The sequence below is a fragment of the Crinia signifera genome, chromosome 12 (assembly GCF_055691185.1).
Source record: "Crinia signifera chromosome 12, ASM5569118v1, whole genome shotgun sequence".
In the NCBI taxonomy this organism is placed as follows: Eukaryota; Metazoa; Chordata; class Amphibia; order Anura; family Myobatrachidae; genus Crinia; species Crinia signifera.
In genome coordinates this window covers 64,488,517-64,549,464 of record NC_139228.1, presented here as the reverse complement: position 1 = coordinate 64,549,464, position 60,948 = coordinate 64,488,517, and the positions used below count along the sequence as shown (strand labels likewise).

The following is a 60,948-nucleotide window of genomic DNA, read 5'->3' as shown; positions in this document are numbered from 1 at the left end:
GTATGAGGGGGGCACTGGGGTGTAGTGTGGGATAGGAGAAGGGGTATATTAGGGGGTATTAGGGCTGGCGCTGGGGTGTTGTGTGGGTAGGAAGAGGGGTATATTAGAAGGGGAGGGGTATGAAGGGGGCACTGTATGTAGTGTGGGGTAGGAGGTGGGGTACATTAGGGGGTATTAGGGCTGGCACTGGGGTGTAGTGTGGGGTAGGAGGAAGGGTATGTTACAAGTGGAGGGGTATGAGGGGGGCACTGGGGTGTAGTGTGGGGTAGGAGGAGGGGTATATTAGGGGGTATTAGGGCTGGCAATGGGGTGTAGTGTGGGGTAGGAGGAGGGGTATATTAGGGGTATTAGGGCTGGCAATGGGGTGTAGTGTGGGGTAGGAGGAGTGGTACATTAGGGGGTATTAGGGCTGGCAATGGGGTGTAGTGTGGGGTAGGAGGAGGGGTATATTAGGGGGTATTAGGGCTGGCAATGGGGTGTAGTGTGGGGTAGGAGGAGGGGTAAATTAGAAGGGGCGGGGTATGAGGGGGCCGGCCCTGTGCATTACATAACCGGGACAATGTACAACAGCAGCAGCTGCTGGAGGGGGCAGATCACTGGGGAGGGACGAGCTGAATGATCCGGCTCAGCTCCGGGCGCTGCTGCGGGCAGAGCGGACTCTCAGGATGGGAACCTGGGCTGCTGGGCTCCTGCTCACGCCGCTGCTGCTCTGTTCCCTGCCCGGCTCCGTGCTCCCGCACCCGCAGTGTCTGGACTTCAAGCCCCCGTTCCGACCCCCGCAGGAGCTGACCTTCTGCGTGCAGTACAAGGAGTTCGGCTGCTGCGACTCCGCCCGGGACCGGGAGATCATGGACACCTTCTACCGGGTGCTGGGGCACATGGACGAGTCCGGGTACGAGCTGTGCGCTGCCCATGTGCAGGACATTCTGTGCCAGGTGAGTGGGGGCATGGCTGCATTACATGGTGCAGGAGCTGGGCATCCGGGGGGCATGGCAGCATCACAGGGTGCAGGACCTGGGCATCCTGGGGACATGGCTGCATTACAATGTACAGGGCCTGGGTGTCCTGGGGGCATGGCTGTATTACAGAGCACAGGATCTGGCATCCAGGGGGCATGGCTGCATTACAGGGTGCAGGACCTGGGCATCTGGGGGGCATCACTGCATTACAGGGTGCAGGACCTGGGTATCCTGGGGGCATGGCTGTATTACAGGGCACAGGATCTGGGCATCCAGGGGGCATGGCTGCATTACAGGGTGCAGGACCTGGGCATCTGGGGGGCATCACTGCATTACAGGGTGCAGGACCTGGGTATCCTGGGGGCATGGCTGTATTACAGGGCACAGGATCTGGGCATCCAGGGGGTATGGCTTCATTACAGGGTGCAGGACCTGGGCATCCGGGGGGCATCGCTGCATTACAAGGTGCAGGACCTGGGCATCCGGTAGGCATGGCTGCATTACAGGGTACAGGACCTGGGAATCTGGGGAACATCACAGCATTACAGGGTACAGGACCTGGGTATCCGGTAGGCATGGCTGCATTACAGGGTGCAGGACCTGGGCATCCGGGCATCGCTGCATTACAGGGTGCAGGACCTGGGCATCCGGGGGGCATGGATGCATTACAGGGTACAGGACCTGGGCCTCCGGTAGGCATGGCTGCATTACAGGGTGCAGGACCTGGGCATCCGGTAGGCATGGCTGCATTACAGGGTACAGGACCTGGGCATCCGGGGGGCATGGCTGCATTACAGGGTACAGGACCTGGGCATCCGGTAGGCATGGCTGCATTACAGGGTGTAGGATCTGGGCATCCGGGAGGCATGGCTGCATTACAGGGTGTAGGATCTGGGCATCCGGGGGTATGGCTGCATTACAGGGTGCAGGATCAGGCATCAGGGAGTATGGCTGCATTACAAGGTGCAGGACATGGGCACCCGGGGGGGTATGACTGCATTACAGGGTGCAGGACATGGGCATCCGGGGGGGTATGACTGCATTACAGGGTGTAGGACCTGGGCATCCGGGGGGGTATGGCTGCATCACAGGGTGCAGGATCAGGCATCCGGGGGGTATGGCTGCATTACAGGGTACACAGAGCTGGGTATCCGGGGGGGGGGGCATAGCTGCATTGCAGGGTACTGGAGCTGGGCACCCGGGGGGCATGGCTGCATTGCATGGTGCAGGAGCTGGGTCAGGACTTGCTGTGCTTGATGTGGGCATCTACATGTGCGGGAAGTTGGGGATGATACATGGTGTGGGGGGCAGTATAGTGGACCCCTGTATTATAAGGGATGGAAGTTACATTATACAGGTAAAGGTATATTTGGCATATGAATACATTGTGCAGTGAATGTAGAGTATAGAAGCTAACCTCCTATTCCAGCATGTACACCTGGGAGACATATATTGCAGCACATGATGGGGGCCTAAAGGAAGGAGAATGGGTCACATCTAAGCCTGGGGAAGGCTCCTTGGCAGACTAACTACATAGCGCAGTAAGTGACAGGTATTACATATGTGACGGGGGAATGCACCCCGGGACTATTGGGGATCATTATACCATTCTGCATCTATCAAAACCACTGCAGATCCTCTTCCCTACCTGGGGTGTCGCTCTCTGCCCTGGTGCTCTAGCACAGGCCTGGTCTGCATTTCAGTGCAGCCGGGTTACGGTAAGTCAAGTGCGGAGGGGGGGTGGCCCCGACTGGAAATGAGTCCCGGGCCCCAAAATTCCTGATGGCAGCCCTATTTGTGATAGAAGGACTTTAAGGTTTGAAAGTTCTGTGAGTGAGGCGCACCGCCATGGTGGGTTCAGGGACAATGGGAAAATAAATCCATTTTATTAGGAAATTCCATGTAAAGATGGCATTACCCGCCAGGGCTGTCCTCTGAAATGTATCACATTTTGGAGCTTGGTACATAGGAGAATGGTGCCCATACTCGGAAAACTGTATTTTTGCTGCATTTCTTGCTGCATCTCTTCGCTACACATCACCTCGCATGGTTGCGATAAAAAACGGCGGATGGGGAGGTCATTCGGCGGGGCGGCCTCTCTGGCTCTTGGTAAGCTGCGATATTCACAGCTTACTGAGCCAACCAGAATCAGGCCCCTAAATGTCCATAATTGTGCAAATGTACACTTAGCGTAATTTGCCGCTAACTTTTGTCTCCCTTCTAGGAATGTTCTCCATATGCAGCCCACTTATACGATGCTGAAGACCCCAGCACCCCCGTGCGGAGCATCGCCGGCCTTTGCGAGGACTACTGCGTGGATGTCTGGAAGAAGTGCCGGCCTGTGTTCCGACACATCACGTCTGACAAAGATTTGCTAGCCTTGGAAGGGAACATGGTGAAATTCTGCCGCCGCCTGACGCTGGACGACACCGACTACTGCTTCCCACGTTTGTTGGTGAACACAAAGCTCACCCAGAATTTGGGCATAGTGACGGCGGACCCTGAGGGCTGTCTGCAGCTGTGCCTGGAAGAGGTCGCCAATGGCCTGCAAAATCCTGTAGCCATGGTCCACGCCAATGACGGCACCCACCGATTTTTTGTGGCGGAACAAGTCGGCCTGGTGTGGGCCTACCTCCCTGACCGCTCCAGGCTGGAACAGCCATTTTTAAACATCTCTAAGGCCGTTCTGACCTCGCCCTGGGAAGGAGATGAACGTGGATTTTTAGGAATCGCTTTCCATCCAAACTTTAAACACAACGGCAAAGTCTATGTTTACTACTCGGTGGAAATCGGCTTTGATGAAATAATCCGGATAAGTGAGTTCAGAATTTCCTCCCATGACATGAATGCTATTGACCATGGCTCTGAGAGGTAAGTTTCCATTTTCACTAGGCTGCTAAGCCCGTAGTCTATTTCTTTACTATTGCGTGATATTCTATGGGTACGATGCCAAGTTCTGCTGCCAAGCCTCTCCCATAATAGGTGAATTATGCCAGGAAATTGTGCAAGCATTGGCTGGGTTACATAGCGAGTACTCCTGGTGTCCTTATTTTGATTCATGGTTTTGTTTTTTTATAACTATAATACAAATTTCTATTTTTATTGCAAAATACATCTATGGAAGTTCTGTTTAGCTTTAATTAATTGACCTGTCTAGGAAGGGGTGTATTGGGCAATATTGGGGTCCAAATGGATGGCAGGGAGTCGATATGTGGGTCCGTAGGTCATGCTCAGAATTCCACAACTAGGGTATATGGCTCTATGGTAGCCCTTAAGGCATGGGGGTACTTGTTTCCTAGCACGGCCACAACGATCATAATCGCGGTCATCGGGGGTAAAATCGGGACCATCGCGGGCATCGCATGCGCAAAAAAATCGGGTGCGATGGGCCAGACGCGATGCCCGCGATTTCCCCATAGAGAACAATGTTAAATGCCTCAATTTACCCGCGATGACCACGATTTCCCATAGGAAACAATGGGAAATGGCTCAATTTACCCAAATTATCATAGGAACAATGGTAAATGGGCCAAAAACACCCCTGAACATTGAAATGTCCCCCCAAAAGTAGTTTACGCCACCACGTGATCAACGTGAACCCGAAGCGTGGCGAGCGCGGCGGTACGCGTCCTCCGACCTTTTCATACCCCTACTATCCACTAGGGCGTGGAGTGAGAATAGAATAGTGTGGCGAGCGCAGCGAGCCACCGAGCCCGAAGCGTGGCGAGCGGACGCGGATACCTGTGAAGCCCGCGAAGGGACGCGTTTACCTGTGAAGGTATCCGCGTCCCCTCGCGGGGCTCGCTGCGCTCGCCACGCTTCGGGCTCGGTGGCTCGCTGCGCTCGCCACACTATTCTATTCTCACTCCACGCCCTAGTGGATAGTGGGGGTATGAAAAGGTCGGAGGACGCGTACCGCCACCCCTCGCGGACTTGCTGCGCTCGCCACGCTTCGGGTTCACGTTCATCGCGGGGTGGCGTGAACTACTTTTGGGGGGACATTTCACTGGTCAGGGGGTTTTTTTGAGGCATTTAACATTGTTCCCTATGGGGAAATCGCGGCCATTCGCGGGTGGACCATTTAAGCATTTTTAGCCGCACACGACGCGACCGACCCGATTTTCACTGTTTTGAATGCATTTCAATGGAAAAATCGGGGGCATCGCGTCAGTCGCGTCGCAGGCCACTAAAATTACCCCCGATGGCCAAGATTTGTGGCCGTGCTAGGAAACAAGTACCGGCATGGGTCCTCAAACTGCGGCCCTCCAGATGTTGTGAAACTACAACTCCCAGCATGCCTTGCCACAGTTTTAACACTCCCTTATAGCAAAACTGTGGCAAGGCATGCTGGGATTTGTAATTTCACAACATCTGGAGGGCCGCAGTTTGAGGACCCATGCCTTAAGGCTTAAAATAAGGGTGTGATTCAGTAACATAGAAACATAGAATTTGACGGCAGATAAGAACCACTTGGCCCATCTAGTCTGCCCCTTTTTTTAAACACGTTACCTCAAACCATATTTGATCCTTATTTTTATGTAAGGATATCAATATGCTTATCCCAAGCATGTTTAAATTGTACTACTGTATTTGTGTCTACCACCTCTGTTGGGAGGCTATTCCACTTATCTACTACTCTTTCTGTGAAAAAATACTTCCTCACATTTCCCCTGAATCTTCCTCCCTCTAGTAAGGCTCAGTAAGCAGCGTACATATGCTATTTAGCCCATAGACGCTGACGGGCCAAACGCACGACCACCGCCGCTGCCGAATCCCCTCGGTACCATGCGTGAGGATGCGGACACATCCCCTTGTCTCCGACCATCGAGTGATTTCTCTCCCCTACCCTTCGGAAATAAGTCAGTCTTTACTGACCTTTATTTCCGTTGTCCGCCAAAAAGGGGGCGGGCACTGATGCTGGGCGTTTTCATGCGACGGACTGGTGTCCGTCCCCGACCGCCCCCTCTGGAGTCAACGGCTTGGCGCGTTTGAAACTCCCCAAAGCCGTTTGCTTCTGGGGTCTGCACATGCGCGAATTTACGCATCATCGTAAATAGGTGAAAAGACTAATTGCAGCAGCTAGGAAAACTGGAAACGGCGAAGTCAGACTTTGATAAATAGTACATGTGAATAAGAAGGAACGGCCAGTGCTTGACTGACAGCAGGTCAGCAGTAGTCGGGGAACATTTCCTATTGGAGCAGGCCATTTCTGCCATGGTAGATATACAGTATATATGTCTACGTGTATCTCTATTACAATGACATTCCGTTTGTTTCTCTCCTGCGTGCCTCTATAAGATGATATATCCCTAACACTGCTAGTGTTGCTCATTAGGATAATCCTGGAGGTGGAGGAGCCGGCATCCAATCACAATGGCGGGGAGCTGCTGTTTGGGGAGGACGGCTATCTCTACATATTCATCGGGGACGGAGGCATGGCAGGAGATCCGTTTGGGAAGTTTGGAAATGCGCAGAACAAGTAAGAACACCCACGTATGTCCTAAGGGGCGACTTCTGCTACGATGTGCTGAGAATCAGCTATTTACCCCCTGGATATATTAATTCAGATGGACTGTTGTAATTTGATACGAGTGTACTCATTCTTCCTTTCTCGCTCCTGGTAATGTCGCCTACAAGCGGTCTCAGAATGGTTGGGGTTTTTTTTTTTAGTTATTCACTAATTTGTTTTAATTGCAGCAAACAACTTTTTTTTTTTTACTTTTTTTTTTTATTAAATGAATTATGGGCCTGATTCTGGTTCACTCGCAAAAGCAAATTCTCTTTCTCTAATGCACAAAACCATGCTGCACTGCAGGTGGGGCAGATGTATCATGTGCAGAGAGAGTTAGATTTGGGTGAGTTATTGTGTTTCTGTGCAGGGTAAATACTGGCTGCTTTATTTTTACACTGCAATATAGATCTCACTTCGAAGTACACCCCAAATGTAACTCTCTCTGCACATGTTACATCTGCCCCCCTGCAGTGCAGCATGGTTTTGCCCCAGTGGCGTAGCTACGTTTTGGGCGCCCCCACCCCCCGCCGCCGCCCCGTCAAGCACACCCCCCCCCCCCGTCGCCCCGCCGCCTATGCTAACCCCCTCCCCCGCAGTCTTACCTATCGCGCTGCGCTGGTCCCGGCGGCTCAGTTCTTCTGCTGAGGACCACCACAAAATGGCCGCCCCCATACAGCAGACAGTTTCAGAGAACCCTGTGCTATATGGGGGTGGCCATTTTTTGGTGGTCCTCATCAGAAGAACGGAGCCGCCGGGACCAGCGAGATACGTAAGTCTGCGGGGGATTGGGGGGGGTAACTATAGCACCGCAGCCCCCGGCGCCCCCACATGCACAGCGCCCCCCCGCGGTGGCGGGGGCTGCGGTGCTATAGTTACGCCCCTGTTTTGCCCATTAGAGAGTGAGTTTGCTTTTGCGAGTGAAACAGAATCAGGCCCTATGTTAGAAAGTGAAAATAAGACGCACGTGTTACTACATGTAAAGTCAGGCCATATAGGAGGCAGGGCGGCAGATGTACTATAAGTTCTGATGCACTGGGTCAACAGTCAATAGGTTGACATGTAGTTGGTCGGTACGAACAATATTTTGTCATGAGCAAAGGGTCAAAGGGAGGGGACATGTTACCATGTCGACATTTGGGATAAAACCTGTGAAAACCGAATGTCGACTGTTTGACTGTCCCATTGTCGACCTAATGCTTGTGTCGACGTAAGGCCTGTTGAAGAATGCAGTCGACCCTATGACTCATACCCAATTGTAACAGCAGCTCTTCTGTAAGAAACAGGGAATCATTGAAGTGGTTCTATCTTTTTTACAGAACTACCAGACCAATAGAAGGACAGAGATGCCGAGAGCTCTGTCATGCTGGAGCGTGTGTGCGTGTAGAGGGGCGTAGTTGGAGTGTGTGCGTCTGAATGGAGCTCCGTCAGGCGCCATCTAGTGTCCACAAGAGAGTTACCGGGGCTCGCTCAGGGGTACTGAACCGGAACCGGTGGGGTTTTGTCACCTCTTCGCTGGACCTGGATCTGGTGATGTGTTGCACTTAACATAAACAAAAAACTCTCATAATACATTCAATTTGAATATAAATTATTTAACGACCTTTAGATGGTAAAAGAAATAGCTTTATTCAAAAAGGGCTTTTTAAAATGACTTTGTTCAATTCTCTCTGACCTCAGAGTTATAAGAGAACCTTTATATCTGCATAACTTGCTAAGCATGCCTAGTTGGTGACTCTTAATCCTTTTCTTTCCTTTGGTGACCTCGGATGCACCTTATACCCCTTTCACACCAGAAGCAAATTACTGGGTTAAAGATGTTCAACAGGGAAGTTGCTGAAAAACCCGGGTTTTTCTTTGGTGTTAAAGGGTCCACACGGGTCTTAAATCCCGGCACTCTGACCCTGCTCTTGACCAGGGTTGGTGAGCTGGGATTTCAGACCTGTGTTGACCCTTTTACACCACAGAAAAACCAGGGTTTTTCAACAAATTCCCGGGTTGAAAATGTTTAACCTGGTAATTTGCGAGTGGTGTGAATTGAGGTCAGGCTGCACCAAGCAAAATTACCCGGCACTCCAAAAATTTCGGGTAATTGACGGGTGGCCGGGCAGAGGTTTTAGAAGTAAGGTAACCGGTGTGCCAGTGGGTCCCGATCCTCCTGAGAATATGCCAGTGATGTCCATTTAGACACTAGCAACCAATTGCTCTCATAGGTCAGCTAGCTTCCCCAGAAATTTTGGGCAGGTGCTACATTGCCGATGGCATAATCAATGGGCACCTGCTCAGGCTTAATTCAAGGCGGGTGGTGTAGGGCTCCCTGACTGAGGAGCCATTGTACACCGCACGCACAGTACGGATTATATACAGACTACCAACTTTCTATATGAACCGCCACTCTATGGCGGTGACGTTAATATGCCCCCCCGCCTTATCTTTGTCACACATCTTTATTTGTTCTTCTCTTGTCATTTCCAGGTCTGCATTATTGGGCAAAGTCCTGCGCATCGATGTCAACCACAACAATCACGGCCCCCTCTACCGAATCCCGCCGGACAACCCATTTATCGATGACCCAATCGCCCGGCCCGAAATCTATGCTTACGGGGTGAGGAACATGTGGCGCTGCTCTTTTGATAGGGGAGACCCCCAGACAAAGGAGGGGAGAGGACGCCTGTTCTGCGGAGATGTAGGACAGAATAAATTTGAAGAAGTCGACATTGTAGAGAGAGGAAAAAATTATGGCTGGAGAGCCAGGGAAGGATTCAGCTGCTATGATAAAAAACTATGCGCCAATTCCTCACTAGGTAATGTCATCTTACCGCACGGTAGCTTTGTACACACCGATCATAATTATAGAGCAATATGCACTTAATTATTTGGAGAACACATCTCCGGAGATAATGATTGTTGCAGAGTTCCTGAGGAGTCCATTGGCCGATCATTAAAGCAATTCATTAGCGAAAGTATATTGGGTAAAGTCCAAAATATATTGGGTGTGGTCCAGGGGAGGGCCTGCAGCACAGTTCAAAATTCAAATAGGGGAGGCCCAGCAACTGCCACCAACTGCCTTTCCAAACTGTCTCATTGGCAGTGGGTTTGGCTCCCTTATTTGAATTTTGAACTGTGCTGCAGCTCCCCCCCCCCCCCCCCCCTGGATCCGCCACTGATAAGGTCTCCACTGGCTTAGTGACTAGCATGTGCCAGCAAAGGAGGTGTAAAGTCTGAGAAGATCTCAGGAGGCTTAAGGTGGCCACACTAGTATTGTTCTGAAATACAGTCATTCGGTTGACCCATATTAGGTCGACAAGCGTTGTCCACTATGTCACTATGTCAACATTTGGGACAAAAAAAATGAAAACTTCATGTCGACCTTCCCGTTGTCAACCTAATGATTGTGTCAACCTTAGCCATGTCGACCTATTTCATGTGTCAACCTAAGCCAAGTCGACCCAATGATCTAATGGGCGAAATTAACTAAGATGGAAGTTCTATTGAAGATGGGATGTTGCTATGAACAACCACACAGATGCTACTGTTTAGCACCTTCTAGAATGTAATAGATAGAATCTGACTGGTTGCCAATAGCAACATCCCATCTTCAGTAGAACTTCCATCTTAGTCAATTTACCCCCATGTGTCTAGAAGTAACGGGTAAGTAAGTTTTTATCTGTGTCGGCATCATAACTTAACACGTGATGCTTTACAATAAAGCATTAAAGTTATAATGGCGAAACGGTTAAAATGCTCAAACAACATTACTACTGTGTCAGCATTCTCCTGTTGACATGACCTGTGACATGGCGTTCAGTATTAACTCATTATTCTCGGGCATGGCCAACAGGGAAATGGTTGAAATGAGTTTTTATGTTGTTTAGTGTCATTTTGTGGTTTTCATCACCTGTGATGATTGATGATTAGTAACATAGACCCTCATGGACTCGCTCCACTCTCTAATCTTCATGCAAGGCCCCTCGCTGCAGTCACCCCTCAAATATATGCCATGTCGAACTTTTGGCCCTTTTGACCTAATGCCTGTTGACCATAAGGTGTCCATCTGTTGACTGTCTATTCATAGGGGGTCATTCTAATTGACTTGGTAAGCTGCGCAGAAATGCACATGTGCAAACACTCTTCGGTACTTGTTTCCTAGCATGGTGCCCAGATTTCCTACGTACGGCACCGTAGGGAAATCGCATCGCATCGCATGGGCTGTTATAGCAGCATGCAATGCATTTTTTTGTAATGTTTTTTTTTCCTATGGGCATTGTACCCCAGTATATCGCATGGCATGGCATCGCATGTCCCGCAAAATCGCATGTGATTTTATAGGGTGTGCGATGCCATAACATTAGGTATACAATAATATGATTGTATGTTCCAAAAATAGGTTTAACGCACCCCCTCACTATCCACGCCTCCCCGAAGTGTGCCGAGCGCAGCGAGCCCCGATAGGGGCGGCGGAACGCGTCCAAGTTTCTTTCAAGAACTTTGCTTTAATTACTATTGGCTCTTCTTTCACGAAGAAGTATTTGAGTGTTGCCCATTTCTGTTTTATAGATGAATAAGTCTTTGATTAAACCGGCCCGTTTTATCCCATCATCTCCTGGTCTGTCTATAGTTCCAGAGCACCACACGACTCCATCACATCCTACACCTGTGACAGATTGATGAACCAGAACAGGTGTTTGTTGTGACCTAGCCAATGCCCAGTGTAATGGCCCCTACACACTATGGGCCTAATTCAGGTCAGCTCGCCTAGCAGCGGCCAAACGCCGACCATCGAATGCTTTCTCTCCCCTTCGGTAATAAAAGTCAGTCTAAACTGACTATTTTATTTCCGTCGGAATCCGTCGAGGAGGGGGCGAAGTCATGTGATGCCAGCGGTCTGCCCCAAGCAGGCATCAGCCCACCTACGTTCCCAGGATAATGCCCAGTGTTTTCATGAGGAGGTCCATAAAACGCAGAGTGTTCCCCTGCTCCGTGCCGGTGTCCGCCCCCCTCCCGCCCCTCGCACTCCCCTACCCGTGTGATCTCCTTGGCAAGTGTGATGGTAGCCGAAGGCGTTCGCAAAGGGGGTCCGCACATGCACAAATACGCACATTCACAGACATCCCCACCATCAGAACGGGGGCGATCACTAGAGAATCATACCCTATAAGATTATCTTTCCAATCTGTCTGGTTGGAATGAAAATCTGGCAATTTCTGTGAGCAAGTGACAATTGTGCAGATGATGTTTTTGTCCATTTTGCAGCTTTTTGGGAGCAAATAGTTTATTTTCATTAGATCACAGAAATTTCCAAATTTTTATTCCAACCAGCCAGATTGGAAAGATTATGTTATAGTGTGTATGGGCCCTTAAAAGACCATTTTCTGCGGTTCTGCCAGACTGCTGCGGCTGTTGTATTATTATTATTATATACATTGTGATATGGAAATTTGATGTATAAATGGTTGATATTATATTTTGTAAACACTAATGGCTATTTTAATGATTTCAGAATGTCAATGTCGGCATGTTAATGTCAGAAGTGCCGGTACTTGTTTCCTATCCCCAATTTTGATCGTAGTACATCTTATACAATTGCATCGCATGCAATATAGCAGCATGCGATGAATGCGATGCAATTTTTTATTGTACAAGCACCCTGATGGGGGTGTTCAATGTTAAATGCACCCCCATTGGCAACGCCACCCCCACTATCAACGCATCCTCCGACCTTTTCATACCCCCACTATCCATGTCGGCGTGGATTTGAACTTAGATAGTGTGGCGAGCGAGGGGACACAGATTATTTTACATGTATTCCGCGTCCCCTCGCGGGGCTCGCAGCGCTCGCTACACTTCAGGCTCATATTCCGCGTCCCCTCACGGGGCTCGCTGCGCTCGCCACACTTCGCCGATGTGGATAGTGGGGGTATGAAAAGGTCGGAGGATGCGTACCGCCGCCCCTCGTGGGCTTGCTGCGCTCACCACGCTTCGGATTGGCGTTGATAGTGGGGGTGGCGTTACCAATGAGGGTGCATTTAACATAAGCACCCATCAGGGTGCTTGTACAATTAAAAATCGCATCGCATGCCATTTGCTGGCATGCAATGCTATGCGATAGTTCATTGTACAAGCACTCCTGTTAATTTAACATGGATATCGCATTGCACGCATCGCATACCACTAAGTATGGTATGCGATGGGCGCCGTGCTAGGAAACAAGTACCGAAGTGCCTCTTAATAACCCTAATAGTAATGTTTACATTTTTAACTATGTTGACATTTTGTCCATTTCAACAGTTTCCAATGCCGGCATTTTAGATGAATATAGATGTTGACTATATGACCCCATACCATTTAATCAGGACTGGTTGAAGCTGATGGGTATTCCTGCCCAGCAGAGCTAACAGTCTAAGGGGTACATTTACGAAGATGGTAGTTCTATTGAAGATGGGATGTTGCCCGTAGCAACCAGATTCTATGTATTGTATTCTAGATGGTGCTAAATGAATTAGAAGTAGACTCTGATTGGTTGCTATGGGCAACATCCCATCTTCAATAGAACTCCCATCTTAGTAAATTTACCCCTAACTATTAATGATTGGGATACAAGAAAACAACCAGCGGTCTTTGACAGTGAAGGGTTAAATTGGTCTATTTGCAATGGTATTGTTGTGTCCAACTTCTTTAATTTGTATTATCACAGATTATGAGGCTTATTAATCAACAAGCGATAAAACTCATTGCTTATGAGAAATGGAGATCCAGCCAATCAGCTTCTGTCATGTGTTCAACTCGTAACTGTTGAAAAAGGACAGTTGAGATCGAATTGCCTGGAGCAGCGTTTATCGTAATTGGCTGGAGCACCGTTTATCGTAATTGGCTGGAGCACCGTTTATCGTAATTGGCTGGAGCACCGTTTATCGTAATTGGCTGGAGCACCGTTTATTGTTTATTGTACGCAGTTTGTTTTATCACTCGTTGATAAATGATTGTTGAAGCAGACATGTTGAAAAAATGCATGAAATGTCTAATCGTTGTAAATCAACAAATATCTTTCTCCGTAGACGATGTCCTTCCAATTTTCGCCTATCCCCATAAGCTCGGGAAATCGGTCACTGGAGGATATGTGTACAGAGGATGTCAGCATCCAAATTTAAATGGACTGTACATATTTGGAGATTTTATGAGTGGGTAAGTTTTTTTTTTTTTAATGAAAGCTATTGGGCATAACTATCTTGTATTACTGACATAATTGGGTACATTTACTAAGGTGGGAGTTCTATTTCACATGGGATGTTGCTATGGGTGCCCAATCTGATAGTATCTTCAATAGAACTCCCATCTTAGTAAATTTACCCCAATGTGCTAAATAAGCTTCCAGCCTGAACCTGTCCTTTTGTGTATTACAGACGATTGATGTCTCTGAGAGAGAACCCCAATACGGGGGAATGGCAGTACCAAGAGATCTGCATGGGGACAGGCCAGACGTGCATGTTCCCCAACCTTATTAATAACTATTACCAGTACATCATCTCCTTTGCTGAGGATGAGTCAGGTAACTATAACAATGTCATTGTTTATTTTTCTATTGCATTTCAGTTTTTTCTTTATGTCTCTGTCATCTTGGGGGCTCATATTGAGTCACACTCCGACAACTTGATATAGCGAATGCTGTCACAGTTATATGCTAGGGCTAGTATCGGCCCAATTTGAGAGTTCTCAGACCCTGTGATACCACTTGGTACATGTTTAGAGGCTATCACGAGAACCGTTACCAGCCTTATGGTAGGGGCAGGTCATGTTGGCTCTTTAACCCCTTCAGTGGCAATCCCGAGAATTTTCCAGGCTGTGCCTCAGTACCCAGTCTGGCAAGCCCGGAAAATTCTCGGGATTGCCACTGTTTAGAGCCGGGCAGCGCTGCTGAGTTAAACGCTGAACTCAGGCAGCTTCAGTGCCGGTTCCCTCCCCTCCGCCGCGCCTCCTCCTACCCCCTCCTCCCCAACTGTTCTATTACAACCTACGGCGCCGGCTTATGACAAGCCGATTGCCGGAGGCAGGGACGGGGTGTCGGGGTGCAGGGCCGGGCAGCGGCTGATTGACAGTTCTGTGGCGCTGCCCGGACCCGGGGAGACTGTGTTTTTTTTGTTTTTTTTTTGTAGGGAGCACTCCCCATAAAAAACTCACCCAGTGGGGAGTGCTCCCTAAAAAAAAACACCACTGAAGGAGTTAATCCTGTCATCTCGTATCAATATTAAGGAATCCGTGCATAATTATATTCATGTCATATCGTTTTTTCCTGTGTTCTTTAAAGGTCTTTATTAAATAGAGTTCTCTGCAATATAATTTATACACTTTGTAAGCAACCAAATATATCTCCTCTCATCCAAAAATAATTATTAGAAAAGAGGCTGGATTGAAAAGTAATGCCTCCATTTGAAGGTTTTTTTTTTTTTGTACATGCTACGTTTATCCTCTATGTAATCCACTATGAATTTTTCAACGTAGTCCCCATCCCTTTCCACGCATGTGTGCCAACGCTTGATGAGTCGTGCAAACCCGTTGGAGAAGAAAGCTGGTGGTTGTTGTCAACACCAGGACTGAACGGCAGCTTTCACCTTGTCATCAGAGTTGAAGTGTTGACCCTTATGGTGCTCTTTCATCTTCGGAAAGAGGGTTGCAGCACCTGCAGTTCAAGGAGGTTCTGCCCCACCCGTACTGTACAGCCCCTTCCTTGCGCCCTGCGACTTTGACCTGAAAAGACCACCTTAGGGGTCAACACTTCAGCTCTGACGACGAGGTGAAAGCTGCCGTTCAGTCCTGTTGTCGACAACCACTAGCTTTCTTCTCCGACGGGTTTTCCCGACTCGTCAAGCGTTGGCGCACAGGCGTGGAAAGGGATGGGGACTACGTTGGAAAATTAAAAGTGCATTATATAGAGGATAAACTGAGTTCTCATGTACAACAGTAATATACTGTAATACAGTAATATACATATATATATTCCTGTGACAGCAACTCCTTGTGTTGCTGACATTTCTGTGTAGCAGGTGACTCTGTGGCGCCTGTTTGCGCTGTGATGCGTGAATTCATACTTGAGAGTTACGGAATGACAGATATTTCCACTGGCAGATTGTTCTGTCAGGCTCTGCCCTTTACAACAGCCTTTCATGTCCTTCTCAAATAAAAAAAAACCCAAATCGGCTATTCACAGCGGGTGGCGTTTATCTCTCTGCGCTGTCTGGGTCTGAGCATTTGATGAGTAAATTATATAAGTTTTCAACTGGATGAACAAAAATGTTCTAGCACTTGCCGGTGATGGAATCGCATATAAATGTGTGCTACTCTCACCCCTCTCTGTCGGCTTTCTGCCGGAGGTGTAGAACGTCTCCCGCTCGCTTCCGTCGCTGTAGCACCTGTTATGTTGATCTTGGTGAAATTCAATTTGGTTCCAAAAAAAAAACTGATCAGGACAGAACCAACTGTGGGTAGAGGCTCATTCCGGCATTGCACAACCCTTCCCCTGTCCTGGTTGGTGGTGGGTATAGGCTTGCTGATGATCCCTAAAACCATAGGCAGGGTACAGGTATGAGCCCCCTTTGTTTCGGTTACTGTATAGATGGTAGACTATGTCTAGGTTGACAGTCACTAGGTCAAAACCTAAGAATGCTCAACATATCCTAGGTCGACATTGACAGAAGGTTGACACAAGCTTTGGGTCGACATGGACATGGTAGACACAAAAAATTAGAAAATCTCCTGTCTACCTTATTGATGTCAATGTCGACATGGACACCGCATAAGTGTACCACGTCCCCTCGCACTTCGGACAAGGTGCCTCGCTGCGATTGGCACACTATTCTATTCTCCTATGCCCACTTGGATAGTGAAGCAAGAACAAAAAAAAACAAAACATGAAAAACTTGTGACAACCTTTTCCTGTGTCAACCAATGACATGTCAAACTTTTGATTGTGTCGATCTTTTATCAATGTTGATCAAGGCCATGTTGACCTTTTTCACGTGTCGACAAACTAACTGTCGACCAATAGTAGTCGACCTAAACAATGTCGAATCATCAACTGGATACCTTATCATGCATGTAGTTACTATATATATTTACTATATATATTTATTAATTTACTCAACCCATGCAAAATTATGGCTAGCCAAGCCGAATGGGTGTGGCGAGTCTCTCCCTTTGGAGTATTACCACACCCATAAATATGCATTTCCCCAGCAGGCGTATCATGCCCCAGTCCGACACTGGTCCGGATAACTCATACGCTCATCCCTGCAGCATATAAATTAAGATTTGTTCTGGAAACGTACGGTTACTTATTATGTTGATGGGGGCGGTTGTTTTTTGGATCTGGGAGTGGCCTATATGTGTCCTGATTTAGCTTTTTAGAATGTTAGGAAGAAACTTATACATAACCTCTAGAGATCGTTTGAGCATACGCAATTTCTCACCTCTTTGGTCTCACTTTGAGAAGAGAATGTACCGCCCCATTATATAAGATGTGTCACTATTTACCTTTGCTTACTGCAAGAGATGCGATCTCTCCTGCGCTACTTATTCCAGGAATACAATGTACAGTAGGAACGGAAATCTACAGGGAGCATGGACAGGTTCTGCTGAGATAAGGCCCGTACACACACACATCGATTTGCTTTTGATTCGATGTTAGATTCGATTTTCTATTAGATCTGGCATGAGATCTTCCCATTAGATTTGGCATTAGATCTGTACTTTTGCATTAGATATCGAATTCGATATACATTCATGGTACATTGTACAAATTCGATTTACTAGATCGAATTCGATATTTCCAAAGCTGCACAGTAGATTTTTCTGTCAGATCGAAAGTGACACAAAAACCATTCGATTTCGTTTAGGATTCGATTTGATTTTGCTTCTATAAGCAAAATCTAATCGAAAATCTGGAAAAATCGATGTATGTGTACAGGGCAAGAGATTTATGTCTGAAACAAATCTTTAACAATATCGTTACTGTTTAAAGCCCACCTTTTTATGTTTTAAAGAAAACTAGAAGGCTACTGGGAATTTTGTACGTTATGGTTTTATTTCATTGGATGAGGAAGACAATAGAGTTACATTTATATTCTACTAGCGGACCCACCCGGCGTTGCCCGGGAAAACCTTGGGGTTCTTTTATTTCCAAATTTGGTTAAAAATGCCATCTTACAGTATGCTGTGCCAAAGACTGTAATTTGTTATAGATTCCACCTTAATGTTAGAATGTGTTTGCATTGATACTCATCGATGACGGCAATTAAATCAGGTGTGGTGTTGTTTGAAACACAACGCTCCTGAGTTGATAACTTGTATGTGTTGATGAATTCCACATCCACTCCTGAGATTTAGCACCTATGACATACCCTCCAATATCTGAGGTTCAGAAATAGGTACAAAATCAGAAAGGAACGTGGCCACACCTCCATTTCTATACTGTCAATGGTACAGTTTCTAGGGTGTGTAATTGGGAAGCGGTCATCTATTAGAATGAACTTAGGTCTACAGTCATTAGGTCGACCCCACTAGGTCGACTGGCAGGAAGGTCGACCTGACTTAAGGTCGACATGGTCCAAGGTCGACATGACTTAGGGTCGAATTTGCATAAAGGTCGACATGAGGAAGGTCGACTGGTCATAAGGTCGACATGGGCTTTTTCACTGTTTTTTGAGCCGACATGTGCCGACAGGCGGTATTTCATGCCCTACCATCCACTAGGGCGTGGAGGAGGTTATTAAAGCTGTGGCGAGCGAAGCGAGCCACCGTGCCCGAAGCATTGCGAGCAAAGCGAGCTATGCGAGGGTCCGATTCTCATTGCCAACTGTGTCCATGTCGACTGTGTCGACATTCGGATAAAAAAAAACAGTGAAAAACCCATGTCGACCTTATGACCAGTCGACCTTCCTCATGTCGACCTTTATGCAAATTCGACCTAAAGTCATGTCGACCTTGGCCCATGTCGACCTTAAACCAGGTCGACCTTCCTGCCAGTCGACCTAGTGGGGTCGACCTAATGACTATAGACCTAAGTTCATTCTGATAGATGTACCGATTCCGTGTAATTACAGGTGCTGAGTGCGTGGAGACCGGGGTGGGCGTTATTTGCCACGCCATAATTAGTAAAAAATGTATCGCTCCCTGCCACTGCCGATCCCCTCACCGATCCTTCCTGCAGAAGTCTCTGAGGTCTGGAGATCTGTAAAGCACATGCATCGGGTGTCTCTACCAAACAGTGGGGCAGCCCCTTAGTGTGGGAGCAGGTCCGCGGGCCCGGCCACATGACGTCATGACGCGACGCACGCTACCCGCACCACTGCAATGCACCACTGGGAACAGGTGCAATGGGCCAAATTCTTCCCTACACCCGCTGGGCCAATCCACCGATCCAGCCATCGCAATCATCAATGGGTGCATTGATAAGGTTTGGAGTGTAAGAAGTTGAAGAATAAGACTGAGATAAATATTTGCCATGTTAAAGTGTACAATTTACTCAATAAATCGTGAAAAAAATATGTGTACATAGAAGTACAATCAAGAAATGAAAGTAGGTTTAAAAAAGAACATGTTATGATTCAAACTGATAATTGTTTGGATGGGGGTGGGTTGCGAAACAAATCTATAGGTGGATATTGTGGGCATAATTGGTGTTAACAGGAGAAGAGACCAACTGGATTGTTAAGGGGTCCTTAAAAGACCACCTGAACCCCAATTGAAAATACCCCTACGGTGACACTGTAGTGAAAAATTCTTATCAACTGGGGATCCCATGTAGGTGTACCAAATGCCAATTATGCCCACAATATCTGTGCCCCCTCCACCTATAGATTTGTTTCGCAACCCACCCCATCCAAACAATTATCAGTTTGAATCAGAATTTATATTTTAATCCTACTTTCATTTCTTGATTGTATTTCTATGTACACATATTTATTTCACGATTTATTGAGTAAATTGTACACTATAATGTGACAAATCTTCATCTCAGTCTTATTCTTCAACTTCTTACATTTATAACATTCAAACAAATAAATGCAGCGCTCATGCCCATCGACCAAACATTATCTATGAACCAAAAGAGTCTGGGAAACCCTTAAGGCAGAGCAGTGCCTAACATCCAACTTACTAACAGGGTGAGTGCAGTGTACCCACTTTGTATTGATCAACGGGTGCATTGGCCAGGACAAAGATTTCTCAGTGCAACTGGCCGGGGAGCGCAGAGACGGATATGGGGAAAAAAGGTACATTAGGTACAGTTTTTATTTGCCGTACAGACTGTTAAATAAACGGAATATTATTTTGTGTTTGTGTGTGTTGTACTGTTTTTGTGTGTGTGATTTACTGTATGTGGTTGTGTGTGTTGTTTTTTTCTGACCATTGCGTAAGTGTGTGAAGTGTGCTATGTATATACAGTATGTGTATGTGTGTGTTTGTGCCTTTGTGTATCTGTGCAATTTTTAAGTGTGTTTTTTGTGTGTTGTACTGTTTTTTTGGGTGTGTGTGGGGAATGTGGGTGTGTGTTGTGCTGTTAGAGGTATGTTATGTGTGTGTTGTGTTAATCTGCCCAATGTGTAAGTGCGTAAGGTGTGCTACGTATAAATGTGTGTGTAGTGTGCTGTGTGTATCTGTGCAATGTTTGTGTGTGTGTTCTGTGTATTGTACTGTTTTTGGGTGCGTGTTGTAGTGAATGTGGGTGTGTGTGTTGTACCGTGTGTTATGTGTATCTGCCGAATGTGAGGTGCGCTACGTATATATGTGTGTAGTGTGCTGTGCATATCCTTTCAATGCTTAAGTGTGTGTGTTTTGTGTGTTTCTGTATCTGCACAATGTTTAAGTGTGTGTGTTCTGTGTGTTTGTTGTACTGTTTTTGGGTGTGTGTTGTAGTGTATATTAGTTTGTGTTGTACTGCATGTGGTGTGTTATGTGTGTGTTTTGTAGTGTGTATCTGTCCAATGTGTAAGTGTGTGAGGTGCGCTACGTTTATATGTGTGTGTTGTGTTGTGTGTGTCTGCCGAATGTGTAAGTGTGTGAGGTGTGCTACGTATATATATGTGTGTTGTGTGCTATGTGTGCATATGTGGTGTACTGTGTGTGTGCATGTACAATGTGTGTGTGATGTGTGGTCTATGTATATCCTCAATTATTCCTAATTGTTTAAAGCCTTCACCATAATGTTAGAATGTGTCATTCATACTCAATGACAGCAATGTAATCAGGTGTGGAGTTGTTCCTCCGTCAACGATTTCCAAGATAGTCAATCTTTTCCCCAGATCATCAATGAAGGAAAATTAAAACTTGTTGTTTTTTAAAATTTCGAAGTGAAATTTTCCAAAAACGGCTATGAGGTGCACACCACCGGGTCCAGAGGTACCTTGTTGCCAAATTTGGCGGCTCTGAGTTCCACGGTGTGCCCACAATGCAACAGACACGCACACACACACACTCTTCAACTTATTATATAGATTTACAAAAAAATTTATCCCCTGGTTAGCCCCATTTATGGCACCAATAACACAGCACATATGGGCTTGTCTTAAAACGTGCAACAAAAGAAAGTTAAAAAAAAAGCTTCTACAGAATATGAATGGTGGAAACTGGTCATTTTAAACTTTGTAGATTCCTATTAAAGTTTTTTTTTAAATCCACTAATAGTACATGGTTTAAACCACTTTGCACTTTAATAATTTTTTTCCCCCATCATGGAGCAGGGGGGAATTTAGCTATAATTCAGCACTGGCATCCCTCACCCTGTGTGCACAAAAAAGGGGCACGGTTATGCCTGGTAGTCGCGTGTTGTGTGTCCTTCACTGAGCAGACCGCCATTGGCTATTTTTTTTTTTAATTATTCATTATTTGGCCTTATTTTAAGTAAAGTAATACTCCATTCGCACTGCAGCCAAATTCCCGGGTCTAGCATGTAGACCCGGGAATTTTCCGTTTAACACAGGATTTTTTGGCAGTGTGAACGGGTCGCATATCCGGATTTCATACACCAGTAAAACCCTTCTTTTTACCCGTGTCTGAGATCCGGATATGCAGACACGGGATGACCCGTTCACACTGCCAAAAAACCCGTGTTTAAAGGCAAATTCTTGGGTAGAACTTCTTCACCCGGGAATTTGCCTTGCAGTGAGAACGGGGGTCCAGCGCGTCAGTCCCCGGCATTTTAATGCCGGGTTAAAGCCGTGTCTTTCTCACTCGCAGTGAGAACACGGCATTAGTGTCTGATTGGACTGGAAATAAATTGGTAGTGCATCAGGGGTGTTTCAGCAATGATAGCTAATTAGAAATCGAGCTATTATTGACAGCACGTGCGTACCATAACAGCTGTTTTTTGGGTTGTATCAGAAAAAATGTGGTCTCCCCCAACCCTCCCCCCCCCCCCCATCCCATCCCATCTGATGACCCTGATATTTGTGGGTTTTTTTTCAGGTGAACTTTACTTCATGTCCACCGGTATACCGAGTGCCACGTCCGCCACGGGTGTCGTGTACAAGATCGTGGATACCTCAAGGTGAATGTGATTGGACCGTATCACGAAATACGTTTCTAAGCCTATAAAATGGACTTTTCATCCAATGTGACCAAATATTCATGAGGAAATTGCCTTTATTTCAGTAACCCCTAGTGGCCTCATGAATATTTACATATGATGCACCTCTAAGTGGCAGCCTCTCCCATGTGGTGATGTTACCGTGTGTACAAGAATACTAACCTGAAGGTTTCCTTTTGAATGTCAGGATTTCCCATCTACTATTGACCAATCAGCTTCTGTCATTTTAAAGACTGTGCTAGATAAATTAAAGTTAGAAGCTGATTTGCTGATCCCTGCAAATTACTTCCGATACCCCAAAAGCTCCTGTTTTATCCTCAAATTATCACGTGCAATAATAAGCTCTATCTGTCTCTACAGGAGGGCTCCGCCCGGCAAATGCCACTACCAGCCAATACCGGTCAAGACGAAATCTGCCACTATCCCTTTTGTAGCGAAAGAAAGTAAGTTGGGATAATTCTCGCAAACATCTCTGAAGGGGAATTTGTTTCTTCTGCGGCAGACGTCAGGGGCCACAGGGATTACAGTGGTTCGTGACCCACTCTCTACCCACTGTAATCCCTGTGGCCCCTGATGTCCTTGAAGAAAGAGATTTAACAGGTAAGACATAAATCTCATTTTTGCTATTAAACATTTGGGGATCTCAACCATTTAACCACATGCAAGTCTTTATCTAGATGTGGTGGTGGAAGTCATGACTGATACTTCTACAGTAGTACTACAGTATATGCCCCTCCCTCAAGAGATCCTTGCTGTGCCTGTGTGAGTGTCCGCTGTCACTTCAGGAGGGGAGGGCTGTGTACGGTTGCTGCATTTAGATCCAGAGAATTATGAAAATAGTCAGAGTTAATATTACTGTGTAATGGCAATGTGTCCAATCGTGCCTTTCAACTAGGGTGGTCTTCAGAAGACCCAAGGCCAGTAACCCTCCACCACAGCCAAGTGCCCCACAGTCACCAAATTAAAGTGGACCATGGGGTACGTTAGCAATTCTGTAAGGGTACTCCATTTAGAAAAAACTCTGACTGACTCCCCACATCCGCCAGCAGTGCACCTATAATTATTATTATCTGTTATTTATATAGTGCACGCATATTCCGCAGTGCTGTACAGTCGCTGCCCCAGTGGAGCTTACAATCTGTATTCCCTACCACATGCACACACACACACATGGATATTATAGGGGTCATATTGTTGGGAGCCAATTAGCCTACCAGTATATTTTGTATTGTGGGAGGAAACCGGAGTACCCAGAGGAAACCCACGCAAGCACGGCGAGAATATACAAACTCCACACAGTTAAGGCCATGGTGGGAATCGAACCCATGACCTCAATGCTGTGAGGTAGTAATGCTAACCATTACACTGTCCGGGCTGCAGTTGTGTACAGGACCTTTTACAACATTGCTATACAGTAATTGCGGGTGAGGTGTGCAGCTGCACATCACCAATAATTAAATACGGGAATATTAGAGTTGTGCCAGGCGGAAATAAGGCCACGTCGTTATGCGGTGGACAAGCTCAACAGTACAAAGGCGGACAGTCAATAGGACAACCACTGTTGGTTGACAGGCCAAAAGTCAACACATGAAAAAGGTTGACACAACCAAAATGTCGAAATGGAAAACATTGACATAAGGTTTTTATTTTTCTTACAAAAACTGACTTGTGCATACTTTACCATCCCAGTGAGTATACAGAGAGAATATAATAGTGTGCCGAGTGCAATAAGGCACCGTGCCAGATGCATGGGGAGCGCAACGAGGCACCGTGCCCGAAGCATGGCAAGCACAACAAGGCACCATGCCCGAAGCATGGCGAGACATGCGAGGGGACACAATACAGTACAATACAGTGTCCATGTCGACCTCTTAAAAAAAAAAAACTAATGTTGACCTTTCCTTGTTGACCTTTTGCTTGTGTCGACCTTCTGAATCTGCAATCTTATTAAGGCTGCTTGATAAATGCTTGTCTGTGTGTAATAGTTCACAGTATCACAATTCCCAGTTCTCTGTCCATTGTGCCCACTATAAAACACTTCTCTATTGCTCCCTAACTCCTCCCCCTACTGCTCTTTATGGTGATGCGAGCTTTGTTCTGGTGCCTTCAGAGCGGGTATTGTTGCAGCAGACGTTTGCAGAAAGAAGTTGCCTCTGGTCCTGTGACCATTGGCGTATGTAGTTGCTTGGAGAATAGTTCTCCGAGCTGAATTGATTGTCTTGGCAACGAAGATCGGTACTTGTGTAATATCTGGGCGCCCGATTTTTTCATTGTATTGCATCGCTTTGCGTTGCATCGCATTGCGTGCAATATAGTGGCATACAATTCATGCAATGCGATTTTTCATTGTAAAGACCAGATTTTTAATTGTATAGTCACCCATGGGTGATTTCATACCCCCACTATCCAACTTCGCATGGAGTTGATTTTACATAGCATGGCGAGCGCAGCGAGCCACCGAGCCCGAAGCGTGGTGAGCGCAGCGAGCCCCGTGAGGGGACGCAGAATACATGTAAAGTAATCCGCGTCCCCTCACGGGGCTCGCTGCGCTCGCCACGCTTCGGGCAAGGAGGCTCGCTGCGCTCGCCACACTATATAACTTCTAGTCCATGTGTAGTTGGATAGTGGGGGTATGAAATCACCCCTGGGTGACTATACAATTAAAAATCTGGTCTTTACAATGAAAAATCGCATTGCATTGCATTGCATTTCAGATAATACACAAGTACCCGAAGATCTTTTCCATAGGATCATCTCTTATTCCAGAGATCTACATGGGCAATGACTGGGCGCTGCTGTGAGTGAAGCAGCCTTAGTTCCTGGATCAGCGCTCACAGGATGCAGATTATTCACATAGGAGGTGACGAAGGGCAAATCCTGAAGAAATGCAACATTTAGGCCGTTAGAAAAAAAAATATTGATGCATTATTTTATTTTTTTTACAAACAAAATGATTCCGTGGTCTTTCAGATATTGTTTATTCTAGAACCCTGCACCTGTGACAGCCCACGCAGCTCCTCTTACCTGCCTGGGCTGTCGCTAGCTTCCTCTGTGCTTCTAGCACACTCTGGCCTGTATCTCTGTACAGAGAAATAGACAAGATGGTGCAAGAAGTGAGAGCGCAGAGTGACACCCCATGCACGAAAAGCGAATTGCGCAGGTGTGTAAATAATAATTATATATATATATATATATATATATATACTTTTGGTTTGCAGGATGGCACTCTAAATAGAAAAAATCCCGGTGCCAGGAACATAAAGTTTTAGAACATGTAAGCTTGCAGCAGGGCCCTCCTACCTCCAAGTCTGTCTGTTGTTACCCAGTTTGTCTTATCACTGTCTACTATTGTAAAGTGCAACGGAATCTGCTGCGCTATATAAGAAACTGTAAATAAATAAATAAATAAAGCACTTACCCCCCTTGGTTGTAGAATGATAGGAACCGGCACACGGGTGGATGGTGAAGAAAAGTTGATTTATTGTACAAACATGATTGCACACAATGACAGCTGTACACCTGACAGCTGTTTCAACCAAAATAAACGGTTTTCATCAGAGGTGTATATATATATATATATTAGTTAAAACTCCATCACAATGACAGCTTCTGCAATGTACTTTCACTTTGAGCTGTGACAGTTTTTACTTTCACTTTGAACTGTGACAGTTTTTATCTCACAACCGCCCCCCCCCCCGTCCCTTTCTGTTCCTACCGCCAAACTCTGTTTTTACAGCTCCCTCTCTCCGTATACAATAAGTTTAAAACAGATCAGTGTCCCTGCAAAAATTGCTTTCACTCTCTGTTACGACATATTTTAGCACACAAAGGAGTAATTTGGTCTGTTGAGTGGCCTCTAGTGGTTACTAGCAGGAGTTCACCTAGGAAGTGAGGAGTAGTTAGCCTTTTCTTTCTTTCTTTCTTTCTTTCTTTCTATCTGTCTATCAATAAATATATGTAGATTATTAACTTTCTTAGGGTTGTGGTGTTTTTTTTTTTTTGTGGTGTCTGTACTATATGTGATCATAGCGTTTATCATAAAAAATTGTAATAAAAATTAAAACCTTTATAATAACTTTTATCAGCATTTCAGTTCAAAAGTTAAGGAAAGTCTAAAGTATCTAGAAGTTTAAAAATATAAACAGTATATGTATATAAAGATATCTGTGTATCCAGTTTTCAAGTGCCGGTACAAACCTTAGCAAATCAGAGGCAATGTTAATGGCAGTGTAAAGTATTTAAGCTATGGATACATTTTTCAAGTAGCTGAAATTTTAACTTAATGCAAAGCAGGTGTATGAAGAAAAATTGTGGTATAAAACACTATATATTGGGCAATGCATCCAACTTTTTTTTTTTTCCTCGCAGAATTAATCATAAAAACCAATCCCACTAAGCGCCCGAAGGTTAAGCCTACGTCAAAGCCTGCAGGCCGGGTCAAGAGTACTGCTCAGCCACCTCCAAGTTTGACACCAGATTGGGTGGACCAGCTACTAAAGCTCATGCAAGGTGAGAAAAAGATACCTGTCACCACAACCGCCAGGCCAACCACAACAAGACTACCGAAGCCAAAGAAAGGCGGTAAGAGCAGCGAGAAGAGAGGTAATAGAAGGAAAAGTAAACACGGTGGTGGAGATTCTAAACCAAGCTCTTCAGAAGTACGTAATGGAGCGGTGCGGCTGGCGAACAGCCAGAGACCTGACCGTGGGAGGGTGGAGATCTTCATCAATGGAGAGTGGGGAACAGTTTGTGATGACTTATGGAACACCAAGGCAGCAACAGTGGTGTGCCGCCAGTTAGGGTTCCCAATTGTTATAAAAGCCGCCAAGCAAGGAGAGTTCGGGGAAGGACGGAATCTTCGGATCCTTCTCGATGATGTTGACTGCACCGGAAAGGAGAAGACCCTACTGGAATGTAAACACAAGGAGATCGGCAAACACAACTGTAATCACCAAGAAGATGCTGGAGTAATATGTAGCCACAAAGAACAGTCAGAAAATTGATGGCTGTAAATGGGACCGTAATGCTAGAATTTACTCTGGTTGTCATGTGACCTGAAGGTACAAGAAGATCCTAGATGTACACCAAAAATATATATTTTTTAAATAAACACCAATTTGAGCCATCAGAGGATGTTCCTAGGGCTTTGTGCTAATAATGACACCCATTTCCGTCCTATAGATAAACATATTTTTTTAATCAATACTCTGTAAATATATGTGACTTGGCTTTAATCCTTTTCTTAAAAGTGTACACACCGCCTAGTCAGCCAGTTTGTGGGTTGAACCAATAGTCTTGAGAATGTAGACTAATAAATCACTGGAATGATCTCATTTATGGTTTAGCTGTTGATGCTTTACCCATGCACATACAGTATGGCGCCTGTGTATAGCTGGCACTCTCCATCAGTGAAAACTAAAATTCATAATACTGGTGTAAATAACTTTTAAATTGGTTATTGACGTAAAAAAAATATACGTTTTTACTAATTTAAAAAAATGATAAATGCACCTGTTTTGTTTTTATTCTTACCTTCTGATATCAAAAGAAGTACACAGATCTGCACCTACTTATGAAACTGATTCAGAGGTGTTCACACAGGCTTGAATTCGGAACGCCCAGCGATCATGTTAGCCTCCACCCCGAACCTGCGAAATCCTGCCTTGCGGATGGATTTGCGAATGGCTGTGTAGGTATGCACATCCATTTGCATCTGAACTAAAATGTCCAAATCCATTCTTATTTCACTCATCGACTGGTACACATCCAAAATGTATTACTGAGTTGAAAGAAGTTGATTCTGGTGCATGGTTTTGAAACCGCAGTCAGAAAAAAAATCACATCCATATCAACATTTTTATAACCCCCGGGGCTGTCGTTTTGGTCAACAAATGAAAATTCTAAAAGTTCCTGTTTTTCTGCTTTAAACTCTAGGTACACATCCAAAATGTATTACTGAGTTAAAAGAAGTGGATTCTGGTTCATGGTTTTGAATCCGCAGTCAGAAAAAAAATCACATCCATATCAACATTTTTATAACCCCTGGGGCTGTCGTTTTGGTCAAAAAATGAAAATTCTAAAAGTTCCTGTTTTTCTGCTTTAACCCCTTCCTGACAGAGCCAGTTTTTGCGTTCCTGACAGTGCCCTTTTTTTCAAATCTGACATGTATCACTTAAGTGGGGATAACTTTTTTTTGCTTTTACTTATCCCAGTGATTTTGAGATTGTTTTTTCGTGACACATTGTACTTCAAATTAGTGGTAAATTTGGGTCGATACAGTCTGTGTTTTTTTTGTGAAAAATACCAAAATGTCGTAAAAAAATGGAAAATTTAGCAATTTGCAAAATGTTAAATTTTCTGCTTGTGAGACAAATAATCATACCACTCAAAATAGTTAATAACTAACATAGACCATATGTCTACTTTATGTTTCCATCATTATTTCAACTTCCTTTTAATTTTTTTGGACACTAGGAGGCTTACAATATGAATAGCAAATTCTCAAATTTTCAAGAAAATTTCAAACACTGATTTTTTTAGGGACCAGTTCAGTTCTGATGTGACTTTGAGGGACTTGTATGTGAGACACCCCCATTAATGATACCATTTCAAAAACTGCACCCCTCACAGTATTCAAAACAGCATTTTGGAAGTTTGTTAACCCTTTAGGTGTTTCACAGGAATTAAAACAAAGTGTAGGTGAAATTTCAAAATTTCATTTTTTTTGCAGATTTGCAATTTTAATACATTTTTCTAAGGAACACAGTACATTTTACTAGAGAAATGTGACAAAAAATTGATTCCCCCAATTCTTTTGTTTTCATAAATATCCTATATGTGGCCCTAGTGTGCACGTTGACCAAACCACAGGCTTCATAATAGAAGGAGCACCTACTTGATTTTGGAGCCTCCTTTTTATGAGATTATTTTTTAGGCACCATGTAGGTTTCTAGGCACCATAAGATGCTAAAATTTAGGAACCCCCCCACAAGTGACCCCATTTTGCAAACTACACCCCTCAGGGAATTCATCTAGGGGTATAGTGTACATTTCAAACCCCCAGGGGTTTTACCAATTGTGGTACAACTGGGCAGTGAAAATTAAAAATTAAATTTTTTACACAAAAATGCAGTTCTGGCTCAAAATTTTTCATTTTCAGAAGGTATGAAGGAGAAAAAGCACCCCAAAATCTGTGCCCCAATTTCTCCCGAGTACGGCAATGCCTCACATGTGACCAAAAAATACCATTTGGGTGCATGGCAGGACTCAGAAGGGAAGGAGTGATTTTTGGATTTTGCAGCTCAGATTCTGGTGGAATTTTGGTGGGTGCTATGTCGCATTAGCAAGACCCCCCAAGCACCAATACAGTGGAACCCCCCCACAAGTGACCCCATTTTGCAAACTACACCCCTCAGGGAATTCATCTAGGGGTATAGTGTACATTTCAAACCCCCAGGGGTTTCACCAATTTTGATACAACTGGGCTGTGCAAATGCAAAATTACATTTTTTACACAAAAATGCAGTTCTGGCTCAAAATTTTTCATTTTCACAAGGAATGAAGGAGACAAAGCACCCCAAAATCTGTGCCCCAATTTCTCCCGAGTACGGCAATGCCTCACATGTGACCAAAAAATACCATTTGGGTGCATGGCAGGACTCAGAAAGGAAGGAGTGATTTTTGGATTTTGCAGCTCAGATTCTGGTGGAATGTTGGTGGGTGCTATGTTGCATTAGCAAGACCCCCCAAGCACCAATACAGTGGAACCCCCCCACAAGTGACCCCATTTTGCAAACTACACCCCTCAGGGAATTCATCTAGGGGTATAGTGTACATTTCAAACCCCCAGGGGTTTCACCAATTTTGATACAACTGGGCAGTGAAAATGAAAAATTACATTTTTTTTACACAAAAATGCAGTTCTGGCTCAAAATTTTTCATTTTCACAAGGAATGAAGGAGACAAAGCACCCTAAAATCTGTGCCCCAATTTCTCCCGAGTACGGCAATGCCTCACATGTGACCAAAAAATACCATTTGGGTGCATGGCAGGACTCAGAAAGGAAGGAGTGATTTTTGGATTTTGCAGCTCAGATTCTGGTGGAATGTTGGTGGGTGCTATGTTGCATTAGCAAGACCCCCCAAGCACCAATACAGTGGAACCCCCCCACAAGTGACCCCATTTTGCAAACTACACCCCTCAGGGAATTCATCTAGGGGTATAGTGTACATTTCAAACCCCAGGGGTTTCACCAATTTTGATAAAACTGGGCAGTGAAAATGAAAAATTACATTTTTTTTACACAAAAATGCAGTTCTGGCTCAAAATTTTTCATTTTCATAAGGTATGAAGGAGAAAAAGCACCCCAAAATCTGTGCCCCAATTTCTCCCGAGTATGGCAATGCCTCATATGTGACCAAAAAATACCAGTTGGGTGCATGGCAGGACTCAGAAGGGAAGGAGTGATTTTTGGTGGTGGAATGTTGGTGGGTGCTATGTCGCATTAGCAAGACCCCCAAAGCACCAATACAGTGGAACCCCCCCACAAGTGACCCCATTTTGCAAACTACACCCCTCAGGGAATTCATCTAGGGGTATAGTGTACATTTCAAACCCCAGGGGTTTCACCAATTTTGATAAAACTGGGCAGTGAAAATGAAAAATTACATTTTTTTTACACAAAAATGCAGTTCTGGCTCAAAATTTTTCATTTTCATAAGGTATGAAGGAGAAAAAGCACCCCAAAATCTGTGCCCCAATTTCTCCCGAGTATGGCAATGCCTCATATGTGACCAAAAAATACCAGTTGGGTGCATGGCAGGACTCAGAAGGGAAGGAGTGATTTTTGGTGGTGGAATGTTGGTGGGTGCTATGTCGCATTAGCAAGACCCCCAAAGCACCAATACAGTGGAACCCCCCCACAAGTGACCCCATTTTGCAAACTACACCCCTCAGGGAATTCATCTAGGGGTATAGTGTACATTTCAAACCCCCAGGGGTTTCACCAATTTTGATACAACTGGGCAGTGAAAATGAAAAATTACATTTTTTTACACAAAAATGCAGTTCAGGCTCAAAATTTTTCATTTTCAGAAGGTATGAAGGAGAAAAAGCACCCCAAAATCTGTGCCCCAATTTCTCCCGAGTACGGCAATGCCTCATGTGTGACCAAAAAGTGTCAGGACTCAGAAGGGAAGGAGTGATATTTGGATTTTGCAGCACAAATTCTGGTGGAATGTTGGTGGGTGCTATGTCGCATTAGCAAGACCCCCAAAGCACCAATACAGTGGAACCACCCCACAAGTGACCACATTTTGCAAACAACACCCCTCAGGGAATTCATCTAGGGGTATAGTGTACATTTCAAACCCCCAGGGGTTTCACCAATTTTGATACAACTGGGCAGTGAAAATGAAAAATTACATTTTTTTACACAAAAATGCAGTTCTGGCTCAAAATTTTTCATTTTCAGAAGGTATGAAGGAGAAAAAGCACCCCAAAATCTGTGCCCCAATTTCTCCCGAGTACGGCAATGCCTCATGTGTGACCAAAAAGTGGCAGGACTCAGAAGGGAAGGAGTGATATTTGGATTTTGCAGCACAAATTCTGGTGGAATGTTGGTGGGTGCTATGTCGCATTAGCAAGACCCCCAAAGCACCAATACAGTGGAACCACCCCACAAGTGACCCCATTTTGCAAACTACACCCCTCAGGGAATTCATCTAGGGGTATAGTGTACATTTCAAACCCCCAGGGGTTTCACCAATTTTGATACAACTGGGCAGTGAAAATGAAAAATTAAATTTTTTTACACAAAAATGCAGTTCTGGCTCAAAATTTTTTATTTTCAGAAGGTATGAAGGAGAAAAAGCACCCCAAAATCTGTGCCCCAATTTCTCCCGAGTACGGCAATGCCTCACATGTGACCAAAAAATACCAGTTGGGTGCATGGCAGGACTCAGAAGGGAAGGAGTGATTTTTGGATTTTGCGGCTCAGATTCTGGTGGAATGAATGGTGGGTGCTATGTGGCATTAGCAAGACCCCCGAAGCACGGTGAAATTATGAACCTAATAATCCATAGATGTGTGGTATAATTTAAAACACTCCTTTATACATAGGCCGGGTTTGTCGGGGCAAGTGTCACACTGGAAAATAGTTTGCTTTCTTATTCCCTTTTTATAGCAAACTTTGCACCTTTTTTGTGTCCTGCCCTTTTTTCCAGTGGAGGGGATTTCATCAGGAAAATGCTGCCCTGGTACAATACGGGGGCCAGTACTAGAAGTACTGGGGCCCTCTGCCTGCTGGTTCCCAAATATTAGGCCCTTTATGACTTCCTCTTGAAAGTGCATAAATGTCCCCCTCTGGCCGGTAGAACGGAATAGCACGTAAGCGTTATACAGTGCCATCTGGATGATATACACGGCCAGCTTCTTGTACCAGATTTTTGTTTTCCGCAGGGCACTGTACGGCTTCAGTACCTGATCTGAAAGATCCACTCCGCCCATGTACCTATTGTAATCCAGGATACAATTAGGTTTTGAGGTGTGGGTACTGGTACCTCGTACAGGGACGGAGGTGGTACTGTCTCCGTGAATTGTTGTCAGTATAAGGACATCCCTCTTGTCCTTATATTTGACCAACAACATATTTTCGGTGGATTGTGCCCTGCTTTCACCCCTTCTCATTACTTGGGCAATGTGCGTTTTTGGGAGGCCTCTTTGGTTCTTGTGCACAGTACCGCAAGCTGCTGTACCTCTTGAACCAAGGGCCTTAAACAGGGGGATGCTAGTGTAAAAGTTATCCACATAGAGGTGATAACCTTTATCCAGGAAGGGGTGCACTAAATCCCAGACAATTTTTCCACTAACACCTACGAGGGAGGGGGGGCATTCTGGCGGTTCAATTCTTGAATCCTTCCCTTCATATACCCTAAACCTGTGAGTGTACCCTGAGGTGCTTTCACACAGCTTATACATTTTTATGCCATACCTTGCCCTCTTACTGGGAAGGTACTGGCGGAATTTAACCCTTCCTTTAAAATGTATAAGGGACTCGTCTATGCAAATGAATTTATCTGGGATGTACATCTCTTCAAATTTGGCACTGAAATGATCAATGACCGGCCTGACTTTGAATAGCCGGTCAAAGGTGGGATCATCTCTGGGTGGGCACTGTGCATTATCGTTGTAATGCAAAAATTTAAGGATCGTCTCAAATCGAGCCCGGGGCATGGGGTGCTGTACAGAACATCTGTACTCCAATATTGCCTAATTTCTGGCTTTTTTACTATGCCCATATGAAACACCAGACCCCAAAACGTCATCATCTCTACTGCATCTACAGGGGTCCACCTAGCAAATGATGACGTGGGGTTTTGAGCAATAAACTGCTGGGCATATAAATTAGTTTGGTCCACCATTAAATTTATAAAATCATCAGAGAAAAATAATTTGAAAAAGTCAATTTCTCTGAGACCTGTGGAATCAAATTGGATTCCTGGCATGGCCAAAAACTCAGGAACCTGGGGCTCAAAATTGTCTGGTGGTGGGGTCCATACGAGATCAATTATTGGGGGGGGGGTCTCAGCTGCTCTACGGGGGCGTCTTTGAGGGGGTCCCTCATCACCAGAGGAGGAAGAGGAGCTTAAGACGAATCCTTCAAATTCCCCGCTTGCATCACTGGCTGTGTCAGAGTCAGAGGCAAGCATGGCATATGCCTCCTCCGCTGAATACATTCTTCTGGATGACTGGGATGACATTTGGGATGACATTTGGGATGCCATTTTTATTTTTGTGTTACTGGTAGTGAAATGTTTCAACATGTGTATAGTGTAGGGGGGGGGGGAAACAAACTTTATTTCAACCCGGGGGGTATGTAGTGTGTAGTGTGTATGTAGTGCAGAAAAAAAAATACTTTATACAAAAAAAAAAAATTGAAGGGGTTAAAAAAAAAAAAAATTGAAGGGGTTAAAAAAAATAAATTGAAGGGGTTAAAAAAAAAAAAAAGGTCCTGCGCCAAAAATTGAGCACAGATGTTGGTCAGTAACGTCCGTCACTGAACAGCGCTCAAAGGCAACAGGAATTTGATCAAAAAAAAAAAAAATAGATCAACCCTGTGCCGAAAAAGCTGATCAGTGATGTACGTCACTGATCAGCGCACAGTGGCCACAGGACACCCACAAAATCACAGTGTGTGTAAAAAAAAAATTAAAAAAAGACCCCACAGCACCCACAAAAAAAAAAGGTGATCAGTGATGCGACACTGATTACCAGTGAGGGGCAGCAGGTGCACAACCTTTGGTGCAACTGACAGTGCAACTGGCAGCAACTGACAGGTATATATTAAAAAAAAAACCTCTGCACCCCCAAAAAGTTGCTGATCACCTCAGATATAATTGGAGGAATTTCTGCGCTATACCCCTATGCATCAGTGAGGCCCATGTGTGTACTTTTGCTGCAGTTCACTTGATCTTTAGAAGGGTCAAAATAAATTTTGGTTGTGAAACTGCGCACTAAGTGCAGATGTGCGGAGTAAGCTGCTAGAAAAGTGCAGAAGATCAAACTGCAGAGGTGAGAGATAATTGGAGGAATTTCTGCGCTATACCCCTATGCTTATCAGTGAGGCCCATGTGTGTACTTTTGCTGCAGTTCACTTGATCTTTAGAAGGGTCAAAATAAATTTTGGTTGTGAGACTGCGCACTAAGTGCAGATGTGCGGAGTAAGCTGCTATCAGTGAGGCCCATGTGTGTACTTTTGCTGCAGTTCACTTGATCTTTAGAAGGGTCAAAATAAATTTTGGTTGTGAGACTGCGCACTAAGTGCAGATGTGCGGAGTAGTGATCAGCACAAAAGGCGGGGGCAGCAGACACAAAATTTAGCACTCTCTATCACTCTCTGTCACTATCTCTCTCTATCTCTCTATCTCTCACTATCTATCACTCTATGACACTGCAGCAGCAGCACTGACAGTTATATATATGAAAAATAACCCCTGCACCCCCAAAAAGTTGCTGGGGGTGCACAAAAGGGGGGCAGCAGACACAAAATATAGCAGTCTCTATCACTCTCTGTCACTATCTCTCTCTATCTCTCACTATCTATCACTCTATGACACTGCAGCAGCAGCACTGACAGGTATATATATATATATAAAAAAAACCTGCGCCCCCAAAAAGTTGCTGATCAGTTAATTTATACTGATCAGCACAAAAGGGGGGGCAGCAGTCAGTTATATAAAAAATATATAGCACAATCTGTCACTATCTCTCTATCTCTCTCTCTCTATCTCTCTCTATCTCTCTATCTATAACTATATCACACTGCAGCAGCACAAAATATAGCACTCTCTGACACTATCTCTCTCTATCTCTCTCTATCTATCTATCTCTATCTAACGCTATTACACTGCAGCAGCACAAGTTCACAACACAGGAAGTCCCAAGTAGTAACAGGATCCAGGAAGCATCCAGCACACTACAAGCAGTGATGAAGCAGTGATCAGGTAAGTATTTTGCTCGGTTCAAGTCAGTGTACTGCGGCAGCTAGGCACGGTGACCGCACTGCACGCAATTCCAGACCGGAATGGCGTCTGCAGTGCAGTCACCGTTAGTTTAAATCCCCCTCCTTGGCTGTGATTGGTCCGTCGGTCCGACGAACCAATCACGGCCTTTGGGGGCGGGCGGGGTGAGGTGGGGTGACACCAGTGTCACCCTTACACCCCGCGGTGATTGGTGCTGTACTTTACAGCACCAATCACCTCCGATCGCGTGTCACCGGCGAACGTTATTCGCCGGTGACACAGAAAATCTGTGAATGGCTGTTCACACTGAACAGCCAATCACAGCGATCGCCGACGGGGGAGCGGCATCGCAGCCCCCCCTGGGCATGCAGGGACATGTCTGCTGTCAGGGACAGCAGACATGTTGAAACTGTCACCGCGTCTATAGACGCGGTGACAGTTACAAGCCATGATGTACATTTACGCCATGTGTCGGGAAGTACTTCCCGACCATGACGTAAATGTACGTCAAATGTCGGGAAGGGGTTAAACTCTAGGTACACATCCAAAATGTATTACTGAGTTGAAAGAAGTGGATTCTGGTGCATGGTTTTGAAACCGCAGTCAGAAAAAAATCACATCCATATCAACATTTTTATAACCCCCGGGGCTGTCGTTTTGGTCAAAAAATGAAAATTCTAAAAGTTCCTGTTTTTCTGCTTTAAACTCTAGGTACACATCCAAAATGTATTACTGAGTTGAAAGAAGTGGATTCTGGTGCATGGTTTTGAAACCGCAGTCAGAAAAAAAATCACATCCATATCAACATTTTTATTACCCCCGGGGCTGTCGTTTTGGTCAAAAAATGAAAATTCTAAAAGTTCCTGTTTTTCTGCTTTAAACTCTAGGTACACATCCAAATTGTATTACTGAGTTGAAAGAAGTGGATTCTGGTGCATGGTTTTGAAACCGCAGTCAGAAAAAAAATCACATCCATATCAACATTTTTATAACCCCCGGGGCTGTCGTTTTGGTCAACAAATGAAAATTCTAACAGTTCCTGTTTTTCTGCTTTAAACTCTAGGTACACATCCAAAATATATTACTGAGTTGAAAGAAGTGGATTCTGGTGCATGGCTTTGAAACCGCATTCAGAAAAAAAATCACATCCATATCAACATTTTTATAAACCCCGGGGCTGTCGTTTTGGTCAAAAAATGAAAATTCTAAAAGTTCCTGTTTTTCTGCTTTAAACTCTAGGTACACATCCAAATTGTATTACTGAGTTGAAAGAAGTGGATTCTGGTGCATGGTTTTGAAACCACAGTCAGAAAAAAATTCATATCCATATCAACATTTTTATAACCCCCGGGGCTGTCGTTTTGGTCAACAAATGAAAATTCTAAAAGTTCCTGTTTTTCTGCTTTAAACTCTAGGTACACATCCAAAATGTATTACTGAGTTGAAAGAAGTGGATTCTGGTGCATGGTTTTGAAACCGCAGTCAGAAAAAAAATCACATCCATGTCAACATTTTTATAACCCCCGGGGCTGTCGTTTTGGTCAAAAAATGAAAATTCTAAAAGTTCCTGTTTTTCTGCTTTAAACTCTAGGTACACATCCAAAATGTATTACTGAGTTGAAAGAATTAGATTCTAGAGCATGGTTTTGAAACCGCAGTCAGAAAAAAAATCACATCCATATCAACATTTTTATAACCCCCGGGGCTGTAGTTTTGGTCAAAAAATGAAAATTCTAAAAGTTCCTGTTTTTCTGCTTTAAACTCTAGGTACACATCCAAAATGTATTACTGAGTTGAAAGAAGTGGATTTTGGTGCATGGTTTTGAAACCACAGTCAGAAAAAAAAATCACATCCATATCAACATTTTTATAACCCCCGGGGCTGTTGTTTTGGTCAAAAAATGAAAATTCTAAAAGTTCCTGTTTTTCTGCTTTAAACTCTAGGTACACATCCAAAATGTATTACTGAGTTGAAAGAAGTGGATTCTGGTGCATGGTTTTGAAACCGCAGTCAGAAAAAAAATCACATCCATATCAACATTTTTATAACCCCCGGGGCTGTCGTTTTGGTCAACAAATGAAAATTCTAAAAGTTCCTGTTTTTCTGCTTTAAACTCTAGGTACACATCCAAAATGTATTACTGAGTTGAAAGAAGTAGATTCTGGTGCATGGTTTTGAAACCGCAGTCAGAAAAAAAATCACATCCATATCAACATTTTTATAACCCCCGGGGCTGTCGTTTTGGTCAAAAAATGAAAATTCTAAAAGTTCCTGTTTTTCTGCTTTAAACTCTAGGTACACATCCAAAATGTATTACTGAGTTGAAAGAAGTGGATTCTGGTGCATGGTTTTGAAACCGCAGTCAGAAAAAAAATCACATCCATATCAACATTTTTATAATTCCCCGGGCTGTCGTTTTGGTCAAAAAATTAAAATTCTAAAAGTTCCTGTTTTTCTGCTTTAAACTCTAGGTACACATCCAAATTGTATTACTGAGTTGAAAGAAGTAGATTCTGGTGCATGGTTTTGAAACCGCAGTCAGAAAAAAATTCACATCCATATCAACATTTTTATAACCCCCGGGGCTGTCGTTTTGGTCAACAAATGAAAATTCTAAAAGTTCCTGTTTTTCTGCTTTAAACTCTAGGTACACATCCAAAATGTATTACTGAGTTGAAAGAAGTGGATTCTGGTGCATGGTTTTGAAACCGCAGTCAGAAAAAAAATCACATCCATATCATCATTTTTATAACCCCCGGGGCTGTCGTTTTGGTCAACAAATGAAAATTCTAAAAGTTCCTGTTTTTCTGCTTTAAACTCTAGGTACACATCCAAAATGTATTACTGAGTTGAAAGAAGTGGATTCTGGTGCATGGTTTTGAAACCGCAGTCAGAAAAAAAATCACATCCATGTCATCATTTTTATAACCCCCGGGGCTGTCGTTTTGGTCAAAAAATGAAAATTCTAAAAGTTCCTGTTTTTCTCCTTTACACTCTAGGTACACATCCAAAATGTATTACTGAGTTGAAAGAAGTAGATTCTGGTGCATGGTTTTGAAACCGCAGTCAGAAAAAAAATCACATCCATATCAACATTTTTATAATCCCCGGGGCTATCGCTTTGGTCAAAAAATGAAAATTCTAAAAGTTCCTGTTTCTCTGCTTTAAACTCTAGGTACACATCCAAAATGTATTACTGAGTTGAAAGAAGTGGATTATGGTGCATGGTTTTGAAACCGCAGTCAGAAAAAAAATCACATCCATATCAACTTTTTTATAACCCCGGGGCTGTCGTTTTGGTCAAAAAATGAAAATTCTAAAAGTTCCTGTTTTTCTGCTTTAAACTCTAGGTACACATCCAAAATGTATTACTGAGTTGAAAGAAGTGGATTCTGGTGCATGGTTTTGAAACCGCAGTCAGAAAAAAAATCACATCCATATCAACATTTTTATAACCCCCGGGGCTGTCGTTTTGGTCAAAAAATGAAAATTCTAAAAGTTCCTTTTTTTCTGCTTTAAACTCTAGGTACACATCCAAAATGTATTACTGAGTTGAAAGAAGTGGATTCTGGTGCATGGTTTTGAAACTACAGTCAGAAAAAAATCACATCCATATCAACATTTTTATAACCCCCGGGGCTGTAGTTTTTGTCAAAAAATTAAAATTCTAAAAGTTCCTGTTTTTCTGCTTTAAACTCTAGGTACACATCCAAAATGTATTACTGAGTTGAAAGAAGTGGATTCTGGTGCATGGTTTTGAAACCGCAGTCAGAAAAAAAATCACATCCATATCAACATTTTTATAACCCCCGGGGCTGTCGTTTTGGTCAAAAAATGAAAATTCTAAAAGTTCCTGTTTTTCTGCTTTAAACTCTAGGTACACATCCAAAATGTATTACTGAGTTGAAAGAAGTAGATTCTGGTGCATGGTTTTGAAACCGCAGTCAGAAAAAAAATCACATCCATATCAAAATTTTTATAACCCCCGGGGCTGTCGTTTTGGTCAAAAAACGAAAATTCAAAAAGTTCCTGTTTTTCTGCTTTAAACTCTAGGTACACATCCAAATTGTATTACTGAGTTGAAAGAAGTAGATTCTGGTGCATGGTTTTGAAACCGCAGTCAGAAAAAAAATCACATCCATATCAACATTTTTATAACCCCCGGGGCTATCGCTTTGGTCAAAAAATGAAAATTCTAAAAGTTCCTGTTTCTCTGCTTTAAACTCTAGGTACACATCCAAAATGTATTACTGAGTTGAAAGAAGTGGATTCTGGTGCATGGTTTTGAAACCGCAGTCAGAAAAAAAATCACATCCATATCAACATTTTTATAACCCCGGGGCTGTTGTTTTGGTCAAAAAATGAAAATTCTAAAAGTTCCTGTTTTTCTGCTTTAAACTCTAGGTACACATCCAAATTGTATTACTGAGTTGAAAGAAGTGGATTCTGGTGCATGGTTTTGAAACCGCAGTCAGAAAAAAAATCACATCCATATCAACATTTTTATAACCCCCGGGGCTGTCGTTTTGGTCAACAAATGAAAATTCTAAAAGTTCCTGTTTTTCTGCTTTAAACTCTAGGTACACATCCAAAATATATTACTGAGTTGAAAGAAGTGGATTCTGGTGCATGGCTTTGAAACCGCATTCAGAAAAAAAATCACATCCATATCAACATTTTTATAAACCCCGGGGCTGTCGTTTTGGTCAAAAAATGAAAATTCTAAAAGTTCCTGTTTTTCTGCTTTAAACTCTAGGTACACATCCAAATTGTATTACTGAGTTGAAAGAAGTGGATTCTGGTGCATGGTTTTGAAACCACAGTCAGAAAAAAATTCATATCCATATCAACATTTTTATAACCCCCGGGGCTGTCGTTTTGGTCAACAAATGAAAATTCTAAAAGTTCCTGTTTTTCTGCTTTAAACTCTAGGTACACATCCAAAATGTATTACTGAGTTGAAAGAAGTGGATTCTGGTGCATGGTTTTGAAACCGCAGTCAGAAAAAAAATCACATCCATGTCAACATTTTTATAACCCCCGGGGCTGTCGTTTTGGTCAAAAAATGAAAATTCTAAAAGTTCCTGTTTTTCTGCTTTAAACTCTAGGTACACATCCAAAATGTATTACTGAGTTGAAAGAAGTAGATTCTAGAGCATGGTTTTGAAACCGCAGTCAGAAAAAAAATCACATCCATATCAACATTTTTATAACCCCCGGGGCTGTAGTTTTGGTCAAAAAATGAAAATTCTAAAAGTTCCTGTTTTTCTGCTTTAAACTCTAGGTACACATCCAAAATGTATTACTGAGTTGAAAGAAGTGGATTCTGGTGCATGGTTTTGAAACCACAGTCAGAAAAAAAAATCACATCCATATCAACATTTTTATAACCCCCGGGGCTGTTGTTTTGGTCAAAAAATGAAAATTCTAAAAGTTCCTGTTTTTCTGCTTTAAACTCTAGGTACACATCCAAATTGTATTACTGAGTTGAAAGAAGTGGATTCTGGTGCATGGTTTTGAAACCGCAGTCAGAAAAAAAATCACATCCATATCAACATTTTTATAACCCCCGGGGCTGTCGTTTTGGTCAACAAATGAAAATTCTAAAAGTTCCTGTTTTTCTGCTTTAAACTCTAGGTACACATCCAAAATATATTACTGAGTTGAAAGAAGTGGATTCTGGTGCATGGCTTTGAAACCGCATTCAGAAAAAAAATCACATCCATATCAACATTTTTATAAACCCCGGGGCTGTCGTTTTGGTCAAAAAATGAAAATTCTAAAAGTTCCTGTTTTTCTGCTTTAAACTCTAGGTACACATCCAAATTGTATTACTGAGTTGAAAGAAGTGGATTCTGGTGCATGGTTTTGAAACCACAGTCAGAAAAAAATTCATATCCATATCAACATTTTTATAACCCCCGGGGCTGTCGTTTTGGTCAACAAATGAAAATTCTAAAAGTTCCTGTTTTTCTGCTTTAAACTCTAGGTACACATCCAAAATGTATTACTGAGTTGAAAGAAGTGGATTCTGGTGCATGGTTTTGAAACCGCAGTCAGAAAAAAAATCACATCCATGTCAACATTTTTATAACCCCCGGGGCTGTCGTTTTGGTCAAAAAATGAAAATTCTAAAAGTTCCTGTTTTTCTGCTTTAAACTCTAGGTACACATCCAAAATGTATTACTGAGTTGAAAGAAGTAGATTCTAGAGCATGGTTTTGAAACCGCAGTCAGAAAAAAAATCACATCCATATCAACATTTTTATAACCCCCGGGGCTGTAGTTTTGGTCAAAAAATGAAAATTCTAAAAGTTCCTGTTTTTCTGCTTTAAACTCTAGGTACACATCCAAAATGTATTACTGAGTTGAAAGAAGTGGATTCTGGTGCATGGTTTTGAAACCACAGTCAGAAAAAAAAATCACATCCATATCAACATTTTTATAACCCCCGGGGCTGTTGTTTTGGTCAAAAAATGAAAATTCTAAAAGTTCCTGTTTTTCTGCTTTAAACTCTAGGTACACATCCAAATTTATTACTGAGTTGAAAGAAGTGGATTCTGGTGCATGGTTTTGAAACCGCAGTCAGAAAAAAAATCACATCCATATCAACATTTTTATAACCCCCGGGGCTGTCGTTTTGGTCAAAAAATTAAAATTCTAAAAGTTCCTGTTTTTCTGCTTTAAACTCTAGGTACACATCCAAATTGTATTACTGAGTTGAAAGAAGTGGATTCTGGTGCATGGTTTTGAAACCGCAGTCAGAAAAATTGCACATCCATATCAACATTTTTATAACCCCCGGGGCTGTCGTTTTGGTCAACAAATGAAAATTCTAAAAGTTCCTGTTTTTCTGCTTTAAACTCTAGGTACACATCCAAAATGTATTACTGAGTTGAAAGAAGTGGATTCTGGTGCATGGTTTTGAAACCGCAGTCAGAAAAAAAATCACATCCATGTCAACATTTTTATAACCCCCGGGGCTGTCGTTTTGGTCAAAAAATGAAAATTCTAAAAGTTCCTGTTTTTCTGCTTTAAACTCTAGGTACACATCCAAAATGTATTACTGAGTTGAAAGAAGTAGATTCTGGTGCATGGTTTTGAAACCGCAGTCAGAAAAAAAATCACATCCATATCAACATTTTTATAACCCCCGGGGCTGTCGTTTTGGTCAAAAAATGAAAATTCTAAAAGTTCCTGTTTTTCTGCTTTAAACTCTAGGTACACATCCAAAATGTATTACTGAGTTGAAAGAAGTGGATTCTGGTGCATGGTTTTGAAACCGCAGTCAGAAAAAAAATCACATCCATATCAACATTTTTATAATTCCCCGGGCTGTCGTTTTGGTCAAAAAATTAAAATTCTAAAAGTTCCTGTTTTTCTGCTTTAAACTCTAGGTACACATCCAAATTGTATTACTGAGTTGAAAGAAGTAGATTCTGGTGCATGGTTTTGAAACCGCAGTCAGAAAAAAATTCACATCCATATCAACATTTTTATAACCCCCGGGGCTGTCGTTTTGGTCAACAAATGAAAATTCTAAAAGTTCCTGTTTTTCTGCTTTAAACTCTAGGTACACATCCAAAATGTATTACTGAGTTGAAAGAAGTGGATTCTGGTGCATGGTTTTGAAACCGCAGTCAGAAAAAAAATCACATCCATATCAACATTTTTATAACCCCCGGGGCTGTCGTTTTGGTCAACAAATGAAAATTCTAAAAGTTCCTGTTTTTCTGCTTTAAACTCTAGGTACACATCCAAAATGTATTACTGAGTTGAAAGAAGTGGATTCTGGTGCATGGTTTTGAAACCGCAGTCAGAAAAAAAATCACATCCATGTCATCATTTTTATAACCCCCGGGGCTGTCGTTTTGGTCAAAAAATGAAAATTCTAAAAGTTCCTGTTTTTCTCCTTTACACTCTAGGTACACATCCAAAATGTATTACTGAGTTGAAAGAAGTAGATTCTGGTGCATGGTTTTGAAACCGCAGTCAGAAAAAAAATCACATCCATATCAACATTTTTATAACCCCCGGGGCTATCGCTTTGGTCAAAAAATGAAAATTCTAAAAGTTCCTGTTTCTCTGCTTTAAACTCTAGGTACACATCCAAAATGTATTACTGAGTTGAAAGAAGTGGATTATGGTGCATGGTTTTGAAACCGCAGTCAGAAAAAAAATCACATCCATATCAACATTTTTATAACCCCGGGGCTGTCGTTTTGGTCAAAAAATGAAAATTCTAAAAGTTCCTGTTTTTCTGCTTTAAACTCTAGGTACACATCCAAAATGTATTACTGAGTTGAAAGAAGTGGATTCTGGTGCATGGTTTTGAAACCGCAGTCAGAAAAAAAATCACATCCATATCAACATTTTTATAATTCCCCGGGCTGTCGTTTTGGTCAAAAAATTAAAATTCTAAAAGTTCCTGTTTTTCTGCTTTAAACTCTAGGTACACATCCAAATTGTATTACTGAGTTGAAAGAAGTAGATTCTGGTGCATGGTTTTGAAACCGCAGTCAGAAAAAAATTCGGTACTTATGTAATATCTGGGCTCCCGTTTTTTTTTATGAGACCACGTCCCCTCGCGGGGCGCGCTGCGCTCGCCACGCTTCGGGCACGGTGGCTCGCTGCGCTCGCCACACTATATAAAATCAACTCCATGCGTAGTTGGATAGTAGGGGTATGAAAAAATGGGGTGCATTTAACATGGGAGCCCAGATAATACATAAGTACCAAAAATTCACATCCATATCAACATTTTTATAACCCCCGGGGCTGTCGTTTTGGTCAACAAATGAAAATTCTAAAAGTTCCTGTTTTTCTGCTTTAAACTCTAGGTACACATCCAAAATGTATTACTGAGTTGAAAGAAGTGGATTCTGGTGCATGGTTTTGAAACCGCAGTCAGAAAAAAAATCACATCCATATCAACATTTTTATAACCCCCGGGGCTGTCGTTTTGGTCAACAAATGAAAATTCTAAAAGTTCCTGTTTTTCTGCTTTAAACTCTAGGTACACATCCAAATTGTATTACTGAGTTGAAAGAAGTGGATTCTGGTGCATGGTTTTGAAACCGCAGTCAGAAAAAAATCACATCCATATCAACATTTTTATAACCCCCGGGGCTGTCGTTTTGGTCAACAAATGAAAATTCTAAAAGTTCCTGTTTTTCTGCTTTAAACTCTAGGTACACATCCAAAATATATTACTGAGTTGAAAGAAGTGGATTCTGGTGCATGGCTTTGAAACCGCATTCAGAAAAAAAATCACATCCATATCAACATTTTTATAAACCCCGGGGCTGTCGTTTTGGTCAAAAAATGAAAATTCTAAAAGTTCCTGTTTTTCTGCTTTAAACTCTAGGTACACATCCAAATTGTATTACTGAGTTGAAAGAAGTGGATTCTGGTGCATGGTTTTGAAACCACAGTCAGAAAAAAATTCATATCCATATCAACATTTTTATAACCACCGGGGCTGTCGTTTTGGTCAACAAATGAAAATTCTAAAAGTTCCTGTTTTTCTGCTTTAAACTCTAGGTACACATCCAAAATGTATTACTGAGTTGAAAGAAGTGGATTCTGGTGCATGGTTTTGAAACCGCAGTCAGAAAAAAAATCACATCCATGTCAACATTTTTATAACCCCCGGGGCTGTCGTTTTGGTCAAAAAATGAAAATTCTAAAAGTTCCTGTTTTTCTGCTTTAAACTCTAGGTACACATCCAAAATGTATTACTGAGTTGAAAGAAGTGGATTCTGGTGCATGGTTTTGAAACCACAGTCAGAAAAAAAAATCACATCCATATCAACATTTTTATAACCCCCGGGGCTGTTGTTTTGGTCAAAAAATGAAAATTCTAAAAGTTCCTGTTTTTCTGCTTTAAACTCTAGGTACACATCCAAAATGTATTACTGAGTTGAAAGAAGTGGATTCTGGTGCATGGTTTTGAAACCGCAGTCAGAAAAAAAATCACATCCATATCAACATTTTTATAACCCCCGGGGCTGTAGTTTTGGTCAAAAAATTAAAATTCTAAAAGTTCCTGTTTTTCTGCTTTAAACTCTAGGTACACATCCAAATTGTATTACTGAGTTGAAAGAAGTGGATTCTGGTGCATGGTTTTGAAACCGCAGTCAGAAAAATTGCACATCCATATCAACATTTTTATAACCCCCGGGGCTGTCGTTTTGGTCAACAAATGAAAATTCTAAAAGTTCCTGTTTTTCTGCTTTAAACTCTAGGTACACATCCAAAATGTATTACTGAGTTGAAAGAAGTGGATTCTGGTGCATGGTTTTGAAACCGCAGTCAGAAAAAAAATCACATCCATGTCAACATTTTTATAACCCCCGGGGCTGTCGTTTTGGTCAAAAAATGAAAATTCTAAAAGTTCCTGTTTTTCTGCTTTAAACTCTAGGTACACATCCAAAATGTATTACTGAGTTGAAAGAAGTAGATTCTGGTGCATGGTTTTGAAACCGCAGTCAGAAAAAAATCACATCCATATCAACATTTTTATAACCCCCGGGGCTGTCGTTTTGGTCAAAAAATGAAAATTCTAAAAGTTCCTGTTTTTCTGCTTTAAACTCTAGGTACACATCCAAAATGTATTACTGAGTTGAAAGAAGTGGATTCTGGTGCATGGTTTTGAAACCGCAGTCAGAAAAAAAATCACATCCATATCAACATTTTTATAATTCCCCGGGCTGTCGTTTTGGTCAAAAAATTAAAATTCTAAAAGTTCCTGTTTTTCTGCTTTAAACTCTAGGTACACATCCAAATTGTATTACTGAGTTGAAAGAAGTAGATTCTGGTGCATGGTTTTGAAACCGCAGTCAGAAAAAAATTCACATCCATTTCAACATTTTTATAACCCCCGGGGCTGTCGTTTTGGTCAACAAATGAAAATTCTAAAAGTTCCTGTTTTTCTGCTTTAAACTCTAGGTACACATCCAAAATGTATTACTGAGTTGAAAGAAGTGGATTCTGGTGCATGGTTTTGAAACCGCAGTCAGAAAAAAAATCACATCCATATCAACATTTTTATAACCCCCGGGGCTGTCGTTTTGGTCAACAAATGAAAATTCTAAAAGTTCCTGTTTTTCTGCTTTAAACTCTAGGTACACATCCAAAATGTATTACTGAGTTGAAAGAAGTGGATTCTGGTGCATGGTTTTGAAACCGCAGTCAGAAAAAAAATCACATCCATGTCATCATTTTTATAACCCCCGGGGCTGTCGTTTTGGTCAAAAAATGAAAATTCTAAAAGTTCCTGTTTTTCTCCTTTACACTCTAGGTACACATCCAAAATGTATTACTGAGTTGAAAGAAGTAGATTCTGGTGCATGGTTTTGAAACCGCAGTCAGAAAAAAAATCACATCCATATCAACATTTTTATAACCCCCGGGGCTATCGCTTTGGTCAAAAAATGAAAATTCTAAAAGTTCCTGTTTCTCTGCTTTAAACTCTAGGTACACATCCAAAATGTATTACTGAGTTGAAAGAAGTGGATTATGGTGCATGGTTTTGAAACCGCAGTCAGAAAAAAAATCACATCCATATCAACATTTTTATAACCCCGGGGCTGTCGTTTTGGTCAAAAAATGAAAATTCTAAAAGTTCCTGTTTTTCTGCTTTAAACTCTAGGTACACATCCAAAATGTATTACTGAGTTGAAAGAAGTGGATTCTGGTGCATGGTTTTGAAACCGCAGTCAGAAAAAAAATCACATCCATATCAACATTTTTATAATTCCCCGGGCTGTCGTTTTGGTCAAAAAATTAAAATTCTAAAAGTTCCTGTTTTTCTGCTTTAAACTCTAGGTACACATCCAAATTGTATTACTGAGTTGAAAGAAGTAGATTCTGGTGCATGGTTTTGAAACCGCAGTCAGAAAAAAATTCGGTACTTATGTAATATCTGGGCTCCCGTTTTTTTTTATGAGACCACGTCCCCTCGCGGGGCTCGCTGCGCTCGCCACGCTTCGGGCACGGTGGCTCGCTGCGCTCGCCACACTATATAAAATCAACTCCATGCGTAGTTGGATAGTAGGGGTATGAAAAAATGGGGTGCATTTAACATGGGAGCCCAGATAATACATAAGTACCAAAAATTCACATCCATATCAACATTTTTATAACCCCCGGGGCTGTCGTTTTGGTCAACAAATGAAAATTCTAAAAGTTCCTGTTTTTCTGCTTTAAACTCTAGGTACACATCCAAAATGTATTACTGAGTTGAAAGAAGTGGATTCTGGTGCATGGTTTTGAAACCGCAGTCAGAAAAAAAATCACATCCATATCAACATTTTTATAACCCCCGGGGCTGTCGTTTTGGTCAACAAATGAAAATTCTAAAAGTTCCTGTTTTTCTGCTTTAAACTCTAGGTACACATCCAAAATGTATTACTGAGTTGAAAGAAGTGGATTCTGGTGCATGGTTTTGAAACCGCAGTCAGAAAAAAAATCACATCCATGTCATCATTTTTATAACCCCCGGGGCTGTCGTTTTGGTCAAAAAATGAAAATTCTAAAAGTTCCTGTTTTTCTCCTTTACACTCTAGGTACACATCCAAAATGTATTACTGAGTTGAAAGAAGTAGATTCTGGTGCATGGTTTTGAAACCGCAGTCAGAAAAAAAATCACATCCATATCAACATTTTTATAACCCCCGGGGCTATCGCTTTGGTCAAAAAATGAAAATTCTAAAAGTTCCTGTTTCTCTGCTTTAAACTCTAGGTACACATCCAAAATGTATTACTGAGTTGAAAGAAGTGGATTATGGTGCATGGTTTTGAAACCGCAGTCAGAAAAAAAATCACATCCATATCAACATTTTTATAACCCCGGGGCTGTCGTTTTGGTCAAAAAATGAAAATTCTAAAAGTTCCTGTTTTTCTGCTTTAAACTCTAGGTACACATCCAAAATGTATTACTGAGTTGAAAGAAGTGGATTCTGGTGCATGGTTTTGAAACCGCAGTCAGAAAAAAAATCACATCCATATCAACATTTTTATAACCCCCGGGGCTGTCGTTTTGGTCAAAAAATGAAAATTCTAAAAGTTCCTTTTTTTCTGCTTTAAACTCTAGGTACACATCCAAAATGTATTACTGAGTTGAAAGAAGTGGATTCTGGTGCATGGTTTTGAAACTACAGTCAGAAAAAAAATCACATCCATATCAACATTTTTATAACCCCCGGGGCTGTAGTTTTTGTCAAAAAATTAAAATTCTAAAAGTTCCTGTTTTTCTGCTTTAAACTCTAGGTACACATCCAAAATGTATTACTGAGTTGAAAGAAGTGGATTCTGGTGCATGGTTTTGAAACCGCAGTCAGAAAAAAAATCACATCCATATCAACATTTTTATAACCCCCGGGGCTGTCGTTTTGGTCAAAAAATGAAAATTCTAAAAGTTCCTGTTTTTCTGCTTTAAACTCTAGGTACACATCCAAAATGTATTACTGAGTTGAAAGAAGTAGATTCTGGTGCATGGTTTTGAAACCGCAGTCAGAAAAAAAATCACATCCATATCAAAATTTTTATAACCCCCGGGGCTGTCGTTTTGGTCAAAAAACGAAAATTCAAAAAGTTCCTGTTTTTCTGCTTTAAACTCTAGGTACACATCCAAATTGTATTACTGAGTTGAAAGAAGTAGATTCTGGTGCATGGTTTTGAAACCGCAGTCAGAAAAAAAATCACATCCATATCAACATTTTTATAACCCCCGGGGCTATCGCTTTGGTCAAAAAATGAAAATTCTAAAAGTTCCTGTTTCTCTGCTTTAAACTCTAGGTACACATCCAAAATGTATTACTGAGTTGAAAGAAGTGGATTCTGGTGCATGGTTTTGAAACCGCAGTCAGAAAAAAAATCACATCCATATCAACATTTTTATAACCCCGGGGCTGTCGTTTTGGTCAAAAAATGAAAATTCTAAAAGTTCCTGTTTTTCTGCTTTAAACTCTAGGTACACATCCAAAATGTATTACTGAGTTGAAAGAAGTGGATTCTGGTGCATGGTTTTGAAACCGCAGTCAGAAAAAAAATCACATCCATATCAACATTTTTATAACCCCCGGGGCTGTCGTTTTGGTCAAAAAATGAAAATTCTAAAAGTTCCTGTTTTTCTGCTTTAAACTCTAGGTACACATCCAAAATGTATTACTGAGTTGAAAGAAGTGGATTCTGGTGCATGGTTTTGAAACTACAGTCAGAAAAAAAATCACATCCATATCAACATTTTTATAACCCCCGGGGCTGTAGTTTTTGTCAAAAAATTAAAATTCTAAAAGTTCCTGTTTTTCTGCTTTAAACTCTAGGTACACATCCAAAATGTATTACTGAGTTGAAAGAAGTGGATTCTGGTGCATGGTTTTGAAACCGCAGTCAGAAAAAAAATCACATCCATATCAACATTTTTATAACCCCCGGGGCTGTCGTTTTGGTCAAAAAATGAAAATTCTAAAAGTTCCTGTTTTTCTGCCTTAAACTCTAGGTACACATCCAAAATGTATTACTGAGTTGAAAGAAGTAGATTCTGGTGCATGGTTTTGAAACCGCAGTCAGAAAAAAAATCACATCCATATCAAAATTTTTATAACCCCCGGGGCTGTCGTTTTGGTAAAAAAATGAAAATTCAAAAAGTTCCTGTTTTTCTGCTTTAAACTCTAGGTACACATCCAAATTGTATTACTGAGTTGAAAGAAGGTGATTCTGGTGCATGGTTTTGAAACCGCAGTCAGAAAAAAATTCACATCCATATCAACATTTTTATAACCCCCGGGGCTGTCGTTTTGGTCAACAAATGAAAATTCTAAAAGTTCCTGTTTTTCTGCTTTAAACTCTAGGTACACATCCAAAATGTATTACTGAGTTGAAAGAAGTGGATTCTGGTGCATGGTTTTGAAACCGCAGTCAGAAAAAAATTCACATCCATATCAACATTTTTATAACCCCCGGGGCTGTCGTTTTGGTCAACAAATGAAAATTCTAAAAGTTCCTGTTTTTCTGCTTTAAACTCTAGGTACACATCCAAAATGTATTACTGAGTTGAAAGAAGTGGATTCTGGTGCATGGTTTTGAAACCGCAGTCAGAAAAAAAATCACATCCATATCAACATTTTTATAACCCCGGGGCTGTCGTTTTGGTCAAAAAATGAAAATTCTAAAAGTTCCTGTTTTTCTGCTTTAAACTCTAGGTACACATCCAAAATGTATTACTGAGTTGAAAGAAGTGGATTCTGGTGCATGGTTTTGAAACCACAGTCAGAAAAAAAATCACATCCATATCAACATTTTTATAACCCCCGGGGCTGTAGTTTTTGTCAAAAAATTAAAATTCTAAAAGTTCCTGTTTTTCTGCTTTAAACTCTAGGTACACATCCAAAATGTATTACTGAGTTGAAAGAAGTGGATTCTGGTGCATGGTTTTGAAACCGCAGTCAGAAAAAAAATCACATCCATATCAACATTTTTATAACCCCCGGGGCTGTCGTTTTGGTAAAAAAATGAAAATTCTAAAAGTTCCTGTTTTTCTGCTTTAAACTCTAGGTACACATCCAAAATGTATTACTGAGTTGAAAGAAGTGGATTCTGGTGCATGGTTTTGAAATCGCAGTCAGAAAAAAAATCACATCCATATCAACATTTTTATAACCCCCGGGGCTGTCGTTTTGGTCAAAAAATGAAAATTCAAAAAGTTCCTGTTTTTCTGCTTTAAACTCTAGGTACACATCCAAAATGTATTACTGAGTTGAAAGAAGTGGATTCTGGTACATGGTTTTGAAACCGCAGTCAGAAAAAAAAATCACATCCATATCAACATTTTTATAACCCCGGGGCTGTCGTTTTGGTCAAAAAATGAAAATTCTAAAAGTTCCTGTTTTTCTGCTTTAAACTCTAGGTACACATCCAAAATGTATTACTGAGTTGAAAGAAGTGGATTCTGGTGCATGGTTTTGAAACTGCAGTCAGAAAAAAAATCACATCCATATCAACATTTTTATAACCCCCGGGGCTGTCGTTTTGGTCAAAAAATGAAAATTCTAAAAGTTCCTGTTTTTCTGCTTTAAACTCTAGGTACACATCCAAAATGTATTACTGAGTTGAAAGAAGTGGATTCTGGTGCATGGTTTTGAAACCACAGTCAGAAAAAAAAATCACATCCATATCAACATTTTTATAACCCCCGGGGCTGTCGTTTTGGTCAAAAAATGAAAATTCTAAAAGTTCCTGTTTTTCTGCTTTAAACTCTAGGTACACATCCAAAATGTATTACTGAGTTGAAAGAAGTGGATTCTGGTGCATGGTTTTGAAACCGCAGTCAGAAAAAAAATCACATCCATATCAACATTTTTATAACCCCCGGGGCTGTCGTTTTGGTCAAAAAATTAAAATTCTAAAAGTTCCTGTTTTTCTGCTTTAAACTCTAGGTACACATCCAAATTGTATTACTGAGTTGAAAGAAGTGGATTCTGGTGCATGGTTTTGAAACCGCAGTCAGAAAAATTGCACATCCATATCAACATTTTTATAACCCCCGGGGCTGTCGTTTTGGTCAACAAATGAAAATTCTAAAAGTTCCTGTTTTTCTGCTTTAAACTCTAGGTACACATCCAAAATGTATTACTGAGTTGAAAGAAGTGGATTCTGGTGCATGGTTTTGAAACCGCAGTCAGAAAAAAAATCACATCCATGTCAACATTTTTATAACCCCCGGGGCTGTCGTTTTGGTCAAAAAATGAAAATTCTAAAAGTTCCTGTTTTTCTGCTTTAAACTCTAGGTACACATCCAAAATGTATTACTGAGTTGAAAGAAGTGGATTCTGGTGCATGGTTTTGAAACCGCAGTCAGAAAAAAAATCACATCCATATCAACATTTTTATAATTCCCCGGGCTGTCGTTTTGGTCAAAAAATGAAAATTCTAAAAGTTCCTGTTTTTCTGCTTTAAACTCTAGGTACACATCCAAAATGTATTACTGAGTTGAAAGAAGTGGATTCTGGTGCATGGTTTTGAAACCGCAGTCAGAAAAAAAATCACATCCATGTCATCATTTTTATAACCCCCGGGGCTGTCGTTTTGGTCAAAAAATGAAAATTCTAAAAGTTCCTGTTTTTCTCCTTTACACTCTAGGTACACATCCAAAATGTATTACTGAGTTGAAAGAAGTAGATTCTGGTGCATGGTTTTGAAACCGCAGTCAGAAAAAAAATCACATCCATATCAACATTTTTATAACCCCCGGGGCTATCGCTTTGGTCAAAAAATGAAAATTCTAAAAGTTCCTGTTTCTCTGCTTTAAACTCTAGGTACACATCCAAAATGTATTACTGAGTTGAAAGAAGTGGATTATGGTGCATGGTTTTGAAACCGCAGTCAGAAAAAAAATCACATCCATATCAACATTTTTATAACCCCGGGGCTGTCGTTTTGGTCAAAAAATGAAAATTCTAAAAGTTCCTGTTTTTCTGCTTTAAACTCTAGGTACACATCCAAAATGTATTACTGAGTTGAAAGAAGTGGATTCTGGTGCATGGTTTTGAAACCGCAGTCAGAAAAAAAATCACATCCATATCAACATTTTTATAACCCCCGGGGCTGTCGTTTTGGTCAAAAAATGAAAATTCTAAAAGTTCCTTTTTTTCTGCTTTAAACTCTAGGTACACATCCAAAATGTATTACTGAGTTGAAAGAAGTGGATTCTGGTGCATGGTTTTGAAACTACAGTCAGAAAAAAAATCACATCCATATCAACATTTTTATAACCCCCGGGGTTGTAGTTTTTGTCAAAAAATTAAAATTCTAAAAGTTCCTGTTTTTCTGCTTTAAACTCTAGGTACACATCCAAAATGTATTACTGAGTTGAAAGAAGTGGATTCTGGTGCATGGTTTTGAAACCGCAGTCAGAAAAAAAATCACATCCATATCAACATTTTTATAACCCCCGGGGCTGTCGTTTTTTCAAAAAATGAAAATTCTAAAAGTTCCTGTTTTTCTGCTTTAAACTCTAGGTACACATCCAAAATGTATTACTGAGTTGAAAGAAGTAGATTCTGGTGCATGGTTTTGAAACCGCAGTCAGAAAAAAAATCACATCCATATCAAAATTTTTATAACCCCCGGGGCTGTCGTTTTGGTCAAAAAACGAAAATTCAAAAAGTTCCTGTTTTTCTGCTTTAAACTCTAGGTACACATCCAAATTGTATTACTGAGTTGAAAGAAGTAGATTCTGGTGCATGGTTTTGAAACCGCAGTCAGAAAAAAAATCACATCCATATCAACATTTTTATAACCCCCGGGGCTATCGCTTTGGTCAAAAAATGAAAATTCTAAAAGTTCCTGTTTCTCTGCTTTAAACTCTAGGTACACATCCAAAATGTATTACTGAGTTGAAAGAAGTGGATTCTGGTGCATGGTTTTGAAACCGCAGTCAGAAAAAAAATCACATCCATATCAACATTTTTATAACCCCGGGGCTATCGCTTTGGTCAAAAAATGAAAATTCTAAAAGTTCCTGTTTCTCTGCTTTAAACTCTAGGTACACATCCAAAATGTATTACTGAGTTGAAAGAAGTGGATTATGGTGCATGGTTTTGAAACCGCAGTCAGAAAAAAAAATCACATCCATATCAACATTTTTATAACCCCGGGGCTGTCGTTTTGGTCAAAAAATGAAAATTCTAAAAGTTCCTGTTTTTCTGCTTTAAACTCTAGGTACACATCCAAAATGTATTACTGAGTTGAAAGAAGTGGATTCTGGTGCATGGTTTTGAAACCGCAGTCAGAAAAAAAATCACATCCATATCAACATTTTTATAACCCCCGGGGCTGTCGTTTTGGTCAAAAAATGAAAATTCTAAAAGTTCCTTTTTTTCTGCTTTAAACTCTAGGTACACATCCAAAATGTATTACTGAGTTGAAAGAAGTGGATTCTGGTGCATGGTTTTGAAACTACAGTCAGAAAAAAAATCACATCCATATCAACATTTTTATAACCCCCGGGGCTGTAGTTTTTGTCAAAAAATTAAAATTCTAAAAGTTCCTGTTTTTCTGCTTTAAACTCTAGGTACACATCCAAAATGTATTACTGAGTTGAAAGAAGTGGATTCTGGTGCATGGTTTTGAAACCGCAGTCAGAAAAAAAATCACATCCATATCAACATTTTTATAACCCCCGGGGCTGTCGTTTTGGTCAAAAAATGAAAATTCTAAAAGTTCCTGTTTTTCTGCTTTAAACTCTAGGTACACATCCAAAATGTATTACTGAGTTGAAAGAAGTAGATTCTGGTGCATGGTTTTGAAACCGCAGTCAGAAAAAAAATCACATCCATATCAAAATTTTTATAACCCCCGGGGCTGTCGTTTTGGTCAAAAAACGAAAATTCAAAAAGTTCCTGTTTTTCTGCTTTAAACTCTAGGTACACATCCAAATTGTATTACTGAGTTGAAAGAAGTAGATTCTGGTGCATGGTTTTGAAACCGCAGTCAGAAAAAAAAATCACATCCATATCAACATTTTTATAACCCCCGGGGCTATCGCTTTGGTCAAAAAATGAAAATTCTAAAAGTTCCTGTTTCTCTGCTTTAAACTCTAGGTACACATCCAAAATGTATTACTGAGTTGAAAGAAGTGGATTCTGGTGCATGGTTTTGAAACCGCAGTCAGAAAAAAAATCACATCCATATCAACATTTTTATAACCCCGGGGCTGTCGTTTTGGTCAAAAAATGAAAATTCTAAAAGTTCCTGTTTTTCTGCTTTAAACTCTAGGTACACATCCAAAATGTATTACTGAGTTGAAAGAAGTGGATTCTGGTGCATGGTTTTGAAACCGCAGTCAGAAAAAAAATCACATCCATATCAACATTTTTATAACCCCCGGGGCTGTCGTTTTGGTCAAAAAATGAAAATTCTAAAAGTTCCTGTTTTTCTGCTTTAAACTCTAGGTACACATCCAAAATGTATTACTGAGTTGAAAGAAGTGGATTCTGGTGCATGGTTTTGAAACTACAGTCAGAAAAAAAATCACATCCATATCAACATTTTTATAACCCCCGGGGCTGTAGTTTTTGTCAAAAAATTAAAATTCTAAAAGTTCCTGTTTTTCTGCTTTAAACTCTAGGTACACATCCAAAATGTATTACTGAGTTGAAAGAAGTGGATTCTGGTGCATGGTTTTGAAACCGCAGTCAGAAAAAAAATCACATCCATATCAACATTTTTATAACCCCCGGGGCTGTCGTTTTGGTCAAAAAATGAAAATTCTAAAAGTTCCTGTTTTTCTGCCTTAAACTCTAGGTACACATCCAAAATGTATTACTGAGTTGAAAGAAGTAGATTCTGGTGCATGGTTTTGAAACCGCAGTCAGAAAAAAAATCACATCCATATCAAAATTTTTATAACCCCCGGGGCTGTCGTTTTGGTCAAAAAATGAAAATTCAAAAAGTTCCTGTTTTTCTGCTTTAAACTCTAGGTACACATCCAAATTGTATTACTGAGTTGAAAGAAGGTGATTCTGGTGCATGGTTTTGAAACCGCAGTCAGAAAAAAATTCACATCCATATCAACATTTTTATAACCCCCGGGGCTGTCGTTTTGGTCAACAAATGAAAATTCTAAAAGTTCCTGTTTTTCTGCTTTAAACTCTAGGTACACATCCAAAATGTATTACTGAGTTGAAAGAAGTGGATTCTGGTGCATGGTTTTGAAACCGCAGTCAGAAAAAAATTCACATCCATATCAACATTTTTATAACCCCCGGGGCTGTCGTTTTGGTCAACAAATGAAAATTCTAAAAGTTCCTGTTTTTCTGCTTTAAACTCTAGGTACACATCCAAAATGTATTACTGAGTTGAAAGAAGTGGATTCTGGTGCATGGTTTTGAAACCGCAGTCAGAAAAAAAATCACATCCATATCAACATTTTTATAACCCCGGGGCTGTCGTTTTGGTCAAAAAATGAAAATTCTAAAAGTTCCTGTTTTTCTGCTTTAAACTCTAGGTACACATCCAAAATGTATTACTGAGTTGAAAGAAGTGGATTCTGGTGCATGGTTTTGAAACCACAGTCAGAAAAAAAATCACATCCATATCAACATTTTTATAACCCCCGGGGCTGTAGTTTTTGTCAAAAAATTAAAATTCTAAAAGTTCCTGTTTTTCTGCTTTAAACTCTAGGTACACATCCAAAATGTATTACTGAGTTGAAAGAAGTGGATTCTGGTGCATGGTTTTGAAACCGCAGTCAGAAAAAAAATCACATCCATATCAACATTTTTATAACCCCCGGGGCTGTCGTTTTGGTCAAAAAATGAAAATTCTAAAAGTTCCTGTTTTTCTGCTTTAAACTCTAGGTACACATCCAAAATGTATTACTGAGTTGAAAGAAGTAGATTCTGGTGCATGGTTTTGAAATCGCAGTCAGAAAAAAAATCACATCCATATCAACATTTTTATAACCCCCGGGGCTGTCGTTTTGGTCAAAAAATGAAAATTCAAAAAGTTCCTGTTTTTCTGCTTTAAACTCTAGGTACACATCCAAAATGTATTACTGAGTTGAAAGAAGTGGATTCTAGTACATGGTTTTGAAACCGCAGTCAGAAAAAAAAATCACATCCATATCAACATTTTTATAACCCCGGGGCTGTCGTTTTGGTCAAAAAATGAAAATTCTAAAAGTTCCTGTTTTTCTGCTTTAAACTCTAGGTACACATCCAAAATGTATTACTGAGTTGAAAGAAGTGGATTCTGGTGCATGGTTTTGAAACTGCAGTCAGAAAAAAAATCACATCCATATCAACATTTTTATAACCCCCGGGGCTGTCGTTTTGGTCAAAAAATGAAAATTCTAAAAGTTCCTGTTTTTCTGCTTTAAACTCTAGGTACACATCCAAAATGTATTACTGAGTTGAAAGAAGTGGATTCTGGTGCATGGTTTTGAAACCACAGTCAGAAAAAAAAATCACATCCATATCAACATTTTTATAACCCCCGGGGCTGTCGTTTTGGTCAAAAAATGAAAATTCTAAAAGTTCCTGTTTTTCTGCTTTAAACTCTAGGTACACATCCAAAATGTATTACTGAGTTGAAAGAAGTGGATTCTGGTGCATGGTTTTGAAACCGCAGTCAGAAAAAAAATCACATCCATATCAACATTTTTATAACCCCCGGGGCTGTCGTTTTGGTCAAAAAATTAAAATTCTAAAAGTTCCTGTTTTTCTGCTTTAAACTCTAGGTACACATCCAAATTGTATTACTGAGTTGAAAGAAGTGGATTCTGGTGCATGGTTTTGAAACCGCAGTCAGAAAAATTGCACATCCATATCAACATTTTTATAACCCCCGGGGCTGTCGTTTTGGTCAACAAATGAAAATTCTAAAAGTTCCTGTTTTTCTGCTTTAAACTCTAGGTACACATCCAAAATGTATTAGAGTTGAAAGAAGTGGATTCTGGTGCATGGTTTTGAAACCGCAGTCAGAAAAAAAATCACATCCATGTCAACATTTTTATAACCCCCGGGGCTGTCGTTTTGGTCAAAAAATGAAAATTCTAAAAGTTCCTGTTTTTCTGCTTTAAACTCTAGGTACACATCCAAAATGTATTACTGAGTTGAAAGAAGTAGATTCTGGTGCATGGTTTTGAAACCGCAGTCAGAAAAAAAATCACATCCATATCAACATTTTTATAACCCCCGGGGCTGTCGTTTTGGTCAAAAAATTAAAATTCTAAAAGTTCCTGTTTTTCTGCTTTAAACTCTAGGTACACATCCAAAATGTATTACTGAGTTGAAAGAAGTGGATTCTGGTGCATGGTTTTGAAACCGCAGTCAGAAAAAAAATCACATCCATATCAACATTTTTATAATTCCCCGGGCTGTCGTTTTGGTCAAAAAATGAAAATTCTAAAAGTTCCTGTTTTTCTGCTTTAAACTCTAGGTACACATCCAAAATGTATTACTGAGTTGAAAGAAGTGGATTCTGGTGCATGGTTTTGAAACCGCAGTCAGAAAAAAAATCACATCCATATCAAAATTTTTATAACCCCCGGGGCTGTCGTTTTTGTCAAAAAATGAAAATTCAAAAAGTTCCTGTTTTTCTGCTTTAAACTCTAGGTACACATCCAAATTGTATTACTGAGTTGAAAGAAGGTGATTCTGGTGCATGGTTTTGAAACCGCAGTCAGAAAAAAATTCACATCCATATCAACATTTTTATAACCCCCGGGGCTGTCGTTTTGGTCAACAAATGAAAATTCTAAAAGTTCCTGTTTTTCTGCTTTAAACTCTAGGTACACATCCAAAATGTATTACTGAGTTGAAAGAAGTGGATTCTGGTGCATGGTTTTGAAACCGCAGTCAGAAAAAAATTCACATCCATATCAACATTTTTATAACCCCCGGGGCTGTCGTTTTGGTCAACAAATGAAAATTCTAAAAGTTCCTGTTTTTCTGCTTTAAACTCTAGGTACACATCCAAAATGTATTACTGAGTTGAAAGAAGTGGATTCTGGTGCATGGTTTTGAAACCGCAGTCAGAAAAAAAATCACATCCATATCAACATTTTTATAACCCCGGGGCTGTCGTTTTGGTCAAAAAATGAAAATTCTAAAAGTTCCTGTTTTTCTGCTTTAAACTCTAGGTACACATCCAAAATGTATTACTGAGTTGAAAGAAGTGGATTCTGGTGCATGGTTTTGAAACCACAGTCAGAAAAAAAATCACATCCATATCAACATTTTTATAACCCCCGGGGCTGTAGTTTTTGTCAAAAAATTAAAATTCTAAAAGTTCCTGTTTTTCTGCTTTAAACTCTAGGTACACATACAAAATGTATTACTGAGTTGAAAGAAGTGGATTCTGGTGCATGGTTTTGAAACCGCAGTCAGAAAAAAAATCACATCCATATCAACATTTTTATAACCCCCGGGGCTGTCGTTTTGGTCAAAAAATGAAAATTCTAAAAGTTCCTGTTTTTCTGCTTTAAACTCTAGGTACACATCCAAAATGTATTACTGAGTTGAAAGAAGTAGATTCTGGTGCATGGTTTTGAAATCGCAGTCAGAAAAAAAAATCACATCCATATCAACATTTTTATAACCCCCGGGGCTGTCGTTTTGGTCAAAAAATGAAAATTCAAAAAGTTCCTGTTTTTCTGCTTTAAACTCTAGGTACACATCCAAAATGTATTACTGAGTTGAAAGAGGTGGATTCTGGTACATGGTTTTGAAACCGCAGTCAGAAAAAAAAATCACATCCATATCAACATTTTTATAACCCCGGGGCTGTCGTTTTGGTCAAAAAATGAAAATTCTAAAAGTTCCTGTTTTTCTGCTTTAAACTCTAGGTACACATCCAAAATGTATTACTGAGTTGAAAGAAGTGGATTCTGGTGCATGGTTTTGAAACCGCAGTCAGAAAAAAAATCACATCCATATCAACATTTTTATAACCCTCGGGGCTGTCGTTTTGGTCTAAAAATGAATATTCTAAAAGTTCCTGTTTTTCTGCTTTAAACTCTAGGTACACATCCAAAATGTATTACTGAGTTGAAAGAAGTGGATTCTGGTGCATGGTTTTGAAACCGCAGTCAGAAAAAAAATCACATCCATATCAACATTTTTATAACCCCCGGGGCTGTCGTTTTGGTCAAAAAATGAAAATTCTAAAAGTTCCTGTTTTTCTGCTTTAAACTCTAGGTACACATCCAAAATGTATTACTGAGTTGAAAGAAGTAGATTCTGGTGCATGGTTTTGAAACCGCAGTCAGAAAAAAAATCACATCCATATCAACATTTTTATAACCCCCGGGGCTGTCGTTTTGGTCAAAAAATGAAAATTCAAAAAGTTCCTGTTTTTCTGCTTTAAACTCTAGGTACACATCCAAAATGTATTACTGAGTTGAAAGAAGTGGATTCTGGTGCATGGATTTGAAACCGCAGTCAGAAAAAAAATCACATCCATGTCAACATTTTTATAACCCCCGGGGCTGTCGTTTTGGTCAAAAAATGAAAACTCTAAAAGTTCCTGTTTTTCTGCTTTAAACTCTAGGTACACATCCAAAATGTATTACTGAGTTGAAAGAAGTGGATTCTGGTGCATGGTTTTGAAACCGCAGTCAGAAAAAAAATCACATCCATATCAACATTTTTATAACCCCCGGGGCTGTCGTTTTGGTCAAAAAATGAAAATTCTAAAAGTTCCTGTTTTTCTGCTTTAAACTCTAGGTACACATCCAAAATGTATTACTGAGTTGAAAGAAGTGGATTCTGGTGCATGGTTTTGAATTCGCAGTCAGAAAAAAAAATCACATCCATATCAACATTTTTATAACCCCGGGGCTGTCGTTTTGGTCAAAAAATGAAAATTCTAAAAGTTCCT

General features: G+C 41.4%; 1 protein-coding gene across 1 annotated transcript; it reads left to right on the top strand.

The window, feature by feature from the left end:
* Positions 1–577: 577 nt before the first annotated feature.
* HHIPL1 (HHIP like 1) lies at positions 578–27,142 on the top strand. The gene is made up of 9 exons (XM_083167269.1): positions 578–935; positions 3,184–3,830; positions 6,295–6,438; positions 8,944–9,272; positions 13,524–13,650; positions 13,869–14,014; positions 21,922–22,003; positions 22,403–22,485; positions 26,411–27,142. The coding sequence occupies exons 1-9, from the start codon at positions 666–668 to the stop codon at positions 27,043–27,045; spliced, it is 2,463 nt and encodes an 820-aa protein (XP_083023395.1). The 5' UTR covers positions 578–665; the 3' UTR covers positions 27,046–27,142.
* The last annotated feature ends 33,806 nt before the right edge of the window (positions 27,143–60,948 follow it).

Bases quoted from the DNA above. Each gene is read 5' to 3' on its own strand.
- HHIPL1 (XM_083167269.1), top strand. From the start codon at position 666: ATGGGAACCTGGGCTGCTGGGCTCCTGCTCACGCCGCTGCTGCTCTGT. The intron at 9,273-13,523 runs GTAATGTCATCT...CTTTCTCCGTAG, and splicing joins ATGCGCCAATTCCTCACTAG to ACGATGTCCTTCCAATTTTC. The intron at 22,486-26,410 runs GTAAGTTGGGAT...TTTTCCTCGCAG, and splicing joins CCCTTTTGTAGCGAAAGAAA to AATTAATCATAAAAACCAAT.